Source organism: Pinus tabuliformis, chromosome 6, assembly GCF_031772625.1.
Source record: "Pinus tabuliformis cultivar Carrire ecotype Pingquan chromosome 6, CPIR1, whole genome shotgun sequence".
Classification (NCBI taxonomy): Eukaryota; Viridiplantae; Streptophyta; class Pinopsida; order Pinales; family Pinaceae; genus Pinus; species Pinus tabuliformis.
Genome location: NC_142292.1, coordinates 944,204,194 through 944,276,282, shown reverse-complemented (window position 1 = coordinate 944,276,282; position 72,089 = coordinate 944,204,194). Strand labels below are relative to the sequence as shown.

Here is a 72,089-nt window from a genome sequence, read left to right as displayed (position 1 = left end):
CAATAGAATATTAGTTTAAACCATCAGCATGGAGGTTTTCCAAAGGAAAGTCAATGAGAATTGTTTCTTATTTTAAACTAAATGAAAGTAAGTGGTGATAAGTTATTATAGTAACTTGTGAGGGAAATTATATCAACCTTGAAATAATGAAGTGAGTAGTATACTTGAGATTACCACAAGGTGCTAAATAAACTTAGAAGCATCTCGAAACAATGCTAGTAATATTCAGAAAGATACCAGTAGGTATAAAGTAAGCAGGTTTGGGATCACTTTCAAGGATATAGGCAAAATAATTTAGATAGCTCTCCAACCTCTTGAAGGCATAGGGGGCTCACGATTATTGTAGGCTATAGACTCACGATATTGAATTATGAATGATTTACTAAATGGTTTAATTTTACCAAAAGATTATAAAGGTTAAAACTTATCAAGGTTGGGATGACAAACTAATTGTGATTGACGGTTAATTGTACATCTGATAATTAAAGATTTGCTATGGAAATGCATGCAGGCTAGATTCCATTAACAATCTGGTGGAATTGCAGAATACATGTATATAATTTAAGGTCAATTAAGACAACTATAAGTTTCCAGGAAATACTTATTAATAAAAAATAAGAATAAAAACTCTTAACTTGGTTGTTGTTGGAATTCAGAAAGATAGTCTCTTCCAGAAAGGGTAGCATAAGATGTTGGGTAACATACACACAAAAATGAATGGGAATATTATATACTTGAGGAATATTTTGTCCTAATGGGAATTGAAGGATTGATAATAGTTTTGTGTAAATAAAAAAGGAAAAAAAGGATTAGAAACAAGCAGATAGTTGGGTAAGGTAACTAAGGAAATGTGGCATGAAGCTTTAAGGAAGTTCTAAAAGTTATGATTAAAAGAATGTTAGCAACATATTGGCATAAGCTTTAAAGGGAATGTTAAGATATACCAAATACATGTGAGTGAGAAAGAGAAAATTACATAATTGTGCACAAAAGCTAAATTGCGTAGAAATTTCATCAACAACCTGTAAAGCAGGGTGACAAGGGCCAAAATTAAGTAAATGTTGCTAAGTGGACTCCTAATTTTTCACTAAAAGAAAATAGAAATCAGCCTGAGATGGGCCTAACTAAATGTACTCGGATGGAAATGTAGTCGCCTTGAAACAAGATAGGAAAAAGGAACTTACCTTATACTCATGCATGGTGAATGCATATGTAACATTTGAAATTAAAATAGAAACATAATCATGCTACTAAGTACGACAATACATCTATCGTAAGAGGTAAGAACAATAAATGTTGTTTGAAATAATATTACCTCTATGTAAATAGTGCAAAGGGATGTGGTACTTCCATGATTCATAATTTACAATAGAACGACATGGCGGGAACTTTGTCAAATAATATAGTCATTGGATAAGTGAAAAAGATTTATTTCTATTGACAATGATGTTGCTAACTCTCGTGGAGTGCGGGATACAAACCCTTGTTGGGTTGTAATGCAGGAATCTCCCAAAAGAATCGAAAAAAGAAATATGTCGACAAGAAAATAACATATAGGGAATTCCAATTTGGAGACCATATGTGTGTAAGGGTCAAACCTAAGAAAAAAACCTTGAGATGGGGAAGTTGTGAAAAATTAGCTTCCCAATTTCAAGGAACTGTCCAAATTCTGGCATGAATAGGATCGGTGGCATAATAGCTAGCATTACCCCAACCACATAAGCGTTCACAACGTATTTCATGTTTATTTATTGAGGAAGTACATTTATGACCCTATGCACATTGTCGATTGGCAATAAATTATGGTATCAGTACCAGCGAGAAAAATGGAAAAGGAAATATATTCATATCATTATTTTTATTCTCCTTTATGTATTCTATAATTCATGATTCTAGTTATCATATGAATTATGTAAAACACCTCTAATCATTGTTGTTTTCATTATGGTTGTAGATCGAACCAGACGAAGGATTCCTGGTCAAATATCTGTGTCTATTTAATTGGAGAGAAATCATGCTATGGAAGTGAGTTGTTAGCCAGGTTAAAGTGCAATGGAGACACTTTAACCTGGATGAGGAAACTTGGGTAGATGAAGCTCCTATACATAAATCATACTTTTGTTTGTTATAACCAGGGTTGGATCAAACACTGAGGATGGTGTTTCACTCGAGGGGGGGAATATGTAACACCCCTCTATGGAAATTTTTATTATTTAATTACCTTGGATGGAAAATGATCCGTTAAACTGTTGGCCAAGAAAAAGGCTTGAAGTGAGATTGGTTATTAATTTTATATTATTTTATTTATGCTAACAAAATTAATAAATATTTTTAAGGTTAGCCATTGAAATTATGTGAAGGTAATAATGCTAGATGATAATTTCACTCAGGAGAAAGTTACTAGAAAGTTACTCCTCTCAAAGAGATAAATATACCAGTTTTGGAAAAGAGAGCCAAGAGGGCGAGGAGAGGAAAAACCACCTAAGGTAATCAAGAGCAAGAGGATTGGAAATAATCTCAAACATGACGTTGTGGAGAATAGGCAGGAATTTCCTAAACAAACTGGTGATTATGTGTGAATCCTAGGAAATTAAGCCCTAGATAGACCTAGTTGGATCTTTGTCCAAAAGAAAAACTGATCTGAAAGTGAAGTGGCTGAGGGGGGTCATAGGTTTTGTTACCTTGCTCATTAGTTAGGAGGAATATTCTCCCTTCCCTGGTGATTTCCTATGGAAACCTAATCAATCTAGAATAGATAAGTATCTTAGTTCGATACTAGTTAAAGGCATGATTTCTTGATAAGTTATTTCTGGAAATGTTTTCTTTGTAAATAATGGTGCTAGTGTAGTTACCATTTTGATTAAAATAAAGCAGGGTATTTGTTTGAAAAGGAACTAGAGAATCAATGGAACATGTAATTGAATAAATTGTGTATGGAACTATGTTGTGGAATCATAATAGTTAAATATAAAATCAAATCATTCATCACAAGGGTATAACAATTAATTTGGACCAATTTAGTCCAACAATCATACAAATAGAGTTTGGTAGCTAGGACCATTTTGGGTGCAACATTAAATTTCAGAGGAGTCAAGACAGGCCCGGATAGGCCATCCTCTAAGCCAAAAACAATACCAAGTTTTCTAAGCTACTTTTTTAACTTCCTAGTGGGCATGGGATATCAATAGTAACATAAATTCTTTCTCTACTCTGCTACCAATGACATGAGTTTATGCTATTGAACATATGATTGTTGTTGAACATATAGTAACCACATATCTAAACAACGTTAAAGACTAACTAGGAATACTAGTTTAGTTATCTAAGGAAGCCAGTTGTACCAACAACTAGGAACCATTTTGGAAAACCATAAATACGTATAACAAATTCTTGCAAGACAAGAGAAAGTGAAGATCACAACATGAGTTCATTATCTGGATTTTTTAACTAAGAATAACAGTAAACCAATAATAATGTTTGCAAACCCTTAGGTCGGTTATGGAAAACCAACATAAATCATATCCACAATCAAAACACGAGTGAGATTAGGTAAAAACTTGTATAAAATACCATTATAGTAAATCTATGTTCATACAACAACAAACAAAATGGTTCAAGAAAGTCTCCCGAATGGAATACACAAACACTGTTGTTTTTTTCTTAGTTGAAATATACTGGTGTATATACATTATGTAATTGAATAACTACTAAAAGCATATTGTAGGCCCTAGACAAGTTGTATTACAGTCGCAAGAACAACAAGTTAAAGAGCCATGAATTCATTAAGGTTCAACAACTCGACTCACCTTATTAAACACTGAAAACAAAAAACAAAAACCCTATTACATTTCGGCAGAGGAACCTACAGGAAAACCCTGTCATAAGAAGGATCGAGAATCAATAACCTGAGGGCATCAAAGCATGTTGTGGCCTCGGGTGCTCATCCTCAACAATGTTTTGAGAAAATAAACTGACTTCTTTGTTAAAGCCAAATATCCTCCTACAAGATCACCGAATTAGAAAAGGTGAGAAAAAATGTCAAACTAGAATAATGGGTTATCCGAAATCGAACAGGAATTTGAACTATGCTTAGATGGCTACATCCTTTACATTACATGGACTGGAAAATACCTGGGGTGAACTGTTATTCAAGAAATCGAGTATTAGAATTACTGTAACTAATTATAGTACTCCATGTAGGTGTAAAAATAAAATAACCATTATAGAAAGGAATAATCATACCTTCTCCTAGTTTAAATAAAAGTCGGGTTGACTGTAAGTTACAAGCCTCCATACGAGACCCAAAATTCCACTCATCTAAGAACCCCGGGAGAAAAAACCTAATTTGTTAACAGTCCGGCTGAAGTAAGTATCAACAGGAAGAAGAATAAGAAATGGGAAAAGAAGAGTAGGGTTTGATAGTTTCCTAGCAAGGGAATCAAAGTTGTAAGGGTTTGGGAGCAGAGTTCTTTCCCACAAATTCTAGAATAAATGGCGAACTGCCTAACCGAGAAAAGGTGGTGGTTACCCAAAGCATCCAAAACTGTGCAAGACCATTGGATCATGAGTTTGAGAAGTCCACAGAGGATGGAACTCTAGCTGTGTGCACCTAAGGTTGGGAGAAATCCCAAGGTTCCGTATTAGCTGGATAATTAAACTCAAGACCAGTTGGAAAATAAACTTTAAACCGGTTTGGCACGTCGAACAATTGAGAATGACATTACATGAAATTTCAACGCTATTGAATTAAAAGAAATAAATATCTTGTAAATTGGGCCAACACTATGTATATCCTATGTTGTATTGCTTGTGTTAAGTAGTTATGTAACAACCTTTAATATTTCCTTGATACTATTTTGATTAAATGCGGGAGGAAAACTTTGGACCATTAGGTGCTAGGTAAAAATGTTATAAGTTGATATGTATCATTAGTATGTTTATCGATAAAAGTGAATTTGTTTTGGTAGAGTATGCTACAAGATAGTTTAATTCCCTAAAAGTGGCTTCCATTCTCAATCCCTCCTTATGAGATTTCCATCCGCGACCTAATGAAAACTAAACTTTATACAAACCAATTGATCTACACCTTATGGGTATATATAAATATACTATACTCATAATATAGTTAATTTGTTATATAATGGATATTATTTTTGTTTTAAATTATATATTAGTGATTTATATTTGTTGATTAAATATAATGAATAAACATTATTCATTTAATTTTCTTTTGTTTGTTATACTATTATATATATATGTGTGTGTGAGTTTATAATAAAATAATTATTAAAAATATTTAAAAATAAATAAAATTTAATTTGTAGTTTCTTAAGAATATTTTATATATGTGTGTGTGAGTTTATAATAAAATAATTATTAAAAATATTTAAAAATAAATAAAATTTAATTTGTAGTTTCTTAAGAATATTTTATATGTGATTCTATATAAGTATATATTACTTATAATATTATTAAATATTATTTTAAATATATATCATTATTACGTTTTCTTTTTAGAGGTGGTTCACGGGTGGCTGCTACATCCATGGAAAATCTGGGCAGATCAACCCCAAAGGGAATCTTTTAAAGCCCATCGTCCAGACTAGTAGGGCATAACCCCAAGGGCATCAAGGAGAATTGACCCAGTGACCTCCCAATCAGTGAGGTACTTAACAATGGGGACTCGACCATTTGAGCTAACCCTTGGGGCTCTATATCTCATTATTATTACTTATAATATTATTAAATATTATTTTAAATAATATTTTATTATAACTAGTTAAGATTAATTGATACTATGATTTTGCAACACTATTTATTATCAAATAATTTTATTAGTGTGTATTTTATTTATTCAAAAATTTAATGTATATTGAAGTCTTAATTATATGTGAAAATTTTAAAAAATTATATTGTATATTTAATTTTAAATTTTTGAAACATATAATTGTGTGTTGAGAAATATCTTACAATTTAATATTATTTAAATATTGTAATAAGAAGAAATTTTAAATTTAAAAGTAATAATATAATATGATGTGGATGGTATATTTTTAATTTAAATATGCATTTCACATTAAAATAAATTTAAATAATAATATTTCATAATCATAAGCCATAATATTTCGCAATATATAATCAATAAACACATAATAATTTAATAAATAAACATATAATTAGAAATAAGAAAATATAAAATATTTATAAAATATAAGTAGTAGTTATAAACTTACACTATTTTATCATATAAATTGAAATAATGATTCATTTTAATAAATATGTCAAAGAAAAATGTCAATATATATATAATTAAAAATAATAATATTTCTATATATAAATATGTGAAATTTATCTAACTAGCCTATTGGTAAATGTCAATAGAAATCAATCCATAATAAGTATAAAAAAACCATCATACATCTTAAATTGTAAAAATTATCTAAATTATAGCTTTATTTAAAACAACAATTATTTTTTTTGCTTAAGCAATAGTATTTCCTTCTATATTATTGACAAAAAAAGTTACAAGTATATATTACAATCCACGACACTGAGGCCCACAAGAAAAATAGGCCCCACCTAACCTAAGAAGCCGAGCCAAAGTCTCGAAAACCAGGCCTAGGGCCCACGACACTTTACCAACCACCGACGACTGTATGATCTATTTTCAAAGATCTAACAGTTGAGGGGTGATATTGGGAGCTCATCTAGCCCACCGATTAACCAACAAAACAGACCCAAAATGCTTTCAAAACATTCTCTAAAGTCGTATCGGGTCCGATTTTGGAAATAACTCCCATGCTATTTCACCGCTCGAAATCCACTAGATGCGGGCGAATCCTTACAAAGCTCGCAATTAGCGCGGATATTAACATCAACTGCGGATCCGAAGCCCTTATAGAGACCATTCCCAATTGCCTTTCAGATCCGATAGGAAGGTTAACTTACGAGCAGCTTGCCGCACGAAATGCACTGTATTTCTGTGATTACATTGACCTACCCACTCTTTAAAGAGGATCTCGGCGCCAAACAAGAAGGCACCCATTAATGTTTTCCTTAAGACTTGATCTGTAATAAGTTTCTCGCCCGAGAAACTTATAACTAAAGATTGTCGTATCCATTTCCGACCCGATAACCAGAGTAGACCCCTAGATTTGCTCTTGACCTCCTGCTTTTGAACACTTTTGCTTATACATCATCCTGATTATTTCCTCTATTCAGGCAGCTCTCCCTGTCTAAAGTTGCCTGTTTGTGGCATTCATCCCTCAGTCGACCTTGAGGAACCTCTGACCATTCATATATTCTGTTATTTTTGGTACATAGAACGCCTTCATTAGCCATAATGTCTGCTACCCTGTTGGTTGTTCTTCGCACATGAGTGAAACTAAGGGTTCTCATGGTGCGCAGGTGGGATTGAATAAGTTGATAGACTTGCAGTAATCTCCAGTGTTTCGAAACTTTGTCTGGCACTGTTCCATTGCAAATTTTCTTAACTGAGTTGATTATCAGTTCAGAATCAGCTTCAATAATGGTATTATGTAAGTTTGAGTCCTTTAGGATTTCTAGGCATTGCTCCAGGGCCATGAGCTCTGCCATATTATTAGTGGCTTTACCCAGATGACTGTGAAAGATGGCTTTTATTAAACCCTTGTCATCTCTTATTACTCCTCCATACCCAGCAATGCCAGGGTTTCCTTTAGAGGCCCCGTCTATATTGCACTTCATAAAACCAGGGGGGTTGCCAGAGATCCTTATACGCTGATATATGACTTACAATCTTGGTTACTCCCTGGGGGAAGAGCCCCTGAAGGCCCAACTGAAGCAGAATCTTCCTGTCCTGTTCATGAGGTTGGTTCTCAGGGGGGGGGGGGGTTTATAAGGCTTCCTACAGTCTCCTTGAGCTATCTTATGATCTGATCCATGATGCTCTGGGCAGAACCACTCCTGCTCTTGAAGATTCTATTGTTGTTCTCTTTCCATACATCCCAAATTAGAAAGCCAGGAACCAGTTCCCAAGCTTTGTTGATTATTTCATTTGTAGAGAAATTACTCCTCCAATTCCTCAGAGTGCTTTTGATGTTGCCCTTGTCCCTGTCAGAATGTATGAAGATGGAAGCTACCCAATTCCATAGAGTGGAGGTGAATGGACATAGATTGAGAAGGTTTTCCATAGTTTCTTCTTGTAAATAGCAAAGCTGGCATGTTGATGGACCAATAACCCCTCTCTTTCACAGGTTTTCCCAAGTTAGAATCTTTTTATGTTGCACCAACCACATGAAATGTTTGATTTTCATCCAAATATGATTCTTCCATAAGTCCTTCCAAGTCGTATTAGGGTTTGTAAAGTCAAGTCCAAGGGCTATATGCTTGGCCTCTTTGAGGTTAAAGTTCCCTTCATTGTTTTTGCCCCATCTTAGTTGGTCTGAAGATGTTGAGATCAGAATCTTTCTCTGTTCCAAGATAGTTGTAAGAGCTTCTACCTGGGTCTTCAATGGAGAGTCCTCATTGTTAATGAGATTCCTCCATACTCTCCATTTTCCTTCATTTCTGTCCTACTCCCAAAATTCATTTACCCTGTGTAACCCTTTGTCATCGGTGTCCTTCTTGAGATTGCCAAAATCTTCTCTAAGCAGTTTTGGTTCCTATTGCTAATTATCTTCCCAAAAGTAAGTAAGGCTTCCATCTCTGATTTCCCAAAAGCTATGTTTTTGAACAATAACTCTGTTCTCCCAAGCTTTGTTCCAGATGTGAGATCCTTTAATTGTCCCAATGTTTTTGATGTGCTCCCTTTCTTTCCAATTGTTTGCATACTTCTATTTCCAAACCTTGGCCCAAGGGCCATCTGATTCCTTTAACCATCTCCACCATAGTTTTTCCCCCAAAACTTTGCTTAGGATTTCAGGGTCATCAAGTCCCAAACCTCCATGTGCCTTAGGTTTACATATCTTTTCCTAGGCTACCAGAGCCCATTTCTTTTTCTCTTCTCCTTTTCCCCAAAGAAAATCTCTTTGAATATTTCTAATGTGTTGCATAGCTTCTTTAGGAGCTGGGAGTGCTGATAACATGAAAATAGGAATAGTTTGTAAGATGGATTTGGTAAGCACTAGTCTTCCTGCCAAATTCAAAGATTTGTTTGTCCATTTTCGAATTCTATCCTGAATTCTATTAATAATAGGCTCCCAAATTGTCTTGCTTAGAGATTTGTTTATTAGAGGAACGCCCAAATATTTGGAGGGTAGAATTTCTCTTTGAAAACCTACAATTCTGGTGAGGTTTCTCTGTATAGCAATATCAGTATTAGAAAAGAAAATCTTTGATTTGGTAAGGCTTACCTCAGTACCTTCTGCCATAGCAAAGTCTTTCAGAATTTGTTTGAAAGCCAACGCTTCCTTGACCATAGATGTACCTTGTAGCATGGTGTCATCCACAAATTGTTGATGGGTCAAAGCATCCCCATTCATGGTGAGTTTGAGCCCTTGAATTTTGCCTTTTTCTTTGGCAGCTTTGATAGCATTTCCCAGCCCTTCCATCATGAGAATAAAGAGGAAGGGTGAGAGCGGATCTCCTTGTCTAAGGCCTCTTGTAGGCTTAAAGGTTTTGGATGGTGAGCCATTCAGTAGTATTGCAAAGCTTGAGGTGGTAACGAGGGCCATTACCCATCTTATCCAGTTATGGTCAAAGCCATATGCTTTTAGAACTTCCCTAATGTATGCCCAACTAAGCTTGTCATAAGCCTTTTCAAGATCAAGTTGCATGATCATGCCTATCTACTTATTTCTTTTTAAAGAGTGAATCACTTCGTGAGCTTGAATGATATTGTTTAGGATTTGTCTACCTTCCACATATCCAGTTTGCTCCTCAGACACTAGAGTTAGAAGAAGGGGCTTAAGCCTGTTTGCAATTATTTTTGAAATAATTTTTTACACCACATTGCATAATGCTATGGGTATGAATCTATCTGGTGTCATAGAATTTTCCTGCTTTGGGATTAAGGCTATGAAAGAGGTGTTGAGTGCCTTCAAAACAGTTTTTTTTTCTTGAATCCTCTACTACCTCCAAAATATCTTGCTTGACTATATTCCAGCACACTTTAAAGAAAGTAACATTGAAACCATCCAGGCCAGGAGCTTTCCCATTTTGCATGTCTTTGATGACTTCGCTAACCTCTTGTTCATTCATTGGCCTATTAAGATTAAAGTTATCTTCTTTTGTCACAAGCCTAGGAATGTGTTTTGTGAAGTCCTTGATGAAATGTGTTCTGTCTATGAGGGGCTCCTCTGCTATGCCTTGGAAATGTTGAATCAGAGCAGATTCTATTTGTTTGTGGGTATTGAGTTGTATTCCCTGCGTATCTTTCAGTTTAAGAATCCTATTTTGAGATCGATGGTCCATAGTGGACTTGTGAAAAAACCTTGTGTTCTTGTCTCCTTCCTTTAACCATTGGACTCTCGATTTCTATTTCCAGAAGATTTCCTCTTGCTTACATAAGCTTTCTCAGTCCTGTTGAAGCGAATTATCATGTTTCTTACCCTCCTCGGTGAATCCCTTAGAGATGAGTTCCAGGTTCATTTCTTGTAGCTTACCCTCAACTACTTTTTTTGCTTCCAATATATTGCCAAACTCATTCTTATTCCAATCTTTTAGCTTGAGTTTGATGTGTTTCAGCCTTCGCTGTAATAGGAACATTTTAGTACCCTGAACATTCAAATCTTCTTTCCACCATTTTTCAATGTTTCTATAGAAGTCCGGATGGGTAAGCCAAATGTTTTCAAATCTGAAACGTCTATTTCTTGGCAATCCTATAAAGGACGCTTCTAATTGAATGGGCCAGTGGTCTGAGCCTCCAAAAGGGAGAATCATAGCGGCCATGTCAAGGCCTGAAAGGATAAGGTCCTCAGAGATAATGAATTTGTCTAGCTTAGAGGCCACTTGCGCAGCCCCTCCCCTCTTATTGTTCCAGGTGAAGATACCATTGTAGGTTTCTGTATCTACTAGCCTCATGTTTGTGATGAAGTTATGAAAAGCTAGGGAATCTTTGCCTAGAGATCTAGTCCCACCCTTTTTTCGAGAGAGAGAGATATGATCATATTAAAAGCCCCTCCTAGAATCCATGGGATGCCCATATGTCATTCTGGGGGCTCCTCCGGAGAGGTTAGAAGCCCGAATTTATCCTCAAGATTTTGTGGACCATAGAAATTTGTGATCAAATAAAATTCCTTGTCCCCCAAAGGTTGGATGACCACTGATAGGTAGTTCCTGGATGCTTCAGCATCTAGGATTCCAAGTTTCTGAGGGTTCCATAGTGTAAGAATTCCTTCGGCTGTGTTGTCTTCTTTAACTTCTAGATATTCATACGTAATAAGCCACTTACTATGAATTTCTCTTATTTTGTCTACAGAACATTTTGTTTCCTGTATAAATACCAAATCTGGTTTTTCCTCCTTCATTCTATTACTGAGATTTCATTGTTTCCTTTTACTTCTTAGACCCCTAATATTCCATGTTGTAAGCTTCATTAAGAAAGATTTGTAAATGAGTAACTCGTTAGGTCTTTCATCTTACCTAAGTTGATCATGAGTTTACCACATTCTATCAGCAACTCATTTTGTCTTTTTCTTCCTCTTTTCCTTCCTGGGTTCTTGGTAGCGTGTTCCTCTATTGCCTCCATAGTTTTGACCCCTCCATTTTCTTGACTATCATGATTCCTTTTGACTCCCGAACCCTTTTCCTGAGTTCTCAAGAGGAAGAGTTGTTGTACTCTGTTAAATTCCTCTTAAGGTAGCGAATCTACACCTTTGGTAGTTCCTTCCTCCAGAAATTTTTCTAGATCTAGATGCTCCCTTCCCAGTATGTCCTGCAACTCCTACTCCTCCATTCCCACTTCACTTGAGGTCATCTCTTGGTCCCTATCAAGTTCCATTGTGCTTGGCTGATCTTCCTTTTGTTGGCTCTTTTTAGAACTATTCTCTATGCTTTTATCCCTTTCCTTCACTGGATTGTCCTTCACTGCTTGCTTCTCTCTTTCAGCCTCCTCGTCTTCTTCTAATATCTTGAACCTATTATGACTAGGTTGCTTTTCCTCATGGGTTTTTTTTTGGTTCTTTCTCCCCCTTTTCCTTTACCTCCCACTTTAGTAAAGCTGTTAGTATTTTTACCTAAGGTTGCTCTAGTGCTACTCTCCATTTTTTTAACCGGGCATTCTCTGAAGAGGTGCCCGTGTTCATGGCATTTGTGACATCTAAAGGGTATATGCTTGCAATCCAATTCTTGCGCCCAATCTTCATCATAAATCTCTAGTATTATTTCATCCGGAAAAGCCCTCGAGAGGTCCATTTCCACACATATTTTGGCAAAGGAGGTATATTTTCCACACAATGTGGCCTTTGATATTTTTATGAAATTTCCTAGTTTATTACCTATTGATTTTGATGATTCTGGTTGCTAGTAGTTTAGAGGTAGGGAATAAAGTCTTATCCATATCAGCACCAAAGTAAAAGTCTTACAGTCTGGGACAAAGTTCATCACCGAAGGTTGCATATATAGACCTGCAGCCGCATAGAAGTAAGGACCTCCTTCAAACATTCTATCCTTGTCCTCTATGTTTGCAAACACAACCATGAAGAAAAACTTTGATCCACGGTGCAGATCAATATCTCCCTTGGGTTTCCTATGGTTCCTTATCCATGCGTGTAGGGCCTTCTCCGTTGGCCATACCCACATGAATTTGCATATCACTACAAAGCTTGCCATGTGCTCCCTGTGTGCCCGTATCGTTGTGTCACTTAACACCACTCTGGGTGTGATGGCAGCCCTTGGTTTACAAGGTCTTGTCCTACTTTTGGGGTCTTCTTTCTGACTGTCTGCTTCTGCACGTCTCTCTCGTCTAACTTCCTCCTGCGTTTCTGCCATCTTCTGTGCTTTGATGTTTTCTTGTTTTCCTCTTTCTGTACATCCTGTTTCCACTTCCATGGGCTTCTTGAAATGATTGGAGACTTCATGACTGTAGGAGGGAGTAGAAATCCCCTCTTCAAGCCCCTCCATGGTGCCCAACCCTGAAATCCTACTACAAACCCTAGTGTTGCGCATTTTCCTTCCCTACAGTCGCTCCCATCTTTCGCTAACTTTGTTGTTCCATCCCAAAGTCTATTTAAAACAACAATTATTATTATTGATAGCACACACACACACACACACACACACATATATATATATATATATATAGATATAGATAGATATAGATATAGATATAGATATAGATATAGATATAGATATATATATATATATATATATATATATATATATATATATATATATATATATATATATATATATATATATATATCTATATCTATATCTATATCTATATCTAAGATATAGATATAGATATAGATATAGATATAGATATAGATATAGATATAGATATAGATATAGATATATATATATATATATATATATATATATATATATATAGATATAAGTTAAATTTAAATATACATTTTAAAAAGTTAAGTCCCACTAGCACAACCACTTGAGGATGAACATCGTTAGTACGGAAACCCAGGATCAAACATCATGGGTGAGGTTGTGCCCTATGCTAGGGGGAGGAGACATGCTAAAAAATCCAGTCAACTTAAGACTGGCATGGCCCAGGACAAGTGTGATCCCCGGATGAATTTAATGGATAAGATGCCCTTGGGTGGTAGCTCCTCAAGCCACATGTCAAGCATGGAGGATCATTTACAACTTGACAAACAAAAAAAAATATACATTTAAATAAAATTAAATAACAAGATACTTATCCATGAAAATTCACCTCACTTTATTGTGGAGATTATAAGCTTTGTTACAATATCATGGGCCAATACCATGACTTATCAATACCACATCTGGAAAAAATCAGAACTCATTTCATATGACACTTGTTTATATAACATATTTGAATTAATGAAATTAATTAAAAGGTAAAAAAAGACAACTACTTTGAAAATAAATCTTGATCTTTGATTTGTGTATACTATTAAGAATATCCTAGAATATTTGTTAATCATTGATAATTAAATTAAAATTATAGATTTTCAATTCCAAAATAGACATGCTTACATAAATTTTTCTTTAGATCAAGTAAATGCCCCCAAAAAAAAATATCTTGAGGTTCAAATAGTTTCTCAAATTTTGCATTCAAAAAAATGTTTGCATTTCAAAAAATTTGATCCTCTTTACACTTATATATGAAAAACTGATAATTATATATTCAATTAAATATCGATGAATATATCCCTGAGTTGTTTATATTTGATTGGAAAAGTTTCTCAATTCACTTAACAAGGAGTGACATAAACAAATTCATGGCCATAAAGACATCCCATCTATCTCCTATTTTTTTCAATTGAAAAACACAGACTACCTTCATTAATTAAAGGAGGGATTTATTTCAAAACACAGACTACCTTCAAGGTCAATTATTTCAATTTGTTTTAAGTTAAAATAGTTCTAACTATTGGAGGAACTAGTGGAAGATTAGTAGTGTAGTAGGACTTCAGTCAAACTCAGCGATCATCTAGTTAATTCATCAATCAACCCAAAATAGCTAGTGCATGCAGAGAATTTGAGTCCCCCGAATGTGGTGGAGATTCCAAGGAAGTGTAATATCATTTTTAGACTATTCTTGAGTGTACATGTGTTGCATGAAATTAGATGATCAACCTTTGGAATTGCGTAATCCATTTTGGAGAAATTCCTAAATAGTAGGGGCCTAATTTCTCAAGGAATTGCGCAAGGAAATAGGGGCTCAAGCAGAGGCAAAAACTGAGTAATTTTGGGTTAGAGCTTCTAAGCAAACAAAGAGATGGGTTATTCACTTACAGGTTGAGCTCATATTGAGCTAGCAATTGTAATACATCTCTATTCATTAGAGTAATGCAATCAGGCATTGGGGTTTTTAGTAGATTGCTTTCACCCAGAAAAAATAATGTGTGCATGTGTGTTATTTCTCATTGCATGTTTGTGATTTATGTTCTAAATTGTGAATTTATTTCCATAGAGAAATAAAGTAGGTTTGTGTCTTGTGATTTTGATTAAAACTTCATGAGGATTTGCAAATCTACACCATAATTTCTACATGGTATCAAAGCAGGATTCACATTAGAGAAGGAATTTCGAATTTACAGTTTAGTGTAGTAGGATCTCTTCAGAGCTGAGAAGATGACCTTCAATGGGCTGAGGTTGGAGTATTCCTTGTAACGAGAATCTAATTTCATCGCATGGAGGCGAGTATTGGATGACAACAGATTGATAGAATACATTAACACAAATGTTTCAAAACCACAAGAATTTGATGCCTAGAACCTTGCTCAATGGAAGAAAGATGTATCCAAGGTGAGGAGAATAATATTGGAGGGAGTACGAGACCACATTGTCACCAATCTCCACAAGAAATAAATTCCTTATGCAATGTGGCAGGCACTAACAGATATGTTCTAGAATAGAAGCAACCATAAGAAACAGGTGCTCAAGGATAAACTTCAAAATATCAGGATGTAGAAGAATGACATGATCCAACTTTATCTGAGTAGGTTCACACAAGTTTGTGATGAGTTTGTAGAAGATGGTGTTACTGTTTTAAATGATGATTTGGTAAGCCTATCCCTTCTAGGCATTCCCAAGAGCTAGCTTAACTACCAAGATTTGGTTTACGGGAGGGAGAAACTACCAAATTGGGAATGCTTATGGTTTGATTTGGTACATGAAGAAATAAGGTGAAATATCAAATATGGGACTTCATCCAAGGGTCAGTACGAAGAAAAATTTGCATTCGTTGGAAAGGGAAAGAAGGGAAAAGGGAAGAAATCTCAAAAAAACTAGAATCCAGCCAAGGGGGCAAGAAAAAGGATTTGTCCAAAATTAAATGCTTCCATTGTCATGAATTCAAGCACTATGCCACGAAGTGTCCACAGAAAAAGGCAAGAAAGAAGACCTTAGGAGGAGAAGAAGGTGAAGCCTTGGATTCACAGTTTGATCTTGACTTTACCCTTATCACATTTATGGTCAACAAAGTGATGGGGAGCATGTGGTACTTGGACTCTAGTGCCTCGTTCCACATGACATGGTGTAGATACTTGTTCAATGACTTGGAGGATTTGCAAATGCACATCAATCTAGGGGACGATAGAAGGTAGAGCATGACCGGGGTTGGTGCAGTCACTTTTAAGAGGGAGTTGTGCTCCCCTTTCAGGTTCAAGTATGTCATGTTCATTCCAGGCCTAAATAAAAATCTCATCTCTGTTGCAATTTTGGAAGACTATGGTTATGATGTGATCTTTAGCAAAGGAAAAACATTCCTGAGACACATAGCGATGGGACAGATGAAGCATATCAAGGTTCATGTGAAAAACCTATATAAGCTAGATGTGGAAGGTCGTGCTACATTAAGAAATAAGGCGGAGAAAGTGCAAGGTCGCGATGTTGATGAAATTTGGAACATAATACTTGGCCATTTGCATCATGGCCCCTTGAAGATTATGCAACAAATAACCATTGGCCTCCCCAAAGGAGCACTTGAGCAACAGAACGTATGCAAAGGATGCACTTTGGGGAAGTACACGAAAGCCACATTCCATGATCGACACAACAAACCACATGTAGTCCTAGAAAGGATCCACTCTGATGTATTTGGGTCTTTCTCAATGGCCGCCACTTCCAGAAACAAATATTTTTTCATTTTTATTGATGACTTCTCACGGAAGTGTTAGATCTTCTTCATGCGGAAGAAAGATGAGACATTCTCCATGTTTGTAGAATTCAATACACTGGTTGAGAAAGAAACTAGAAAGAACGTGAAGGCTCTCAGAAGTGATAATGGAGGTGAGTATGTGTCAAATGAATTTAAAAATATCTTTGCAAAAGAAGGCATTTTACGAGATTTGAAAGCACCCCACAACCCATAGTAGAGTGGAGTGGCTAGGAGAAAGAACCATAGCGTTATGGGAGTTGTGAGGGTGATGTTGCATGACCAAGGCCTACTTGTGCATTTCTTAGTTGAGGCATCAACACAACAGTCTATTTGTAGAATCAGAGTCCTCATTGGATTCTTGGTATGATTACACTGGAAGAGGCCTTCTTGAGTAGAAATTCTAATGTGTCACACTTCAGGATTTTTGGAGTCTCTTTTTACTGCCATGTCTCCAAAGAATCAAGGAAGAAGCTTGAGCTGAAAATAGAATTGGGGGTATTTTTGGGTTACATAGAAACTCCCCACAACTACCTTTTGTAATTTCCATCCTTCAGAATGACAATTGTGTGAAGGGATGTAAAGTTTGATGAGGAGAAAGCCATGTGGTGCTCTCTTGAGAGGGAGATCCATATCCAACCAGAAGAGGAGATTTTAGCTCCAAAAGAAGAGCCTGAGGAAGTTGTGGAGAAGCCACAAGTATAAGAGTAGAGAGTGGAGACATCCACGCAAGTAGAATCATCCAAAGAAGGAAGGAAAAGAACTAGGGAAGTTGATAGACTTGTGAAATATGTGAGGGAGAATGTGGGAGCTCCTTCAAATTTTCATAGGAAGAGGAGGTCACCTGACTGGTACACTGGCTACATGGATCTAATGACCGAGCTTGTAGAAACTGAGCCATCCTATTTCGAGGAAGAAGTAAAGAACATCTATAGGTTGATGCAATTATGGAGGAATACAAATCCATTGTAAAGAACAATATTTGGAAAGTGGCCCCAAGACCAGCAGATTAATCAATAGTGGGTTCGAGATGGATATTCAAGTAAAAAACATACACATATTGAAGTATAAGGCTAGATTTGTGGCAAAAGGGCACTCTCAAGTTGAGGGAGTTGACTATGAGGAGACCTTTCCTCCTGTAGCAAGGTACTCATCCATTAGATCAATTCTTACTCTGGCTACGCAAATGGGGTGGAAGATCCACCAGATGGATGTAAAAACAACATTTCTCAATGGATTTATTGAGGAGGAGGTGTACATAGAGCAACCATAAGGTTTTGAGACATTTGATCGAGATTCCCATGTGTGCAAACTCAACCAAGCATTGTACAATCTTAAGAAATCACCTTGTTCTTGGTACACCAGGATCGATAGCTATATCACTAGTTTGGGTTTCACCAAAAGTGAAGCGAATGAAAACCTCTATCACATATTGGTAAAAGATAAATTGCTTATTATTTTCTTATGTGTTAATGATTTAATTTTAACTGGTGATGAGAAGTTGATCAGATCTTGAGAGGAGGACCTTCCAAGGGAATTTGAAATGGACATGGGTCTCATGCACTACTTCCTCGGGTTGGAAGCATGGTAAGGCGATGGGTAATTGTTTTTCTCTTAAGGAAAGTATGAAAATGAGATACTACAGAAGTTTTGCATGGAGAGTTACAAACCCATGGAGACACCTCTAGCAACCAAATAGAGGAAGGAGGATGCCACTTTAGGTGAGGAAGTGGATACTACCATTTATTGACAGTTAGTGGGTTCACTGATGTATCTTGTGAACACACGACTAGATATGTGATATGCAGTCAACCAACTGAGCCAAGCTATGGTTAGCTCGACCAAATTATTTTGGAAGGCATCAAAGCATGTTTTATGGTACCTCAGAGGCACTACCCAGTTTGGAATATGTACAGATGAACAGAGGGAGTGAAGCTATTTGGATTCATAGATGCAGGTTGGTCATGGAGTCCATCAGGCTGAAAGAGTACATCAAGTGGAATTTGCACTGTTGGGTCTGCAGTTGTATCCTCGTACAACAAGAAGCAAATGTTTGTGGCGCTCAGCTCGGCAGAAGTAGAATACATGACTACATGTCAAGCAACATGGGAGGTGATCTAGATGAGAAAGATAATTGTGGGACTATTTGGTCAGATGATGGATCTAGCTGTAATCTATTGTGATGATCAGAGCTGCATCAAGATCTATGAGAATCTTGTATTTCACAATCGATCCAAGCATATAGATTTTTGGTATCACCATTTATGGGACGGTGTGCAAAGGTGGGTAACGTTGCTACAATACATTCCGACAGAGCAACCAGATGTTGACATTTTGACAAAGGCCTTGTCAAGAGGGAAGTTCGAGTTCCACAGGCGCAGGATAGGGGTGGTCGATAATCCCTTTCTTGCTAAGAGGGAGTGTTGAAAATTGCAACAATAAATTCTCAATTTGATTTTTCCTTGACTAAATTGAGAAAATTTGAATTTCCACATTAGCAAACAACTTGGATGCAGTTAACTTGTGTGAAATGGCTTGTGTCCCCCAATTTACTTAGTAAATTCGAGTTGGAGGAGTTAGAGTTCAATTAAGCATGTGTGATTTATAATTTGTAGAAATCAAGGTCAGTTATTTCAATTTATTTTCAGTTAAACTAGTTCTAACTATTGGAGGAACTAGTGGAAGGTCAGTTGTGCAGTAAGACTTCAATCAAACTCAGTGATCATCCAATTAACTGATCAATCAACCCGAATAACTAGTGCATGCAGAGAATTCAAGTTCCCTAGTTGTGTTGGACATTCCAAGGCGGTGTAACATCATTTGTAAACTAGTCTTGAATGTACAAGTGTTTCATGCAGTCAAATGATCAACCTTGGGAATTGCACAATCTATTTTGGAGAATTTCCTGAATAATAAAGGACTAATTTATCAAGGAATTGTACATGGAAACAGGGGCTCAATCAGAGGCAAAATTTGACTAAGTCTAGGTTAGAGCTTCTCAATGAGGAGAAAGATAGGTTATTCACTTGTAGGTTGAGCTTAGATTGAGCTAGCAACTGTAATACATCTCTATTCATCATATTAATGCAAGCAAGCATTGGGGTTTTTAGCAGATTACTTTCCGTTAGAAAAAATATTGTGTGCATGTGTTTTATTTCTCAGTACCTGTTTGTGATTGATGTTCTAAATTGTGAATTGATTTCCACAGAGTAGTAGAGTAGGTTTGTGTCTTGTGACTTTGACTAAAACTTCATGAGCAATTGCAAATCTACACCATAATTTCTACAATGTAGTTGAGGCATTAATGAAACACATCTGCCAACTAATAGTCACATGTGTGGGTAAAAAAAGAGCAGAGGAAAATCGTCGAGTACCTCAGAGCATGATAAAAAATACATGTAAAGCTCCATATGCCTCATAGAGGCACAACAGATGGAGCCTATAAGTAAAAAAGGAAAAAGACAACCCAATTACTTCAAAAAGGATTTGGCCCAATTAGTACACAAAGGATTAAGCTTCTTTGATCACTTTGTCAATGAGGAGCTCAAGGAAAACCATACCAGACTAAAGAGACATCCCACGCTTAGAAGAGTGTCTGACTCCATATTCTGCACCGAGATACATGTAGGAAGGAGATGTCTCTGAAAGCAAGTAATAGGGCTGAGATATTTTCCATATAATGGTGGAAATATGGGACCTCAAGAGAATCCTTCCCTTCAACCCATTCAATTACAATCCTAGAATCCCCTACAATCTTGAGCCCATTAGTAGCGAGCCATGTTGCACATTGGAGGGATCCCCACAACGCAACCACCTATGCCCTGCAATAAGTACCACTACCTCCATGTAGAAGAAAAAAAATGAGCATTTAGGGAAAATATTGATGGAGACCCACATCCACATTTACCCCTAGCAAAGGCTCCATCGAAGAAGGCTAGAGTGAGTGAATCCCCTAGATCCTTGAATGAAATAGATCAGCGTGATGGTCTTGGGTGCATGGGCCAATCTCATTGAAGAAAGCAACAATCTTGAGGCAAGTGGCCAAGATATTACGGGGTACATTTTCAAAGATGTAGGCATTTGTGGAATGCCAAATTTACCAGAAGAGGTATAGAGGGAGGCTTATGTATGCTTTCAGTTATGAAGACCAAAATCAAAGACAAGGGAATATAGATGAATGTATCTCCTGCTTGCCTGAATAGGGTTTTATTGTTCAACAAAAAATGATTAAAAAGTAGCAAGAAAATCAAATGGCAAAGGAATAGGAAGTCCATGATTGGAATGAACATTTCCAAAATGGGGCATGTAATGTCGGCCCTAGCTATTACATTCATTGAATGCACTACATGATAATGCTAACATTAAAAATTGCAAGGTAGTAAGGTAAGCAAATCTCCTGCAACTAAATATGATTTTGCATTAAATACATGCAGCAAAGTATGAGTGGTATCCAAGAGTTTATTTATTGAAATTTTCATCATTCGTGAATTATTGTCTATTAAATATAGCTAGCACAATTACATTAATAAATAAATATCAATCAATGTTGTCATAAAAATATATATATATATATTTTTTATTTAGCAACTTGACCATTCAATCCCATATATAATACACATTATTCTTCAATTTTCGGAACCCGAAAAACAAAAAAAATGTCAATGTTTGGACAACCTAAAAATTCTAGGTGGTGCCTACCTAACTAACCTATAATTTTCGGAACCTGAAAATCATGTTCCTCTTCGGTTGAAGATCTATGACCCAAAATAAACATTACTGCATAATTTAGTTTAGGCCAATCCAAAATTGTATATATATAAACCACAAACAATATGTACAATGGCTTTTCATTGCATAATTTACATTAAGCCCACCCAAAATTGAATATATAGAAACCACAAACTATATGTACATTGGTTTCTGGAAAATGTGACATCTGGAAGAACGATTTTTTGCTTTGAAAATGGGTAAATTGATACCAAAAGAAGAAGCCTTCTCCTTCGATATAAGATATATGAAATAATGCTACATTTTAGTGTTCATTGTATACCTTCTATTTATAAATTTGAATTGTTGGATCCATATTTTATTTTCCAATCTAGGATTGCAGATCTAAGTTTGGAATGAGAATATTCTTGTCTACGGTTTGATTCGTCATTGGGGACGTATTGTTGTTTTCAAGACAAGTCTTAATGATGATGTACTCGTACACGAAACCGTCCCCCGTGATATGAGGATCTTCCATGACTTCCTGCATACAATAAGGCCAACATATTTTCCGTATTAGAGATTACAGCTAGATTTTCACGAGTCAAGCACATGGATTTTTGTTTACTTAAATGAGGAGATCATTTCTAATGGAGATGGGTTTTCTTTCAACTTAAATCATCATAGTCACACATCATTTCTTGAAATGAAACCTGGGTGAGAAAAGCTAACCTGGAGTATAGGACAAAAGAAGTGATGAGGGGGCATAACATCAATTTCCTCTCTGACATGTCTGATTTGAGTAACAACAAGAGATTTGAATCTATAAAGTTTTGGCAGAACATCCTTTTCCAAGTCTGGCCTTTGCCTCCGCCGAAACTCTACACATTTAAACCCTAACAGTTCTAATTCCAGAGCTTCATCAAGAGGCCAATCTCCAGCATTTTCGTCTAGGATCTCCTGAAATGAACCATCCTCAATGGTTGTTTCAACTGCATCTGTTACAACCATGGGTGGTCTTCATATCAGCGATTGCAGAATGATTATTCCCAGAGCATACAAATCAGACTTGGGGCCAAGAATACTAGTCCTTTGGTACTCAAGATCAATAAAACAAAATGTGCCTGCAGGTACTGTGCTATTGTATTCGGTTAGCATGGTTGTGGTCATCGTAGGCACAAGCCTAGCAAGACCCGCATCATCGATTTTGCTAACGAAGTTGTGATCCAGTAAGATATTTGTAGGTTTTAAGTCACGGTGAACAATTGCTGTGGATTTGCACTGTGAAGAAAAAGCAACGCAGATGCCACTTTTCAAATGATTCTGAAGTGTGAAAACCATGGAAGATGAGCATTGTTTCCCTTGCAGAGAAGACGATCTTCTAGACTACCATTTTCCATATATTCATATATCAAACACCCATGTTCAGGGCAGGCTCTAAGAAAAAGTACCATGCAAGGGTGACGAACTCGGCTCAAAATCTCAAGCTGAACAATTTAGGAAAAGAAAAACACCCAACCAAAGATTTGAAAACAAAATAAGTAGAAACCCAAGTATTAAAAATCCTCTACAAATTCATTTTATTAAGTTTTAGATTTTAAGATCATTAACCATAAGTAGTGCTTTAAAGATTTAATACTTCTCGTTGAAATTCTTGAAAGACTTGAGTTGCTTCATTTTTAAGAATCTTGATTGCCACTGTGGTATGTTGCAAAGTGCACATGTAGACAACACCATAACCTCCCTCTCCTATCTTGAGTCAATCTGAGAAGAAATCTGTGGCAGTTTGAATTTCTTCTATTGAGTATCTTATGTATCTGTATCCTTGATGGGTAGATTCAAGCTTTTCCTATGCTTTCTTTCTCTCTTCTGCTTCTATTGTGGCTCTTAGTTCTTTCTTAGGCCTCCTTTTCAGCAAGTTGTCTAACTGTTTCAGCATGTAATATTGATTTTTTGAATTAATACTAACATGTAATATTGATTTTTTGATTTTTTTTTCCAAAATGTTATAGGTAATGGCTACCAAGATGATGATCAAATTGATGATCCAGACTATGCTAAGTATACATCAGGAGATGATGATGATGAGGATGGTGATAACATTGGCGAAGGAGATGATGATGATGAGGATGGAGATAGTGTTAGTGATGATGACAAGGATGAGACTAATCAAGATGGCCAGGATGGTGACCATGACAATGATCTTGGTGGGGGTAGCTACGCATGCGCATGCACTATTTTTTATGAAGAATTATTTTGTAGAATCATATTCCTATTTTTAGATGGATGTTGTGAATTTATCTTAGAATAATGATATCTATGAAACATTTTGATTTGTTAATTATACAATGACTTGGCTTTGATTAAATATTATGATGATATTGTCAATATTATATTTTTATTTGATGTTTATATGGGAAATTGTCACCATTATTTTAATGGAGAATTATTATGTATGGTGATATTACCATCTTTGGATGTATGTTGTGAATTTATCTTAGAATAATGATATTCATGAAATATTTTGATTTGGTAATCACATTTGAATTTTTGTTGATTTGATTATGTTGCTATTTTATATATGTGTGTTGAAATTGTCAATGAATCATTATGTTCAAGGATATTGGCAGTTGCTCTACCTACACAACTTTGCACAAAAATATGTCCTACTATACCCCCTAGTCTATTTGCTCGGAGTTTCCATGATTCGAATTTTAGTCACTGGAGTTATAGAATCTGGTTATACTTCTTGTGGATATCTAGGTGTATTTTCATTAATTTGATTAGTATGTACTAAAATGAGTCAAATGATCTCTAAGAAATAAGCTAATATCGAGAATAACTCTACTTGTTTAAGTTGTTGAGTACTCATTGCCGAGAAAGCTTAAATTAGCTCATACTATGTTACATTACTCTGCATTATAGACAATGCATATACGAAGAAGCACTGTCTCCATTTATTCATATTAGATAATACTAACCATAGGATAAGTAAGGAACAATGAAACCATTGTATTTTAGTGATTGTGTATACCTTGGATCCAATTATTATGGATTTATTGTGTCATAACTTTCCTAATTGACACGAGTTTGTGTAAAATGGATTTCTTGCAAAGTAATTGACATGAGACTATGTAAAAGCAAATTATTTATGAGAATTCTTAGTAGTAGATAAACTACAACCAACATCTTACATATCTTCATATTCTTATTATCCATTTGGGTCATCGGAAGAGGTGACCAAAGGTTCCTTTCTTGTGTGGATGTGAATTTATTTTGGAATAATGATATTTGCAATGAGTGTTGACTTGGTAGTCATATATTTAAATTAAAATGTGTTAATGATTTTTTATGGACAAATATTGTATATGATGACATTGCTATTTTTTTGGATGGATATTGTGAATTTCCCTTAAATTTATTTATAAACATTGTTATCAATTTGAATTTTGGTATATTCTGTAATGATATTTAAAATCTGTGATATATTTCACTATTCAATTGAAATTAGTAAATTGAATCCATAAAGGGGGTCATAAATGGGGAAAAAAAAGTACAGTCTACACAAGAAGTTAAATTTGGATGTAAAAATGGATGTAACCATGGATACAAAATTGGGAGTAGAATTGGATGCTAAATTAGGCATTAAAACAAGATGCAAAGAAGGACACAAAAAGTGTTTTAAACTAGAAGTAGAAAAAGGTGCAACAATAGACACAAACAAGGGAAAAAAACAAGGCATACAAAAGGATACCAAATTGGGCACAAACAAGGATGCAAAAATGGACACCAAACTAGATGCAAAAAAGGACAGACAACTAGATATAAAATAGGATGCAAAAGGGGATGCCAAGTTGGGTGCTAGAAAGAAGAAAGAAATGATGCAAATTAAGATGCCAAATGATAATGCAAAGAATGGTGTAAATTTGAGATGCAAACTTGGGCGCAAAAAGGAAAAAGAAATATGTAAGAAAGGACATAAAACAAGATGCAAAATGGGGCTAAAAAAGGGTGAAACCAAGGACGCCCTATTGGAAGCCAAAAATGATGCATAATTAGAAGCAAATTTAGAATCAAACATAGACACAAAATGAGATGCAATTGTGGACACAAAATGATGTAGAAAAAGGATGCAAATTTGGATGGCGAAAATGATGTAAAATTAGACACCAAAAATGATGCAAAATTCAAAGAAAAAGTGGACGTAAATAATGGTGCAACATTTGACACATAAGTAGACAAAAAAAAATAGTGAAAAAATGGGCATAAAAATAGCTCAAATTTGAATGAAAATTGAGATGGAAATTTGGATGCAAAAAGTGATGCAAAACTTGGTGCAAAAACAAATGCAAAAGTGGACGTAAAAAATGGCTCAAAACTGAATCTAACATTACACACAAAATGGGATGATAAGGTAGACACAATCATGGCTTAGCATAGAATGCTCAGAAGGATGTAAAATTGGATGCAAGAAATGGTGTTAAAAACAATGCAAAATTGGATGCAACAAATGATGCAAAATATGGTGCAAAATGGAATGCGAAAAATGCAGACAGATCAAAAGTAAAAGTGGATGTAAAAAATGGTCCAAAAAAAGATGCAAAAACGAGCACAAAATGGATGAAAAATTTGGTGCTAAATAAAATTCAACATATGATGCAAATATTGGCCCCAAAGATAGTGAAAAACTAGATGCAAAAATAGGTACAAAATTAGAAGAAAAGACTAGTGTAAGACTAGATGAAAAACCTAGCGTAATAATAGATGCAAAATCTGGCACAAAATGAATGCAAAAAAGGTGATAAATTGGATGAAAAACACTGTGTAAAATTGATGCAATTGATGGTGCAAAAATGGAAGCAATGAATGACACAAAATAGGAAGAAAAAAATGATGAAAAATAGATGCAAAAAATTGCACAAAACTAGAAGCAAAACCTATCATAAAATCAGATGCAAATCTTGGTGCAAAATTTGAAGCAAAAAATGATGTGTAATCTGGTGTAAGGAAGGATGCCAAATCTAGCATGAAAATGGATGGAATATCAGGTGCAAAAAAGGACGCTTTAAAAAAAGTACAATAGAGTTAGATTTAGCGGCAAGTTGCTCATCCCAATTGTAAAAAAGAATGCACTAAAATCGGGCGCTAAATCTGATACAAATTGTCTGTTTTGTTGTAGTGAATCTAGCTATTACTTAGATATTAGTTATTTTTAATTTTATCATGAGAAGAGTGTCCAAATATGCATAGAATGAGTGCTTAATGTCGTAATAATTCATACAACTTTATGGCCTTTTATCACTAGTTTATAGAGTTGTTTCATAAACGAAGGAACTAAAAGATTGTTATCTTTACAAGAATTGTTATAATCAGTTCATAGTCTTAGTCTTAACATTATTAATTAGATAGATTGTTGGCCATTGCATTCTTAAGGCAATATCATAAAGCAACTTTCTACTAAGGATTAAGGAGTTGCATTGTGGCACTACTTTTTCCTTTATAAGCATGTTGCATTAAGATACTAACAACAATCTAAATTATAATTGTATTTCTAATTTACAATTAACATTTCTTTGTTGTTATGTACTCCTTTTTTCATTGGCTTAACATTATTCATCTTTCATTGAGATAGTAAGTTAAATGAGTTTTTGGCCATCATTATTCTCTTGTATATATGTACATTTATATAGATTAAATAGCAGTTTCATTTATGTATTATAGTATTTATTTTTTGATTCTCTAACCTGATTCTACAGCAAGATTCTGTAGCAAAGTTATTGTGTTATATTTTTGAAATCTAGTTTCTAAATGTGCAAATTAGAATTACATAACATTTCGTAGTTTTTTAAGGGTGAAACTTACAATCCTTTTATTTCAACAAACATAACAAGTTTACACTGTTTACTTTTCACCATTTCATTTATATCGTTAAATTGATTATTAACTTGTAGTTGTAATTTAACCATAGAATAGTATAAAGCTATTTCATATTAGTATGGGATAACCGTAGTTTAGATTAGGATTAGTTTTCCTCATATTCATTTCTTCGAAAGAGGAAAGGATCTAAGGCTAACAGAGCCTATAAATCCATCAAGGGTAGCCATACCAAATAGCTTGGGATATTAAAGAACCTCGGTCTGGGCTATTCCTCCCTTGTTGACTAGGGTGCACAGTGATTGTATTAACATATTCATGTTTATGCATGTTTTCATTGAAACACTTTACCATTTATTGTAGAATTATACTATTATGCTAATGAGTATCTGTTGTTAATAATTATTACATATAAATGGATTGTAAAGTTATATTTGATAATAATGTAATCTATGTTAATTTAAAGAAAAAAGGTCGTTCTCAAAAATAAATTATTATTTTTATGTAAAATTTGGTTTGATTATCACTATTGGATGGAACGATGGAGGTCACGCAATTCCCTAGGGTTTGATCTCTTTGTGGCCCTCTACCTATTTCCATCACTGGTTTCATGCCCATGAGTTACCACATAGACAAGCCTTGGTGCAATGGTGAAGCCCTTCACATCCTCCAAGGTGATGATTGAAGGGATAATTTGGCTCATTATCCTGTGGAAGGGTCCAACCCCTACTATTTTGCACAAACCATTCTTGAGGGTACGAAATTTCTATGTTCTGTTAAAATCATTTGTATATTAGCTCCCTATAAACTTGTAAAGAAGGAATAGTATCATAGAAAGGCATCCAAAGCTTAGATCTACGATGACAACATGGATTTTCCATGATGGTCATGATAGGCATGTACTATGGGGCCATTAGCTAACCATCCACCTTTTTTCACATAGGGATATCATACTATTACTCCTAGATTGAGTCTTATATTAAGTTGGAAGAGTCATAAGAATGAAGGAGGAGATGTTCCACTCCTTGCAACACTGGACCGCAAGAAATAATTCTCGTGGGAAAGTGGCACCATCAAAGATTAGAGGCAGTCGAACTTGCCAGCATGCGCATATAAAAGAGGGTTCTTCCAAATATTCATAAAAACTCTATCTGATAGATCCATATTGATTTGGGACAAGGATAAGGACTCAGTGGAAATCCTCAAAAACAAGATTTAGTTGCGTGAGGGGATGCCCATAGTAGATCAAAATCTCATCTCAAAAGGGAAATAGTTATAAGACTTGCAGACTCTCAAAGATTATAAGATAATCAAAGGCTCCACTCTTTCTATGGTCTCAGGATTGTATGGTGGAACTGGACCTTTCCCATCTGTCTCCTACAAAGAAGTAGCTAGAGGAGGTGTTGGACATGTTAAGGCTACAACCCTAGATAGGAATTTTCCCAGCCCTTACATAGTGGATAAGAAGGAGGAATACCCACAGATAAATTTCAAGAACTCACAAGTAAACAATATGTTCTCATATTTTTACAAAGAGATTGTAAAATGTAGATTTAATGGTTTTTTGCCTAAAACTAAAGACCTTTACCAGTGGATCTACAAAAAATGGACCAAAAAATGCGACATCTACTTATGCTCAAAAGGTTTCTTCATAATATGCCCTTTCTTAAAATCATATTACCAGAAAATTCTGAAGGAAGGATCATGGTTCTGGGGAAGACTTGGGTTATTCACTACTCCCTAGCTTCCAGATTTCAACTCATCTACCATGGAAGTTACAAAAATTCCCATTTGGATTTGTTTGCAAAACCTCCCACTTCCATTTTGGCATCATGAAGTACTTGAAGACATCGGAAATGCATTGGAAGTATTCGTAAAAATAGACAATGAGATAATAACAAAGGGGCTTTTCACTTTTTCCTGCATTTTGTGTGAAGATCGGCCTCACAAAGGGGTTGTCATACCACATCCAACTAAAAAATTGTCACTTCCAATGGACAAGGAGTCTTGATTAATAAAAAAAACCTTCAGATGTCATGTGTGTAACCTAACAAGACATTTACAAGACAATTTATCTCTAGCCAAAAAAACAACAAATAAGAGGAAAGGACCATGGTCTAAAACAAAAATATTGCATCCCTATGAGCCCCCTTTCTTCAAATAATGAAGAAGTGGAGAATTAAAAGGACCCCCTAGCAAAGGAAATGATGAAATGAATGAAAATGACACTCAAGAAGAGCTCCCTCCATAGACCATAGATCCCAATAAGAACATAGAAATGTTAGTCACGTCAAATCTCTTAGTCATTGAAGCAGCAACATCAAAGAAAGAAATGATTCTAGGAACTAAAAGATCACACGAAATAGAGAGCTTCGAATATGAAAAGAAGCTCCCCCTTCCTCTGAACACGATGGACACAACATTGGTTGTTATCCAACATGGCCTAGGGGTATGGAAAGAAGTAAAAAATAATAAAGGGAAGAAAGGAAAAGTGGATGGTTTCTACAACTATACTAGTCGTTGGCACTCCAAATAGTTTTTTTCTTTTTGCTTAGTTATGAGGGCTTTAAACCATTACTATGATGGATCCAAGTGATCATTTATCTCTAAATGCATGCCAATCATGTATCTACAAAATGTAATTTTATTTCACTTGATAATAAAATAACATTTTTTTCGGAGGAAAAAAACACAAACAATTAAGAGTTCCTAATTTTTATACGATTTTAAAGTAAAAACTATGCTTTTAGAAAGAGTTATACATGGTTTCTATTGAACATATTATTATTTAATAATAACAAAAATAATAATTCTATTATTATTATTATTTTATATAGTTATTTTAATTTATAAAAATATTTATTATTATTATTATTATTATTATTAAATTATTATGAAATAATAATAATAATAATAATAATAATGGGAGAGATGAGTAGTGGCTAGGGTTTATGTAGTTCATTGATCAATTGTGAATTCTAGTGGTACAAATGGACATAGCGAGTGAAGTTGTGTGGCTTCATAGATGCAGATTGGGTTGGGAGTCCATGAGACCGAAAGAGTACATCACGTGGAATTTTTATTGTTGGGCCCGCAGTTGTTTCCTAGTATAGCAAGAAGCAAATATCTGTGGTGCTCATCTCAGTAGAAGCATAATACATGACTGCAAGTCAAGCAACATGTGAGGCAATTTGGATGAGAAAGATACTTGTGGGAATGTTTGGTCAGATTATGGATCCAACTGTGATCTATTGTGATAATCAGAGTTGCATCAACCTCTATAAGAATCCTATATTTCACGATCGATCTAATAATATAGATATTTGGTATCACTATTTACAGGACTGTGTGCAAAGGTGGATAATGTTGCTACAATACATTCCGAAAAAGGAACAAAATGCTGCCATTTTGACAAAGGCCTTGTTAAGAGGGAATTTCAAGTTCCACAGTTGTTGGATAGGGGCGGTTGATAATCCCTTTATTGCTGAGAGGGAGCATTAAGAATGCAAAAATAAATTCTCAATTTGATTTTGTCTTGATTAAATCGAGAAAATTCGAATTTCCACATTAGCAGACAACTTGGATGCAATTAACTTGTGTGACATGGATTGTGTCACCAAGTTTACTCAGTAAATTCGAGTTGGATGAGTTAGATTTAAATTAAGCATGTGTGATTGCTAATTTGTAGCAATCAAGGTCAGTTATTTCAAGTTGTTTTAAATTAAACTAGTTCTAACTATTGGAGGAACTAGTGGAAGGTCAATTGTGTAGTGGGACTTCAGTCAAACTTGGTGATCATCTCCCAAAAGATACCAAAAGAAGAAGCCTCTCCCTGGATATAAGACATATGAATAATGCTACCTATTAGTGTTCACGGTATACCTTCTATTTATAAACCTGAATGGTTGGATCCATATTTTATTTTCCACTCTAGGATTGCAGACTTAAGTGCATGATTTGGAATGAGTACATTATGGTCTAGGGTCTGTTTCGTCACTGGGGACGTATTCTTGTTTTCAAGCCAAGTGTTGATGTTGCTGTGCTCATATGTGTAACCATCAGCCGCGATATGGGGATCAACCATGATTTCCTGCATACAATAAGGCCACCATACTTTCAGTATTAGAAATGATAGCCAGATGTTGATGAGTCATGCACATATAGTTCTGTTTACTTAAATGAATTAAGGCATCCTCTCTAATGGAGATGGGTTTTCTTTCAACCTAGATATAATCACTGATCCTTTCATTTAAATGAAGCCTGGGTGAGAAAAACTAACCTTAAGTATAGGACAAAAGAAGTGACTTGGGGGCATCACATCAATTTCCTCTCTGTTCTGTCTGCTTTGAGCATCACCAAAGGCTTTGAGTCTCTCTAATTCTGGCAGGACATCCTTTTCCAAGTCTGGCCTGTCCCTGCGCCGAAACTCTGCACATTTCAACCCTAATAGTGCTAATTTCAGAGCTTCATCAAGAGGCCAATCTCCAGCATTTTTGTCCAGGATCTCCTTAAATGAACCATCCTCAATGGCTGTTTCAACTGCATCTGTTACACCCATGGGTGGTCTTCCTGTCAGCAATTGCAGAATGATTATTCCCAGAGCATACAAATCAGACTTGGGGCCAAGGATACCAGTCCTTTGGTACTCAGGATCAATATAACAAAATGTCCCTGCAGGGACTGTGCTATTGTACTGGGTTAGCATGGTTGTGGTCATTGCAGGCACAAGCCTGGCAAGACCTGCATCATCGATTTTGCTAACGAAGTTGTGATCCAGTAAGATATTCGCAGGTTTCATGTCACGGTGAACAATCGGCTCTGGCTTTGCACTGTGAAGAAAAAGCAACGCACATGCCACTTCCCGAATGATTCTAAAGCGTGAAAACCATGGAAGAGGAGCACTGTTTCCCTTGCAGAGCAGACGGTCTTCTAGACTACCATTTGCCATATATTCATATACCAAACACCCATGTTCAGGGCAGGCTCCAAGCAAAAGTACCATGTGAGGGTGACGAACTCGGCTCAAAATCTCAAGCTGAACAGTTTAGGAAAAGAAAAACACCCAACCAAAGATTTATAAACAAAATATTAAGCAACTCAAGTATTAAAAATCTTCTGCAGATTGATTATTCAGTTTTAGATTTTAAGAGCATTAGCCATAGGTAGTGGTTTAAAGATTTAATACCTCCCGTTGAAATTCCTGCATTCCTTGAGTTGCTTCGTTTTTTAGAACCTTGACTGCTACTGTGGTATGTTGCAAAGTGCACATGTAGACAGCACCATAACCTCCCTCTCCTATCTTGAGTGAATCAGAGAAGAAACCTGTGGCAGTTTGAATTTCTTCTATTGAGTATCTTCTGTATCTGTATCCTTGATGGGTAGATTCAAGCTCTTCCTGTGCTGTAGATTCAAGCTCTTCCTGTGCTTTCTTTCTCTCTTCTGCTTCTATTGTGGCTCTTAGTTCTGCATCCCTTCTTTCTTGGGCCTCCTTTTCAGCAAGCTGTCTAGCTTTTTCAGCCATCCTAATGGCCATTTCACGCTTTACTCTCTCTTCGGCAGCGATTGTTCTCGCTATCTCTTCTCTTTTCTCTGCTTCCTCGACTTTTCTCACGTCTTCCATGACTTGGAGAGATAGTTCATTGGCCTGTCAGCGGCATTGAGCTCCTAAACATCAATCCTCCAGGGTACCCACAACTGCATATCTGATATTCAACCTACATTAAACTCGACTATAAATTTTAAAGCAAGGTCGACAGATAAAACTCACCGTAATTTTCGCTTTCATTGCTTCTTCTCTCTCTACAGCAAACATGCCTAGAGTATGATTTAGCTCACGCTTCAAACTTTCTAGCTCCATCATTATGTTGGGCCGAAGAAATAAAGAAAGAAATCATATTAGCTCAAAACAAACGCATTATATACTCATACAATTATTTAATAAAAAAATTATTTATACAATTTTTATCTGAAATTTTAACCAGTTTTAGATTAACCTACTTCATATTCTTTTTCGCAACAAAGGATTTCGAATAATATACAAAATAAAACTTCTACCTTGTAATCCATGCTTTGATCGATGAGGATATATTTATTTTGCTTATGAAAAGTTTAATGGAAAGAGATTTTCGTTTTTATTTTGGTTTTAATTCACAGAAATTTTCGGTTTTATTTCGGACAATTTTTTTTTGTAAAATTCAGTAGAGATTTGTAATTAAAAAAAGTGAATTATGTAATATAAAATTTGATTCTTCCCAAAATTTCATAGATCTTGAATTTAATAATAAAAATTCATAATTTGTTTCTCCGTTTTGGATGGATGGTCAAAAGATTGTCAAGTTTTGGATGGATGGTGAAAAGATTATCTGTTCAAATATCCATTTGGTTTGAAATATATTTTTTGGATTCAGACTGTCTCTGGCAGAACCCTCTACACATTTATCATTAATCATCATAAATAAATAGTTTACATGCAAGTAGGAGAGTTAGAACAAACTCCTAAGATGTAGGAACTAAATCCTAATCTAAGGTTCACGCTTAACTAATGAACGAACTCTCCCAACGAATACATTTCTCCATTAATTTCAAGACTCCCTCGTTAATGGAGAAGTCTTCTCAACCAAATTGCCTCACACGTTGTTCCACATATTGCTTGATACTTTGATTCTGTTGAAGACAATGATACAATGTTTTTCTTCTTGCTGCTCTATGTAATAACCCCGGACCCAATGTTGAATGCATAAGCTGTTATGGATGTCGATCATCTACATTTCCGACCCAATATGAGTCTAAGAAACCTGTCAATCTAACATCAAATGAATTAGTACATTTAATACCAAAGTCTAAGGTTTCTTGAATATACCTTAAGACGTCTTTCGTTGCAACCCAATGATTTTCAAGAGACTTTGACATGAATTGGCTTAATAAACTGACTACAAAAGCCAAATATGGTCTGGTTGTAGTCAAGTAAATTAGAATCCCAACCATTTGTCTATACAGTGTTGCATCGATCTCCTTAGGACCATCATTATTTTGAAGTTTGGTATTCTGTTATAAAGAGTTAAAATTGGCAACTAGGGCCAAAGTCCATGTGGGTCATCTTATTAATAGAAGCTGATATTTTTCTTGGATCCCTCTCATCGAGAGGTGTAGGATTGATCTAAAGATCATCCGATTTCAATAAGTATTCATGGAGATATGAATTTATTTGTGTTATGGGACAATTCGTCAAGGTCGGCCTTCAACCAAATAAACCCCACTTGTGCTCAACGATTTAGTATAAATAGAGATGGCCTTCAAGTCATTTCAACACACTTGGGATCTCTTCCTCTCTACTTGTCTTTGGGTTTTAGTTGGAGGAGAGATCTTAAAGGATAATGTTGCTCTAATCCAAAGGGCAGAAGCCGAACTGCCGGAATTGCAGGGAACTATCGGAACTACTGGGAACTGTCGAGAACTGTCAGAAATGCCGTAACTGCCCAGAATTGTCGGAACTGCCGGGAACTGTCAAAACTGCGGGAATTGCGGGAACTGCTGGAACTGCGGGAACTACCGGAGCTGCCGAAACTACCGAGAATAGCCGGAACGGCCGGAACTGCTGGAATTGTTGGGAACTGCTAGAACTACTGGGAACAGCCGGAATTGTCAGAATTGCAAGGAACTGTCGGAGCATCTATCTCCGAAGGAGAGCAACATGCAAGGGACAACTAACTAACATTGGGATAGTTGTATGGTACTTAGTAGCAAATACACCAAGCATGCAATATTACAGCTAGCATGCAAGGGACAACTAGCATGCAACAGAAAGCATGCTAAGGACAACAAGTATGCTAGGGACAACTAGCATGTAACAGCGAGCATGCTAAGGACAACAAGCATGCTAGGGAAAACCAGAGCATAGGTCAATACAACAACATGATATAGCAATGCACATAATGCAGTATAGTGATGGGTACAGTCATGATTAATGAAGTGTGATGAGATGCAACATAGTGATGATGGGTGTAGCATGGTGCAGCACGGTGAAGTGTAGCATGATGACGAAATGCAATACAACGATAGGTGGAGTCACCTTGGAGAATCAGTTGAAGCAACATGTCTTCAACTGATCTCATGTATCATCTTCATAGAGATGATCTATGCTCTTATCTAGATAAGTCAAAGTGTTGACTTCTGTTGTAAACGTACTATCTCTCTCTCTCTCTCTGCTGAACTATTGAAGAACATATAAGAAGAATTGATCAAGGGTTGCCCCACATTGGGGTTTGTCCCTGGCTAGCGCCACATCTTGTGTCCTCTTTTCTTGGCTTGTCTTCTGCGATTTATGTTTATGTTCTATCTGCAGTTTACTTTAATTTTGATGTGATTGCTAATCTGGAAAAGATATTGAGCTAACTGTGAGAATTGAAATAAATTGCTCTAAGCATAGAACATACCTAGAATTAACATGGTATCAGAGCTGAGGTGAAGACAATGCCCAAGCAAGAGTGAAAGAGTAATCACCGAAGACAGTTGGGAAAGGACAAAAGGATCAATGGATTCCTCATCCCTCTTCAAGTTCACCGAGGGTGAAGTCGAAGCAGAGAATATTATCAAAATGGCGCAGCGGAAGTTTTTGATGGCCTACCTAAAGATCACTTCATTGGGAAGTCTGGATCTAAGGGTGGAAGGAAAGGCAGATGCCTTGGTTGCAATAAGTTTGGCCATTATGCAAAGGAGTGTCCGAATGGCAGAAACACGTCCCTTGATGAAGATAACAATCATTCCAATGACATCTTCAATGATCAAAGGAATGACAGGTAATGCAGGTCATCAAGGAAATGACTGACTCTTCAAAGAAATCAAGGAACCCTAGGTATGAAGAATCAAATGTTGTTTCTGATAAGAAAAAGAAGCGTTATCTTGTATTGGCCCTCTCCTTCAGATTCTTTGGGAATCTAGCTTATTGATTGTAGTGCTTCAAGGCACTTCATCGGATAGAAGGGTGCACTCTCTAATTTGGTAGAGATAGAAAAAATCGTGGGATTATACTTGGAGCCGATGCCACCTATCCCAGAAAGGGTGTAGGGAATGTTAACCCTCAATTGAATGAGGGTAACTCGATTCATTTACAGAATCTCTTTTATGTACTTGATCGCAAGAAGAACTTGGTGTGCATCTCAGAAATGGAAGTCAAAGGTTTCAGGGTGGCATTCATCGATGCAAAGGTACATGTTAAAAAATAGAATTTTCAAAGATACATTTTCTCATGGGTTCAGGGTTGGAAATTTGTATCAAGTTGCAGTATGGTCCATTGGGGATCATGTCAATTAACATATCGCATCTATAACCCCGGAGGTCTACCTATGGGGCGCTACCTGATGTGAGTCAGATGGTGATAGGGATACCTGAATTCAAGAAGAGCATGAAGGTACATGTCTGAGATGTACCGAAGGAAAATCTTATAAGGGGACCATTCCCCTCATGCAGCAGGTCCACAGGTTTGGAACAACCTGAGGAGTTTGAGATTCATGATCGGGAATCTCATGTATACAGGTGGAAGAAAGCCCTCTATGGCTTGAAGAAAAACACCCCGGGCGTAGTATGAGAGGATTGATAACAGTCTAATGAAGTTAAGATTCACTAGGAGTGAAACCGATCCAAACCATTACCCGAAGGTTGTGGATGATAGACCTCTCATACCAACACCTTATGAGGACGACCTATTTCTGACAGGTGCAGACCCTCTCACTTGTAGAAGTAAGAGGGAGTTGGATTCCAGATATGGAATGGTAAATTGCAAGCCCGTGACTACCTCGAGGATCTTAACTTTCAAAAGTTATATGGTGGTGATGCCGAACCAGATTTGGGAAATGCCTCTGAGTTTCATAAACTCATCTGTAGTGATGTTCTTGGTGAACTTCTGTTCGTATATGTGCTTTGCAGTTAGTATGGTGAGCTCATATTTGGTTGAGCCTCACTAGATTCGTGCCAAGAATCTTTTGAGATATCTTCAGGGCACAATCTCTCATGGATTAAGATACACTGCTGGAAATATGAAGCTGCATGATTATTCGAATGTTGATTGGACAGGCAGTGTGGAGGATCGCTAGAGCACTTCTCAGTGTTGGTTCTCTCTAGATTCTACTTCGATATCATGGATGAGTAGGAAGCAGAAGTCGGTTGCTATAAGCACTGCTAAGACCGAATACATAAGCTGCCTGGTTGTGGAAGCTCATCAGTGAGTTGTTTGTACACATGATGAATACCATAGTGATTCTTTGTGACAACCACGGGGGGATGCAATTATTGAGGAATCCCGTATTCGATGATTGCTCCAACAAATAGACATCAGATATTGCCTTATCTAGGATATGGTAAGTTGATGAGCGAGGAGGCTCCATCGCATTGGGACTGGTGTACAGGTCGTAGACACTTTGTCAAAGCCCCGAGGAAAGGGAAAATCTATGATTTTCCTGAACGACTTGGAGTCGTTGAGAGACATTCGTACAAGGGTCCTGCATGCTGCATGCATTGACCTCTGGGAGCTCTGGGGGATTGGGGTACTTACTGGAGCGACATACGACCAAAAGGCTACTCACCCTCCCCTAGTGGTGCGCTATGTATAGGGTGACAGGTTCAACCTTTCCCTGGTGATGCCGAGATGATTAGTTCTCCCGTGACATCTATAGGACAGGATGATTAGTTCTCCTGTGGGCCAGGATGATTAGTTCTTCGTGGCAACTGTGAAACAAGATGATTAGTTCTCCTATGGGCCGGGATGATTAGTTCTCCTGTGGAAACTATGGAACAAGATGATTAATTCTCTTGTGTGCGGGATGATTAGTTCTCCTGTGGCAAGACATGATGATTAGTTCTCCTGTGGGCCAGGATGATTAGTTCTCCACGGCGACTGTAGGACAGGATGATTGGTTCTCCTGTGGGCCAGGATGATTAGTTCTCCATGGAAACTATGAAACAAGATGATTAGTTCTCCGTGGAAATTGTGAAACATGATGACTAGTTCTCCTGTGGCGACTGTGGGGCAAGATGATTCGTTCTCCTATGAACAGGATGGTTAGTTCTCCTGTCTAGGCATCCTACCCATGCAGTCTGGGACTCATGGGAAGTACCTCTCATCTGATCAATGAGCATGGAAATGGGGTTAGGGACCATAGTAGTACTATCGATGGACGCATCGATGTATCTACCATACTCCCTATGCTAGGATGACCTCCATTGATCTGGGATCAATGAAACTGATTTGAGATCAGTATGAGTGGTTTGGGACACTCGTGATATTGATCTAGGATCAATAAAACTGACTTCGGGCAAGTAAGAGTGCTCTGACACACTCTCTTAAGATGAAACTGACTTCGGGTCAGTAGAGAATGGTATGAGACATTATCGATCAATTCTTCTTCTTCATGGTTCAGCAGAGCAGAGCAGAGCTCAACAGAGAAAAGCAGTGCAGGGCACTGATGGCAGTGATAGTACAATCAAACATATGGATCAACAGATGGAGTTCTCCCTAGTTGAGAGGAAGTGTTAAAATTGGAAACTAGGGCCAACCTCCATGTGGGTCATCTTATTAATGGAAGCTGATATTTTTATTGGATCCCTCTCATCGAGAGGTGTAGGATTGATCTAAAGATCATCCAATTCTGATAAGTATTCATGGAGATATGAATTTATTTATCTTATGGGACAATTCGTCAAGGTCGACGAGCAACCAAATAAACCCCACTTGTGCTCAATGTTTTAGTATAAATAGAGGTGGCCTTCAAGTCATTTCAACACACTTGGGATCTCTTCCTCTCTACTTGTCTTTGGGTTTTAGTAGGAGGAGAGATCCTAAGGGATAACGCTGCCCTAATCTAGAGGGCAGAAGCTGGAACTGCCGGGAACTGCTGGAACAGCTGGAACTGCTGAAACTGCCGAAAACTACCGGAATTGCCAAGAACTGTCAAGAACTGCCAGAACTGTCGGAACTGTCGGAATTGCTAGAATTGCCGGAAACAGCTAGAACTGCCGGAACTGTCAGAACTGCTAGAACTATAGGAATTGTCAGGAACTGCTGGAACTACCGGGAACTGTCGAAACTACCAAGAACTACCAAAACTGCTAGGAATAGCCGAAACTGTCGAAACTGCCTGGAACTACCGAAATTGTCTGGAACAGCCGGAACTGCCAGGAACTGTCAGAGCATCTATCTCCGAAGGAGAGAAGCATGCAAGAGACAACTAACTAACATTGGGACAATTGTATGGTACTTAGTAGCAAATACACCAAGCATGCAATGTTACAGCTATCATGTAAGGGATAGCTAGCATGAAATAGCAAGCATGCTAATGACAACAAGCATGCTAGGGACAAGAAGCAAGCAAGGCACAACAAGTATGCTAGGGACAACAAGCAAGCAAGGGACAAGTCACAACAAGCATGCTAGGGATAGCCAGAGCATAGGTCAGTACGATAACATGATGTAGCAATGGCACATAGTGCAGTATAGTGATGGGCACAATCATGATTAATGAAGTGTGATGAGATGCAACATAGTGATGATGGGTGCAACATGGTGCAGCGCGGTGAGGTGCAACATGATGACAAAATGCAACACAACGATAGGTGAAGGAGTTGCCTTGGAGAATCAGTTGAAGCATGATGCCTTCAACTGATCCCATGTATCATCTTCTTAGAGATGATCTATGCTCTTATCTAGATAAGTCAAAGTGTTGACTTCTGTTGTAAACGTACTATCTCTCTCTCTCTCTATTGAACTATTGAAGAACATGTAAGAAGAATTGATCAAGGGTTTCCCCACATTGGGGTTTGTCCCTAGCTAGCACCACATCTTGTGTCCTCTTGTCTTGGCTTGTCTTCTACAATTTATGTTTATGTTGTATTTGCAGTTTACTTTAATGTTGATGTGATTGCTAATCTAGAAAAGATATTGAGCTAACTGTGAAAATTGAAATAAATTTCTCTAAGCATAGAACATACCGAAAATTAACATAAAGGCACTGAGGCAACTTTGCACTAGTCCATTCTGAACTTTTTCAATAAGCTCCTGACATACTTTCCTTGAGATAGAAAAGTCTGACCAGAATCCCTCCAAACTTCAAGACCCAAACAATAGTGTAACTCTTTGAGGTCTTTCATCTAAAAAATCTATGACATCTACTCTTTGATTTCTTTAATGTGTTCATCAACATTTTCTTTAATGATTAGATCATATACATATAAAGAAATCAAAATGATTTTCCCCTTTTCATCAAATACGATATACAGATTAGGGTCATTCTTGCTTCTTTTATAACTATGATGTAGGAAAAATGAATCAATTTTATCATACCACAACCTGGGTGCCTGTTTTAGTCCATACAATGCTTTCTTCAATCTATAGACTAAATGTTCCTCCCCCTATTTAACAAACCCTTCAGGTTGCATTAAATACACTTCTTCTTTTAATTCCCCATTTAAGAATGCAAATTTCACATCTAGCTAGTGTATCATCCAATGATGTTTGGTAGCTAAATCAATTAACATTATAATTGTGTTTAATTTAGCTACAGGGGTGAAGGTTTCCTCATAATCTATGCATTCTTTCTGTGAGTACCCCTTTGCAACTAGCCTAGATTTATATTTGTTTATACTCCCATTTGCTTTAAATTTAGGCTTGTATAACCATTTTCAACCTATGGGTTGTTTGCCTTCAGGTAGTTCAACTAGATCCCAGGTTTTGTTTTTAAGTATTGACTCATATTCCTCTTCCATGGCTGCCCTCCATTCACTATATTGACTTGCTTCTTTATAATTAGAGGGTTCAACAACATTTAACATACTAGTTATAAGAGTATGATCCCTATATCTTGCTGGCAACTAATTTTTCCTACCTAATCTCCTGAGTGGTGGATTGGCTTCAAATTTGATTTAATCATCCCTTGGTGGACTTGGCTTGTTACCTGCATCTATACCATCCACATATTCCTTTTTCTGTTATTGCTTCCGTTGTTGTTGCTATTGCTACCCATGGCTATCCCTTTAATCACTTCCATCTTCCACCAGCAAAGGCATGTGCCATTCTTCATTACTTCTATCATGGCTTCCATCATCAATCTGTTCATGGAATACTACATCTCTACTTGCAAACACTTTATGGGTAGAGGGATTAAACAATTTATAAGCCTTAAACTTTGTGCAGTACCCAACAAAAATGCATTTAATGGCCTTTGAATCCAGTTTCTTCCTATCCTCTTTTGGAACATGAGCAAAAGCTTTGGATACAAAAACTCTTAAATGATTAACTGTAGGCTTAAAACCTAATAGAACTTTGGATGGAGTTTTAAAATCAAGGCTTTTTTTGGACTCCTATTCTTCAAATATACTGCAATATTTATTTCTTATGCCCAAAAGCCATTAGACAGGTTCTTACCTTTTAACATGCTTCATGCACACTCCACAAGGGTTCTGTTCTTCCTGCCCACAACCCCGTTCTATTGAGGAGTGTGGGGTACTCTGAATTGCTTAACTATCCCATGGTCCTTGCAATATTTGATGAAACCACCCTTGTTGTATTCTCCCCCTTGATCTGAGCAAAGAATTTTGATGACTTTCCCTATCTATTTTCCAATCATGCTTCTGAACTCCTTAAAATATTCAAAAGTATGACTCTTCTTTCGGAGAAAATATACCCAAGTAAATCTCGTGTAATCATCAACAAATAATAAGAAATAATAGGCACCTCCTAATGACCTCATTTGCATCGGCCCACACAAATTAGTGTGCACAAGCTCTAGTATATCTCTCTTCTTTCTATCTATATTCGCAGGAAACTCATCCTTGTGCATCTTCCCAAGAGCACATGCTTCACAATCAAGACAAAAATTATTTAAAATAGGAAGAGCATTGACCATACCTTGTTTCTGAAGTAGAAGTAGGTTATTAAAATTGATATGACTGAATCTTTGATGCCATAAGTCTTTTGCAATCATAATTGATGAAGTCAAGGTTTGGTGTGGTGTGATTCTTACATTCAGCTTATACAATCCTCCCACTCGAATACCTGATGCAATTGGCTTCATATGATCTAGTAGATCTTTAATAACACACTAAGACTTAAAAATCTCTACCTTAAGATTCTGATATGTTACCATAGAAACAAAGATCATATTTTTTTTTTATTCCAGGTACATACATTACATTTTGAATATGCCTAATATTTCCATCAAACAATACAATAGAAACATTACCATACCCTTTGATTTGGTATCCTCTATTATCACCAAGGTAGATATTAGCACCACTGTTGGTTTCTTTGAAATTTTCAAACCAATGTTTGTTACTTGTCATGAGAGTGGAAGATCTTGAGTCCACAAACCAAGTTTCTGCTTCATCATCCTCAGTAGAGAATGCAAAATCCGATACAAACAATCTGAGATCCTGATCCTGATATTCATCAGCAAAGTGCCCTGCATGCTTCTTATGTCTATGTCAACCTTCATCAACCTTCATCAACCTTTTTCTTATGGCAATTTTTAGCAATGTGACCAACTCTACCACAATAAAAACATTTGGGTCCTGGATCACTTCTGTTTGAAGACATACCTTGAGGTGGTTTTCTTTGTGGTGTAGTCCCACCTTTGTGTCCTGCACTTGCCTTCCCTCTGAAGGGCTTCTTCTTCACCATTAGATCAAGATCTCAACTTTGGGGTTTTAGAGTCATATGCCTTTCTTCCTCTTACATCAGGATCATTGTCAATTCTTCAAATTTGGGGGCTTTCACTTTCGCATTCAACCCTATGATAAACATCTGATAGTCATTAGTCATACCATTCATGGTAGTCGTGACAAGATCAATGTTTGACAATGTCTCCCCTATGTCGCTCAACTTATCTCTAAGCTTTTTTATTCGAGAGATGAACATAGCCACTAATTCATTCTCCTCCATTTTAATGGAGATAATCTGGCTTTTCAGAAATAGTAGGTGCTTTGTGTTTTTGATCTCATACAGGTCCTTGAGAGTTATCCATATGTTGTTTGTTTATTTACATTCTCGAATGTGAGGGATAATACAATCTTTCACTAACAATTTTAATAGCATTTTTGCTTTATTCTCCCTTTTTTCCCAGTCTTGGATTGTTGTTGTTGTTTCATCTGTAACTATGGTCGGCTTCAACTCATCACCGCTTGTAATCGCCCACGCGTTTTTCCCCTCAAGTAGGGTTTGCAACTTAAATTTCCAATTAGAATAATTGGATCCGTCGAGCTTATTGCTCTCGTTCAAATATTCCTTTGCCATTTGGTTATTCAGCTTGATATGTCTACCTCAAAAGAAAAAAAACTTCTCGTGCTATACTTCAGCGCTTTGCCTCCTCACCACCAGGATTCCTTCGTATCACTCAAGCTACAATCCTGCCCCAGGTACTCACCGAATCACCAAATCACTTTGGCTTTGATTCACTCAACTCTGGAGCTCTGGTACCATGTTAAAAATGGAAGAGACATGATATATTCATCAAACTGAGCATCTCACAAGTGAGGAGCTTCACCTCGAGATTGAGTGTGGCAGAACGCTCTACACATTCACCATTAATCAGCATGAGTAAATAGTTTACATGCAAATAAGAAAGTTAAAACAAACTCCTAAGATGTGAGAACTAAATCCTAATCTAAGGCACACCTAACTAATAAATTAACTCTCTCCAATGATACATTTCTTCATTAATTTCAACAATCACATAAAGATTTTGAATAATTGACTTTTAAATTAACTAATATTATATTTTCCAAATCAATCACATAAAATTTTTGAATTGTGGATATTTCAAATCAACCCATATAAATCATCTCCACGAAAAAAGATTACCTATAAATTAAAAAAAATTAAGTATGAATTAAAAATGAGAGGTTAAGTGTATACCTAAAAATACCCAAATTCACAAGCTAATTCAAATTTATACTTACATATTTAGTTTTAAACGTATAAGAGAGTTATTATTAAAATAGACAGCCATAATATATCAACATCTTTTATTCTCAACCCTACCATTAAAATTTGTAATGAACCAAAAAAAAAATAATACAGTGACTTCCACTAGAAATGTCACGACAATCACAAAATAAAATACAAATTTGTAAAATCTACACAACGGGGATACACATTTTACCTGGCACTGTAACAAGAGTTCATTATTTGCTGTTGATGCTGCTTTGCAATCCAATGAGCTGATCTCCATTTCTGGTTTCCCGTTCTCATTGTGAATGTTTACATTTCCATGACCGCATGTTGAACTGTCGGAGAAAATAGGTGGCTCTTCTTGCAAAGTGCGCCTAAGGTCATCCATGGTTGGGAGGTCTCCAGGGGATGGAGCTATAATCCTCGGAAAACTGAAGTTGATCACATCTGAGAAGCCATTGAGATGATCATTAGAATCCTCTAGACTGTCATTTTTGTGCTCTGTACATGTAGCTGAGCGGACCGAAATCAGCGCGCCCTTTGATATTGCATATACGGTACAAAAGGTAGGGGCATTTTTGGCAACAGTTGCTGGTACGTCAAGGCCTTTGATTCTCCTGGAGAAAAACAGGGATGAGGGAGAATGCAGATATGAACTAAATAAATAAATGCAATAGACAAGTAAATTCTTCAGACGAGGTAGACATTAAAGCTGATAAATGTAGCCACAGATAGCCTCAAATTCGGAACCTCACAGGCCAATCTTTTTGGAATAAGAAAGATAAAAAATCCTTCCCTAAGCTTGGTTATATCCATCCTTCTGCATATTGAGTAGACAAACTCTTAGTAATAGCTGCTCAGGACCCTTTGGAAGAAGTTACATTTGTGATGTGACTGGAGAATACCCATCACCAAAGTTTGTTAAAATTTCTCATGAAGTTTCCTCGCGAAGTTTATATTACCATCCCACTAAAATTTTATATATTAAACAACTTAAATTAAAGTTTTAAAATTCGTGAAAATAGTTATTTTGTCTATAAATAAAATTACACTTATTTATAATAATCTTTAAAATTAGTAAATTTAGTTACACTTATTTATAATTTTAAAATTAGTAAATTTAGTCACACTTATTTATAATAATCTTTAAAATTAGTAAATTTAATTTTCCAATAGAGGCTAAACACCTTCCTATGTTAAAGATGTTACCTTATAATGCCATTGCTGGAAGATGATCCTATAACAAGTTTATGGATACCATAACTTGAAATCTGTCGGATAATTGCAGAAGCCACATCATCTTCTTCTGCAACCGCAAGCATCGTGTTCACCTGTATTTCCAGAGCTCAAACTGCTGAGTACTAATAATATAACCTGATCAAGATTATTTCTATCTGCAAAGCACGTAACGTCAGAATGGCTGTTTTTGCATTGCACAACTACCAAGTACCAATAATACAACCTAATGTGGATTATAACTGGTCTACAAATGAAGAAGTAATATCAGGATGACCTCTTGCGCATTGCACAACCGCTGATATGGTGATAACAGTGCATTAGTTTGAGACTCCACTTTGTGCATATAAGCAGTAACTGCATCTCCCTGTACGTGTGTAATTGGTAAACGATTTCCCACTGCATAAACAAAATTAAGAATTAAATCAAGATGTAAATATAATGCATGTGAAGATATATATAACTCTTTCTCTTTTCGTAGATGAAGTTGTTAGATTGATAACTAATTTTTTTATTTTGTTGGGAAGAAATTGATTCAATATAGGCCATATTTGCTATTTTCTATCAATAGATCTTCGTTTCAAACCCTAAAATACAAAATATTTAACTAAATAGATTAATTTGGGAAATATAAATAATCGGTTTTACAACATGAGATGAATAAACAAAATTACAATGCTATACAAAACTTGTTACTTATAGTTCATTGAAGCAAGATTGCTACAAAATTATAGACAAATGAACCTTGATTCTATGCAACCATAAAAAAAGTTAATTATTCAAACAAGAATGGAAGATGCAAATGGGCGAGGCGCTTCCATTATTTGCAGGTCAACATCGCTTGTCACTCTATGATAATTTCTCAGAAGTCACTGCTGGGCAGATGGATAAACACTTTAAATTTGCTTCCTCTGAAATATGTTGGTATTAAGCACCAATTTCCATATGATGGAAAACTTGTATAGTTGTCAAAAACATTCTATTGTGTATTACCAACTAATATGCAATAAACTCGTTAAATTTTTGAAAGAACATATAATCAATTATCCATATTTTTACAAATTTTAACAAATGACATGAAACTGAGCAAAAAAATATATATTTTTTTATGAAATTGGTAGCCATGCCCATAAAAAAAATTCCAGGCTGTTTTGTTTGAAAATATACGTGATCAAAATTTCCTACTTGATTGTTTGTTTGAAAAAATTACATGGATCAATTGTATTGGTTTGTTAAGTTATGAATACCGGGTTGGTAAGAATTTTGTTTAACAATTAGTTATGTACAGAATATAAGGACGAGATCTGAAGGTTCTTTGCAGTCTTATATATATTATGACTGGGAATTAAAAGTTCGTATTCCCATGTATGAAAGACAACTCAAGACAACCAAGCTACATGATGGAAATAAACTTTTGGGCAATCTCTGAAATACAATCCAATAAAGGAATGAAATATTAAAATTACACATCCATATACAATAAACAATGAAGGGTTAAGAGGTAGGCATGTACCAAAAAAAACTTGTTTCAAAGAACAAAGCTGAGAAAAATCAACTGTGGGTTATAATATATTTCCTTGTCTAATGAAAATTGCTAAGATGGTTGCTAAAAACATGGGTTTCCAGTGAAAAAAATATTCACACAGGAAAAAATGAACTATGCGTAGCAGCCATACCAACCAAACATGTAAAGTACGGTAAAGCATAAGGCAGAATTCATACTTGGTGTTGGAATGGTGAGAAGTCGCTTCCTGACATGTAAGAAAATCAGAGTTTCGCCTGGAGACATTAAATGGTCCAGCGCCCACTTGACAGCATACGCGCTTTTATTTCCCTTTTTAACTGCCACTGCTATTACAATAGGAGGTGCGACGGTACCTGTCTCATGCACTTCTTGTATCTCAAAGGTGTCCATTAAAACAAATACGAGGATCAATCAGCTCCCACACCAGATGAAAAGGAAACCTAGGAAGACCTCAGATTGCGGGGTTAACAAAGTGTTTAATGGGCTGCAATAACCCCACCCAAGATACCAAAACACCGAATTCAAAGGCCTTGCTTCCAAATTCTGGTGACGTCTCTTCTGAATTGGAAGACATTTCCATTGAATGTTCTTGCAGGTTGCCTTCCTGACACGAATTCGCTATCTCTTTCCTTCTCTTGCGCGCCGTGTGATAGAAATAGAGCCATGCCTAATGTCTAATTTCACCCTGGTGACTACAGATCTACAACCATAACATGGGATAAATAATTTTCCATAGATAAACAATTTGCCCCATTTAAGTTTAGATTTACAGATTTACATATTTTGAAATTTGATAAACAGTATCAATTGAATTTTGATTTTCAAATATAACCGAAATTTATAATTGAAATAATAATAATCTCTCTATGAATGAATATATCAAACTTCTACTATTTTTTTTTCAATTTTTATATTTTATTTTAATGGTAATAGATATCCAAAGTATTAAAGTGAGATTAATTAAATTTATTATTATGACAGAAATATTAATTTTGGAATAGAATTTTAAAATTTTGATTTAATTCTTAATAATTATTAGTTGAATGGTAGAGATTTAACCTCCACAAAATATTCTAGAGTATTTTTAGTAGTAGTCCCATATCAAAGGTTAAAATTTATCTAAAACAATTATGTCTTTTTTCTTTTTAATTAAATTGATTAATTAAAAAAAATGTCATATAAACATGTGACATATGAATATGGTTTAAGATTTTTTTGGGCATGTGGTATTAGTAACTCATAACAAAGTCTATTTACATATTAAAAATCTGCATGGTAAAGTGCGGGTGAATCTCCATTCTCCATTGTTAAGAATCTTGTTATATCCTTTTCTTAAATGTATATTTGAATGGCCTTAGTCTATTTGTTATAAGTTTTGGAGCTTTTTTAATTATATATTTCTCATCTCATTTGTCTTGAATCACAAGTTTGAGTTGTAAACTCTCCACAATCCAACTGCTCCATTGATTTTCCTTGATATTAAATTTACATTTACAATCAAACATGCACTTTAAACAACAAAAGATCATAATTTGACAAAAACAATTTACCTTATAATACCTATAAACCTATCTCTTATTTCATTCATATAACTCTGCTAGAAATTTAAACCTAACATAAAAATACAAATTCATTTACACCTCATAAATAATTCCATAAACCAACTATAATCTAAATACACTTTAATAATTCCATAAACCAACTATAATCTAAATACACTTTAACCAGGCTCAATGACCACCCTATTTAATTAATAAATTTTAACACAAAAATAAAAAATTAACGTGCGTCATTTTTAAACCAGCCAAATGGAAATATTTTTAATTAAAATAATATATATCTTTATTAATAAAATATGATTTAAATAATTAGTTTTTATCCCAATATTGATTTATAAAATATTTATTAAACATTAATTATAAATCTAAATAAATTATATTACATTAATTATCAATATATCGTCTTAATCGTTTCATTGTCGTTTTGAAATATTCTTAATTTTTTATTTTTTATTTTCTAATTTTTTTCTTTACTCTTTTATTTATTTATTAAACATTTTCGCTAAATCAGTTTTTCATATCTTTTTTTCATCTTATATTCAAAAAAATTATGCTTGCTAGACAGATTTTTCAGGTGCTCTGGTGGAAACTTGGATGCCCCCTCAAGGTGATTATCTTCTTTTGGTTAGTCTTTTACAATAAGAATTTAACTTGGGAAAATTTGAGGAAGCGGTCTTGGCACGGTCCCGGCAGATGCGTGTTATGCAAAGCGGAGGAGGAATCAAATTATCATTTGTTTTTCAAATGCACGGTCTCCCAACAAATCTGGTATGAATTAGCTTCTTATTTTTCTTTTCATCACCTCAATTTCATTTCTGTTAAGGCAGCTTTTCCCTAGTGGGGAAGACAAAGAAGCTTCTAAGCGCCCAATCCTTCCCATCACAATATGGTGTCTTTGGAAGTGGAGAAATGCAAAAATCTTTGAAGATTCAAACAGTTCCTTCAAATATGTTCTGTCTTCTTTCTCAGCACTCTATCTTTCCATCCGAAGATAGGTCGAAGGCTGCAGTATGTATGACGTTCAAGTTTCGTTTTTGTGCCATGGATTGATCTCTGCCTGCTTTAGGGGGCTTCCATTCGGATGCTATGGGATCCCCTCTCTGTACATGTGGTTTCTTTTTGTCTTTTGTCATCTGAAGTACATTTTGGCAATGTTGGTGCTAATGGTTTTCATCTTGTGATCCTATGTGGTGATCCATGTTTTTATTCTATGCCCCTCAGCTATTTGTCTTCTTATATCTGTTCTCAGATGTGGTCTCTTTTCATGAGATCCGTTCCTCCTTCTGTTCTCTTAAAATATATGGTATATATTGCCTCAATATAATATATCGTTTTTCTTTCTAAAAAAAATTCTTTTTTCATCTTAAAGATAAATTACAATTATTGATTCGAAATGTCAATTACAGGAATTATGAATCCGAAAACTTATTTATAGCAAAAAGATAATTCTGAAATCTCTATGTACTATGCAATAATCAAAATAGTAAAATTTCCGTTCAATTAGTCGCACTAAAAATAACTCATATATATATTCCTCGTTTATTAAAAGTCAAACCTGTTACCCTCTACTGGTTGCTGCGCGGGGCTTGCCAAGTTTTAGAATACATATATATATATTTATTATATATAATTATCGTCATCATTGAAGTTGCAGGTCGTTTAACATTCAGAAGGGAACATTTGGGCAACTTGGGGACTTGTCGAAGGTTTTGTTCGATGACTCCACATCACCTCATCAGCATCTCGAACGGTGACGCCAGGTGTGTAGTTGTTCCCGGTCCGACGGCACTATGGGGTTGTTCCCGGCCCGACGGCACTGTGGGGTTGTTCCCACCGTGATGGTAATTGGTAACCTGGCCCTCCAAGACGGCAATACCAGGTGGAATTTTACAAGGCCAAGAGCAGATGTCGTCACCGGATCTTCTGGGGATACGATTTTGGTGGGTCCACTGCCACCTGGAATGCCCCATGGGACTGACGGCTCAACATAAGCCATGGGTTTTTTTTATTTATTTATGTGAGAGGATTAATGGGCGGTCACAACTTGGACAAAATATAACATGTCACACGAGATATCTATGCTTGACATTTTGATCAAATATTTATCTTTAATCACAATATTATTAAAACTCTATTTGACATTTTGATTTAACGTATTAATCAGTTTGACTTTTTGATTTATAATTTATATCTTGTTAATTAATATTTCATTTTTTGTGTCATTACATAATTTGACTTTTTTCCTTTAATAGTATTAAATATATTTAATTGCTTATTTGAAATTTAAAATGTTTTTTTAACACAAAAGACGTCATTGTACGCCAAAAATATAAAATTAATCAAATTCTTTATTATGTTTCCTTCGAGACTAAACTTGTTTATTCTTTATTTATATTTCCTTAGAGACTAGACTTGTCTTTTACGGTTGGCTTCGTGCAACAGAAAAATAAATAAAAAATAATTTCATTTTTAAAGCACCAATAAGTGATTGCAAGAAACTTGAAAATATGAATAAGAAATAATCATTCGCTTTAGGATGAATTCTTAAAATTGTAACAATTTTATTTTATTCATGATGGTTATATTTATTGGCATAACTATATTTAATTAATTAAATATAGTTGATATAAGTCAAAAGGTTTATTCTGTATTTATCTAATCAACGATTCATAAATATATAATAATAAAAAAATTATTAGACTAAAAATATTATTATAATTATAATTAATAAAAATAATTAATAAATAAATAATAATAAATAATTGTTAAGTTTTACGAGCACAATTAGTCGAGGATGGTCCTTATTAGCAAGGCAATCTAGAATCAAATCTCACAAGGGTGGTTGTGTCCTATGACAAGGGGCGGAGACATGCTAAAAAATCCAGTGAGCTAAGGGCTAGTGTGCCCAAGCCGAGTGAGATCACTAGGTGACTTTGACGGCTTAGATGTCGGTCACAACTCCTCAAGCAATAGGTCAAGACTAGAGGATCACACACAACTTAACAAACAAAAATAAATAATAAATAATTAAAAAGTAATAATCTAGTCAAGGCCCACTAGCACAACCAGTTGAGGATGGATCTCATTACCAATGCGACCTTGGATCAAACCTCATGGGGGTGGTTGTGCCCATGCTAGGGGGAGGAGACATGCTAAAAAAATATAGTGAGCTAAAGGCTGGTGTGGCCCAGGCTGGGTGCGATCGCCAAGTGACTTTGATGGCTTAGATATCCCTCGTTGTAGCTCATCACGCCATAGATGAAACATAGAAGATCACAAACAATTTAACAAATAAATAATAATAATAATAATAATTAATTATTAATCATTATTCTATTATGTTATTATATTAATAACAATTATTATTATATTATATTATATTATTTTTTAATTAATATTTCTTTATTAAATAATATTTATTTAATAATAATAATAATAATAATAATAAAATATTTATTTATTAATAATAAAAATAAAAATTATAATTATAATGATTGATTAATTGATTAATTAATCAATTAATTAATTAATAACAATAAAAAATAATTATGGAAATAATAATATTAAAAATTAAATAATTTAAAAATATTTAATAATTAAATAATATTTAATAATCTAATTAAATAATAATACTAGTTATTAAAATTATTAATAATAAATAACGAATATTATAAACCTTATAATAAATATGGTTGACCATGGTTGATTTTCATATTAAGACAATCTTTCTCACAATGCGATGTTGGACTATGGTTGACCATGGATGACCGTAGTTTTCGCACTGTGATGTTGGACCAAGGAATTGATAAACCCAAGGGATATGAATTAGCCAACGCGCTCACACCTTTTATATCTACAGTCACTCCATGCAATCTCTCTATAGGGATAATCTTCTGTTTATTTTCCATTCTCAACTGAGTCGGAGACCACTGCAGCGCAGGACTCCCCATTCTTTCCCAAGTGTGTTTAGGCAAAACATTCACATCCTACTCCAGATCCAAAATAACTTGATCCATCTCATAGTCTCCTATTTGTGCAGTAAACCCATGCTAGGGGGAGGAGACATGCTAAAAAATGTACACTTGAGCTAAACGCTGGTGTGGCCCAGGCTGAGTGCGATTGCCAGGTGATTTTGATGGCTTAGATGCCTCTGATCGCAGCTCTTCATGCCATAGATGAAACATGGAGGATCACAGACAACTTGACAAATAAATAATAAATTATTATTTTTATTATAAACCTTATAATAAACATGGTTGACCATAGTTGATTTTCATATTGAGATAATCTTTCTCACAATGCGACATTGGGCTATGGTTGACCATGGATGACCATATTTGTCACAATGTGACGTTGGACCAAGGAATTTCAATAAACCCAAGGGATATGAATCAGCGAACGCGCTCACACCTTCTATATCTACAGTCACTTCATGCAATCTCCCCATAAGGATAATCTTCTGTTGATTTGTCATTCTCAATTGAATTGGAGACCACTGCAGCGTAGGTCTCCCCATTCTTTCCCATGTCTGTTTAGGCAAAACATTCACATCCGACCCCAGATCCAAAATAACTTGATCCATCTCATAGTCTCCTATTTGTGCGGTAAGCCCATGCTAGGGGGAGGAGACATGCTAAAAAATCTAGTGAGTTAAAGGCTAGTGTGGCCTAGGCGGGGTGCGATCACCAGGTGACTTTGATGACTTAGATGCCCCTCGTCACGACTCCTCATGCCATAGATAAAACATGGAAGATCACAGACAACTTGACAAATAAATAATAATTAATAATTAATAAATAATAGTAGTAATAATAATAATAATAATAATAATAATTAATATAATAATAATAATAATAATAATAATAATAATAATATTATTATTATTATTATTATTATTATTATTATTATTATTGAAATAATAGTATTAGAAATTAAATAATTTAAAAATATTTAATAGTAAAATAATATTTAATAATTTAATTAAATAATAATACTAGTTACTAAAAATATTAATAATGAATAATGAATATTATAAACCTTATAATAAATATGGTTGACCATGGTTGATTTTGATATTGAGACAATTTTTCTCACAATACAACGTTGGACTATGGTTGACCATGGATGACCATAGTTGTCACAATTTGATGTTGGACCAAGGAATTGATAAACCCAAGGGATATGAATCAGCCAACACGCTCGCACCTTCTATATCTATAGTCACTCCATGCGATCTCCCTATAGGGATAATCTTTTGTTTATTTGCCATTCTCATTTGAATCGGAGACCACTGCAACGCAGGTCTCCCCATTCTTTCCCATGTTTGTTGAGGCAAAACATTCACATCTGACCCCAGATCCCAAATAACTTGATCCATCTCATACTCTCCTATTTGTGCGATAAGCCCGTGCTAGGGGGAGGAGACATGCTAAAAAATCTAGTGAGCTAAAGGCTAGTGTGGCCTAGGCCAAGTGCGATCGCTAGGTGACTTTGATGACTTAGATATCTCTGTTTGCGACTCCTCATGCCATAGATGAAACATGGAGGATCACAGACAACTTGAAAAATAAATAATAATAATAATAATAATAATAATTATTATTATTATTAAATAATTATTCTATTCTATTATTAATAATTATTCTATTATATTAACAATAATAATTATTATATTATATTATTTTTTAATTAATATTTCTTTATTAACTAATATTTATTTAATAATAATAATAATAATAATAAAATATTTATTTATTTTTGTTAACCATAAAAATAAAAATAATAATTATAATTATAATCATAATCATAATCATAATTAAAATTAGATTTATTAATTAAAATTAATTAATTAATAATAATAGAAATAAAAATATTAAAAATTAAATAATCTAAAAATATTTAATAATTAAATAATATTTAATTATTTAATTAAATAATAATACTAGTTACTAAAAATATTAATAATAAATAATGAATATTATAGACCTTCTAATAAACATGGTTGACCAGTTGTCACAATGTGATGTTCGACCAAGGAATTGATAAACCCAAGGGATATGAACGCTTCAATTAATAGACCCCAGAAATTGATAGTATAAACCCAAGGGATTAATTCTGAAACCCCAAGGTATTATAGACCCAAGGGAATAATATTAAACCTAAGGTGTATAAAACCTAAGATAAGTATTATAAACCCTAAAATAAACATGCTTGACCATGGTTGAGCACGAATGATTTTCAGATTCAAAAAATCTTTGTCACAATGCGACTTTGGACTATGGTTGGCCAAGCTTGACCATCGTTGATTTTCATATTGAGACAATCTTTGTCATAATGCGACATTGTACCATGGTTGTCACAATGTGACATTGGACCAAGAGACAATATTTATCATAATGTGACCATGGTTATTGACGATGGTTGACCATGATTAACAATGGTTGATTGTAACGTCGAGACAATATTTGACATAATGCGATGTTGGACTATGGTTGATCATTGTTGATTTACATATTGAGACAATATTTTTCAAAATAATAATTATATTTATTATTTTTATAAAATATATGTTCTTTCTTGGGAGGTTATATGTTTAAATTTAGAAGAGAGTATAGATAAATTCTTTTTCTTTTTCTTTTTTAATTATAGTCAATTGGTAACTAAATGGAGTCATCTAGACAAGGTCCATGATCAAACCATCCACCAATGTAACACCAAGAGTATATTGAACAACTTGCAAGCCAAATATACCAATAACTTATGACTTAACAAATGTCAAGGCATCTTGACCCCGTTGATCTCAAGGGGTGCCTACTCTTTGAATCTTATCTTAGGGGGCTAACATATCCCTCTATGGGAAATGACAAAGTGGATAGGGAAAAAAATTATTTTTCAATCACTCGGGCTAAACTCACAAGGCATCACACCTCCATAAGCTCTATATTTCTTTCATTTTTTCCTTTTTTTCTTTTATTTTAATCAAGAGAATCAATAGGCTTGTCGCTTGTCACTGAGGAGGCATAGGGTCAATTTGACGAGATTTCACCTATTCTCCTAGGCCTAATGTAACTACCCACAAGCATGTTAGGAGAGTTAACCTAGTTTCAAATTTGTTTAGTGTCCTAATAATGGTCAACAAAGGATTTACGGTGTAGGAAGTCCATCGTATGTCCTATCCTGATGGGTTATCATCTCCGTAAAATTTAGTATTCAAATCCTTGAAAGAAGACGGGTCCCTTATTCCACAAAAAAAAGAGTCATATACTAATTTGGTATCTCGCTTAACTATGACCTTAAAATTATATTATTATTATTATTATTAATATATCAAATTTTAAAATATTTTTAATTAAAAACTTACATTGTTACTATCTCTATCCAATAAAAGATAACATTGTTTGAAATAGGCTAAGAAATTTTAGGGGTTATATTTCACCCATGGGTTAATTTTCTATGCTTTTTTCTAAAAAAGGAATAACCAATTTCCACTTTTCTAAAAAAATGGTTCATCCAAATTCATCAAAATTTTATAGAAACTATATAAATATTTAGCACCCTAGTGTCTAATCCCCCACTGATATTGTAATTGTAATTAATTATGTTAATGACGCCTCTATGAGTAAGTAAATGTAAAATTTGGGTAAAAATAACCGAATGAAACAATTGTAATAACAACTAATGGAGAGGTGGAGCCTTGATATAGAACATGAGAAGCCATGAGAGGAAGGGAAGCTAACAAAAGAGACTTTGGGAAGTTCCCATCTACCCTAAGTTAATCGACTAGATTTCTAAAATTGGTAGTTAAACTATGCAACTACTGTTGAAGAATATACGACAGTTTAGAGTTAATGAGATTCTTCTTTCATGATAACTATTTGTGAGGTATTTAACTTTAGTTCTTAGCACAATCTTCATTTTTTATTATTATTAGAGTGTGTCTTCTTAGTTCATTAAATAGCTACCAAAAACAAAGAGACAAGAACACACGATGTTGGCTTTTTGTCGGGGCCAAAACCTATCCCTCTTGGAGAGGAAAACCTGCTCGAAATTACTATTATAGAGATTCCAATTGACGAATACCAAGACCATGAACCTTGACCTATGAAGCCACTCCATGACCAAGACACCAATCGTATTCTTACTATTGAGATCACCATCGTCATTACCGCTTCACTGAGATCATCATTGTTGCACCATGACTGCTCCTTGAGATCACCACTGAGATTATTTCTACACCTTCATCGAGATCATAACCTTCAAGAACAAGATCATGACTGTGATAGGATCATGACTGCACCTTAATGTAAGTTGAGATAAATTATTTCACTATGATATCCTTCCATCATCATTAGGTTGAGACTGTGATAATCCTTGTCACTGTCATCACCACTCCTCCTCATTATGCTGAGACTGTAATAGTTGAGACTTGATTATCTTTGTCACTATCATCACTACTCCTTATCATTATGCCGAGACTGTAATATCCATCCAAAAATTTATAGACTCCTTCTTCAATTGTAACACTGCAACATAGTCTTCATATGAGATTCCTGTTCCATTACTTGTCCGAGATATCACTGAGATTGTTAGCAAAATTTCAGATATATTTGAAGTAGCAAAGGTTTATGCGAAGTTCTGAAACCCTGTAATATTATCTGAAAATATCAAATTGCTATGAAACCATCTCACAAAAAGATAGAAAAGATAGATAAACACCTTATAAATCAGCCTCTTCGAGGGGGAAACGTCCTTTACATTACACAAATGAACAATTCTTGGATGATACAAATGATAAGACCTCCTTTCTATATATAGGAGTCTAAGGGGTCATAATATAATCAGAGCCGACATAACAATAATAATGTAAAGGCACAATAATAACAATAGTGGGCTTCTATGGGGCACAATAATAACAATATGGGGACTACATGGGCACAAAAATATAATAAGGGGGTTGTACAAGTAACACTAAGGGGCTACACTAGTAGTATAGGGACCTAACATGCCCCTCTCCTTCAAAAAGTGTTGTCCTCAATGCTTGAGTAGTTCTTGATACTTATTTCTCGAAGAAATAATCATAGAGCGAGGTATATACTCATATACAACATGCCTCTTCCACAAGTATGGTGTTCCCAATAATACATCACAAATTTCAAGAGGGGAAACATCACACAATACCTCATACGTGAAGGGTTTGATGCTGTAGGGAAGACGACATTGTTAGTTAATGTGGATATCTCGTCCTTGGTGAAGCCACCCGATGGTGTATGAATGCAGATGTGTTATAGTGGGTAGGACTAGCCACTTCACAACCTCTACTAAAATGAGGTTCTTTTGGCTCTCGTTGTTGAAAATGAACTATAGCAGAGAACACTTCACCCACATCTATGAGTGGAAGAGGCGTTCCCCTCCTCTAGATATTCAAACTCATTCTTCTGGATCTTTGTGGTGGCCATGGTGGCGCTAGGCTTTGCATCAATGATCTGATTCCCTTTGTCATTACCCTTGTCAGGTTTTGATTCAGAGTCAGAGCATGTGTCTGATTCAAAAGCCTTCAAGTTTGCAACCAATGACCGCTTGGCTCGACACTCACTCATGTTGTGAGTGGAGCTCTTATGGAACTCAGACCATTTTCCCATGTACTTCTTTGTCTTTGTGGTGTTTTTCTTTACTTGCGGCTTTAGCAGGTTGTCTTGGGCCACCCTGCCTTGGCTTTGTCCTTTTCTCTGTGGTTTGGGGGTGTCTTTCCCTTACTTCAGATTCGCAGATCCAAATTATTGCTTCTTTTGTTTAAACTTCTACTCAATATTGACAGAGTATCGGCATGTCATTCCAAGCAATGATATGTCTAGGAACTCCATCTTGTCTTTGATGCACTTGTGTAGGCAGTCGTGGTACTTGAGTAGCAAATGTCACTTAGAATCCTTAATATCCAACCTCGTTCAAAGGGTATGAAAAAATTTGGTAAACTTTGGCTCATCTTGGTCCCTTCCCTACTGCAGTGTGGTCCACTTTATGTATTTATCCTCATAGCTCCCAATAGGGTATTACTTCTCCTTGATGGCGTCCTGGAATGAATTCTAAGTGGGTGCGACTGAATATAGTGAGGATGTACTTTCGTCCAACTAGAAAAATCATGAACATAAAAATATCATTCTAGTTGATTTAACCATTTATCTATGATGTTGACATCTATCTGACCTTCAAATATGGGGATGCCAAAGTTAACTTGTACCTTAAATGGTGTGGCACTTCTAGAAGATGTGTTGCCTTTGAGTAGTTGCTGAAGGATCTGGGCAAAGTTGTCTATCATCACATTCCTCTGTCGCTCGAGGGCTTCTTCAAGAAATATTTTTAAAGGATCTTCTACCCCCTTATCTTTCTTCTCTTCTACCATCGTAGGTTGTCGAGATTTGTGAGGCTGGTCTTGGAAAGGTTCGATCAGTTCGAGTCTTAACTCCTTATATCCCAACCTCGTTGGGGACATGCAAAGAAAAACAGAGAAAGAGAAGACCGCTCGGATACCACTGATATGAACTTAAATAGGAATGCAACAAATTACAGATATAACCATAAATACAGAGATGTGGCATAAATAACATTTCATTTCATTAATGTCAAATACTGAAATATGCTTACAAACAAAAAGGAAATAAAACTAGCTTGGTCAATGTTAGCTTATCTCTAAGGAGAGATGTAGCGACTACATGCCTCTAAATTTTGTTACAATGAGGCTCTAAGGCCTATTTATTATTGAGAAACAATGGAAAACCATAAACATCCAAAATACTAATCCTAGGAGATGAAGTGTCAAAACTATGGGCCTTGTTTGGGTAAATTGGTTCATCAATTTCTCGAGGTCGTAACTTTGGCATATGATCTCTGTTTGATGCGCAGAATACCTTGTTATAAATATCTAACCAAGGACTAAATTTTTTTAATGCAGACATGTGTTCAAGTCCCATGTCATTTTTTCTCGGTTTTCCCAAAAGACGTCATTTAGGGCCTCAAAATGGCTCTGGAAGTTCAAGACCCAAAAAACTACGAAAAATAGCAAACTCTACTGCAATTAAGGAAACTGAAAAACTAAAAGAGACAGTGGTGGGGGTCAAAGTGGAATATGTGGGTGGCCACCAATATCTTCATTTTCCAGATTCAGGATTTATTACAGAAAGGACACATTAGGCTAAGCTCATCACCATGTAGGAGCCCGATTTTATTGGTACAGAAGAAGGATGGGACTTGGAGACTCTATGTTGACTATCAGGTGCTAAACAAGATCATTGTACAAAATAGGTACCTGATTCCACATATTGATGACCTTCTGGACCAGCTCAAGGGGGCCAAATATTTCAGCAAGATCGATTTGAAGTCTGGTATCACCAGGTGCCTATCGAACCCTTCGATGTGTGGAAAACTTCCTTCAAATCCAAGGAGGGTCGATTTGAATGGATGGTCATGTCTTTCCACTTATATGGATCTTGGGGGAGTCCCCCAAGATCTAAAAAATTGAAATTCCTCTTGGGGGGAGGAAGGGAAAATTTTAGGGGCTAATATTTGCAGGTGGGCTAATTTTTCATGTTTTTTCCAAAAAAATGATTTGCTAATTTCCATTCTTTCTAAAAATGATTCACCCAAATTTTATAGCATAAAATTATTTTACTTTAAAATTCACCAAAATTTTATATATAGACTATATAAAATTATTAGAAGTTTGAATATTTTTACAAAAATATCACCAAACAGTTTAGAGATTGCATATCATGGACTTGTGATATTCGCCAAGGTTTTTAAACTTTAAGGAAAAATTTCATCCTTAAAATTTTCCAGGGGGGAGGTCCATAAGATCTGAAAAATGGAAATGCCAGGAGAAAATAGGAGAACACACATTAAACCACCAAGAAACTTTTTATTAAAATAGAGAATAACTGTAAAATCTACATTGTGGTGGAAAATATGTCATTTTACAAAATGTGACTTGTTACTTATAGTCTTTTTTTAGTTATAATACCATAGGTAAATTCCATGGGTGGGTAGATATCATGGGTGATTGAATACCATGGGTGGATCTCACTTACAAGACCATGGGTAAATTAATACCATGGGTGGATGCCACTTACAATACCATGGGTAAATTCCATGGGTGGATAAATACCTTGGGAAACGTTTTTTTAGGAAAATCAGGCAAACATGAGTCTTTGACTAATGTTAGAAATGTTGGAATCACGATTGTCATTACACCAAACCTACAGGTCCCGTAATGTGAGCACTGATACAGAGCAGAGGTGATGCTTCAACTCAGAAGACACCTTCTGTTGGGTTTCAGACCAAAAGAACTTTTCTTTTGCTTCGCCCTTGGTGACTTCACTAAAAGGCCAAGTGATATGAGAGAACGCCAACATGAACCTACGGCAGAAATTGGCAAGACCCAGAAAGCTGCAGATCTTTGTTAGATTGGTTAGAGCTAGCCAATCCTGAATGACTTCTATCTTGGCTGGGTCCACATGCACACCCTTCTCATCAATGATGTACCCTAGATATTGAACCTGGGTCATGCCAAAATTTCATTTCTTGAAATTGGCACACAACTTGTGTTGTCGTAGAGTTTGGAGGACTTGTTGAATACGGTGGAGGTTCTCTTCCAAACTCTAGATTAGGATCAAGATGTCATCTAGATATACCACCACGAATGCATTGGTAAAGGGTTGTAATATTTCGTCCATCAATCTCATGAAGGTTTCAGGGGCATTCATCAACCCGAAAGGCATGACCAACCATTCAAAAATGCCCTCCTTGGATTTGAAGGCAGTCTTCCACACATTGGAGGGTTCAATAAGCACCTGGTGATAACCACACTTTAAATTGATCTTGCTGAAATATTTGGCCCCTTTGAGCTAGTCCAGAAGGTCATCAATCTGTGGGATTGGGTACCTATTCTTTACAATGATCTTGTTCAACGCCCGATAGTCAATACATAGTCTCGAGTCCCATCCTTCTTCTATACCAATAAAATCGAGCTCCCATAGTGTGATGAGATTGGCCTGATGTTCCCTTTCTACAACAACTCCTAAATTTTCCTCTTGATCTCATCATTCTCCATAACAAAGTGTCAATAGATTGGTCCATTAGGTAGCGGTGTGCCCGAGATCAGATCGATGGAGTGCTTGACATAACAGTGCAGAGGCACCTTCGTAGGTGAGCAAAAAATATACCTGTACTCCTTTGCGGTTAGGCGATGCCTTTCCTTGCTTCATATTCACAAATCCAAATGCTCACTTCTTTTGTTTAAACTTTTGCTCAATATTAATAGCGTATCGGTACGTCATGCTGAGCGAGGATATGTCCAGGAACTCCATATTTTCCTGGATGTACTTGTATAGGTAGTTGTGGTACTTGAGTACCAAATGTCGCTCAGAATCCTTGATACCCAAATTTGTTTGAAGGGTATGAAAAAAATTAGTAAAATCTGACACGTCTTGGTCTCTTCCCTATCGTAGCATGGTCCACTTTATGTATTTATCCTCATAGCTCCCAACAGGGTAGTACTACTCTTTCATGACATCCCGGAATGAATTCCAAGTGGGTGTGGGTGAAAATAGTGAGGGTGTACTTTCATCCTACTTCTCACAGTAGGTTTCCCACGAGTCCTTGATGTGGGGGCAGCTTTGAGAAGTGCAAAAGTAATCTTTTCCCAGATGGAAAAATCATGAATAGAAAAATATCCTTCTAGCAGATTTAACCATTTATCTACGTCGTTTTCATATATCTGACCTTAAAATATGGGGATGTCAAAGTTAACTTGTACCTTAAAGGGTGTGGTGCTTCCAAAGTAGCTTTTGGAAGGAGATGCATCGCCTTTGGGTAACCACTAAAGTATCTGGGAAAATTTTTCCATCATCGCGTTCCTCTGTCACTCGAGGGATTGTTTGAGCAATATTTTGAAAGGATCTTCTGCCCCCTCGTATTTCTTCTCTTCCGCCATGGGATGTCATTGGGATTTTCGAGGCTGGTATTGCAAATGTTCAACCATTTTGAGTCTTAACTCCTTATATCCTGACCTCGTTGGGGACATGCAAAGAAAAACATAGAAACCAATGGAAAATCACATCTACCCATGGTATTCAATCACCCATGATATTTATCCACCCATGGTATTCATTCACCCATGGAATCTACCCATGGTATTGTAAGTAGCATCCATCCATGGTATTATAAGTGGCATCTATCCATTGTATTCATTCACCCATGGCATTTACCCACCCATGGAATTTACCCGTGGTATTGTAACTAAAAAATACTATAAGTAACAAGTCACATTTTCTAAAAGGACAAAGGGTACATCACGATGTATCTTTTACAATTATTCTTTATTTTCATAAAAAAAACATCTTTGTGGTTTTATTTACTGTGTGTTCTCTCCTTTTTTTTTGGCATTTCAATATTTTAGATCTTGGGGGCCTCCTCCCAAGATCCGGGAGATATCACTGATTTAAAATCAATTGTGTTGCATAAATTTTTCTGAAGACAATTCATGGATGATAACTCTCCTATCATTTTTGTAGTTTTGTGAAAATTTTCATAAAATTGATTGCAAATTTGAGATCCTACTTTGAAAAATCACCCAATTTCAAAAAAATGGTCAAATTGGAGTTTGAATGAGGGAGATATCACTGATTTAAAATCAATTATCTTCTTAGAACTTTCGTGATGGCGGGGTAGTTACAACGTGAATTTGAGTTTCAAGAATGTCCAGCTAGGAATTTCAATCACATGGGCAGATGAAAAATGGTCATTCTATTTCCAAAAATAGGTTATAATAAAGAGTCTGAGTTATATTGACCGAGTTATGCCCATTTTAAATTATTTTTTATATTTGGAGCAGCATTCAGAGCAGGTTCCCTTTGGATACATTCCCTCCCACCCCACTTTAGTAGGAACCTACTTCACATTCATCAGTTTCAACATAGAAGCAATCGTCTTGGGTTCTTTGGAGATGTGCCCTCTCACCCCATGCTATGTAGGCACCTACTACTTCAATAATAGTCAACATCACAGTTATGGGTCAACCACACAAAATCCTTGTCATTAAAGTCCATTTGATAGGCCACACATTGTTAGTACCACAATTGGTCACAAGAATGACATGGTATCTCTATCCTCCAATCTTTTTTTGTCATGGTTATGGGTCATCCATAACCCACACTTCATCTAAGTCCATTTGCTAGGCCTCACATTGTAAGTATCATAGTTGGTCACAAGCATTACAGGGTATCTCTATCATTGGATCTTCATTCATAACGGTTATGGGTTAACCACACAAAACCTTCTCCTTAGTGGCTCTTCATATTCAAAACAGGCTTCTTAGGAGGGAACTTCACGCAATGGAGACCATTGCTTCTTAAGGATGGAGGAATTATTTGAATGGAAAGTGACATCTACCAATGGTATTCATTTACGCGTGATATTTATCCACCCATGGCATTCATCCACCCACGGTATTCTAAGTGACATCCACCTATGGTATTCATCCACCCATGGTATTTTAAGTGGCATATACCCATGGTATTCATTCACCCATGATATTTACCCACCCATGGAATTTACCCGTGGTATTGTAACTAAAACAATACTACAAGTAACAAGTCATATTTTGTAAAAGGATAGAGGGTCCATCACAATGTATCTTTACAATTATTCTCTATTTTAATAAAAAAAACTTTCTTTGTGGTTTTATTTATTGGGTGTTCTCTCCTTTTTTCTGGCATTTCAATTTTTTAGATCTTGGGAGCCTCCCCCCAAGATTTGGATCAAGTGGTAGCCTGGGTATCCCTTGGGATCCTCGATCCATCTCCTTTGGAATCTGGATAGCCCATCTCCACACCCTCTTGGGCCAATTTGAATGTATTGGTTCCCCAGACAAAGTTTGGCTAACCAGGGTGTACGACCCTAATCTTCCACGGTCGAAAGAAGGCTTCCTTCATAGCCTGTGACACCTAAAGGAAATCTTGGGGGACACAAACTAGATCTTAGATGGGGATTTTAGCCTCATAAAAGATCTCAGTGAGAAAAAAGGAGGACTTCGATGGTTGGATCCTATCTCCTATGCATTCTAGGAAACCATCGAAGATCTGGGCACCGAGGACATTGATTTCAAGAATGTCTCCTTCACCTAGAACAACTGGTGGGGAGTTATGTATTAGATAGCCTCAAAATTGGATCGTTTTCTTATTTCTGACAACGTCCTCCATGAGGATCTCTTTTATCAAGCATGGATTCTCATGTGCTTGGAATCAGATCACTGGCCTATATGCCTAGAGATAGATATGTGAATGGCTCCTTACAACCGCCCGTTCTTCTTTGAATCATTTTGGCTTGACAAACCGGACTTCCTTGCCAAGCTTGAATAATGGTAAAAAACAAGCAGGGTGACGAGTCGTAACTCAATGGAAACAATCCAACTAAAGTTGAATGAGTTAACGGAAATATCAAATCTTGGAATCATAGAAAATTTTAGCGGTGAATTTTAGCCCAAAGGAAAAATTTAAGGGGTTTTATATTTTGGAAGGGCGAATTTTTTATATTACACCTCTTTTATATAGTTAGCCCAAAATTTGTTTAAAAAATAAATAATTATTATATTTTAGCCCTAAAAAATAAAGCGGATAAACAGTCGAAAAAACCTATTTGCCTCTTTTCGAAGTTGGATTTGATTGCAATCGCCGCGATTTCTAGTTTGGATAAATTGAATTCGATTGAAATCACCTTGATTTCCAATTCGGATGTTGGATCTGCTTGCAATGGCCCTCATGGCCCTGATTTCCTGGTTTGCAAGTCATATTTGGTTGCAATGGCCCCAATGGCCCCGATTTCCTGGTTTTCAAGTCGTATTTGGTTGCAATGGCGTTGATTTCCTAGTTTGCAAGTCGTATTTGGTTGCAATGGTAGACAAGAGATTGGGTTAGCAGTTAGCGCCTTCCATTGTGGATGATGAGTTACAATAAGTGCTTGTAGAGGTGAGAGGATCCGAGAAAGATGAACTAGATGTCGATGTGGGCAAGTCAAACAGATTAGGAGATATTGGGACCATTAACATATACGTATATGCCAAGTTACTTGATTCCATTGGGAATGAACCACAAAAATAGTTTATCGGCTTTCATACATCCATTCCCTTCACTACTCAAATCTTGGAGCCCTAGTTTCTCTTCCTACTCCTCGATTCTTCCATAGATGAATCTTTGTAGTTTCTTTTATTTATTCTGAAGATAAACTTTCAAGCAAGCTGGGATTGTCATATGGGGGGGTTGAAAGTTGAAACTGGGAATTTAGGATAAACTTTTGTGAAATTTTGCTTTGAGATGACTCTGAACTCTGTTTTGAATATCAAGGGACGTCGTCTTTCAAGCATTACACTTCAAGCTCACAATGTTTGGGAACCAACTAGAGGTTCACTTTGAACATTTACTTGTTTAGAGTTCAAGAGGCGGAGATTTTTATTTGTTTCCCGAAGTCACAATCTACATATACTTTCATGAAACGAGGACACATTTTGGAAATGGTTGTGATCTTTTGATCTGGTAAAATAGCATTGGTCAATTGTCTTTATCTCTGTTCAAGGAGGCTTGCAGAGGCACATATCACTTATCACTAAATATAAACACAGGTTTGGAGACTTTGATCCTGTGAAAAAAAATTCTCAGATGCTGAAAAGTAGTATTATATGGCAGATTTGAAAGAGCCCCTTCTTCCTCCTCGACCTTCTATTTCTGTGGTGCGTGAAGCTCCTTGTCAATCAACCATGCCTGGCAGGCCTCTTTCTCAAGGACTAGGCCTTTTGGGAGTTAAAAACAGAGGGCAGGGGATTCGGTCATGGATAAGGATAGATAAAAATGGGAGTTCTCAAGTTTTGGTGGTAGATAAATTAACAATAATAAAGCGTTGTGACTTGTTGGCTAGGGATCTCCTTCTTTTGGATCCATTATTTGTATATCCTTCTACTATTCTGGGACAAGAGAGAGAAATTGTTGTGAATTTAGAACAGATAAGGTGTATAATCACAGCTTATTTTCCCTTTGAATTCAGGGCACTAGAAGTTGCTTTGTAGGTAGCTTGCACATTTCTGAACACCCAGGCATGTAACTAACTTGTTTATATTCTCATATCCTGATTTTTGTACCTCTATAGATTGTGAAATCATTTTAGTAATACTTTAACTCCTGTCTTTCCTGATTTGTTTTCTGGATCTCTCTCTCTCTCTCACACACACACTCTAATAACATATGTTCATACCATGCATGTATTTTCACTTGCCCTACTATGTGCAAAGAGCACGTGGGATTTGGCCAAAAGCTGAAGGTTCAACTGTAGTGAAATTTTGGCAAAAGCTATCAAAAAATGTAGTGTAATGGAAGTGTAGGCAAAAGCTATCAAAAAATGTAGTGGAATGGAAGTGTAGAAATGTAGCTGGAAATGTTAAAAGTGTCAATTGAATTTGCAACCAATGCCTGCACAGTCAAATGTGTGAAGGCAAATAGTAAAGGATAATATACTCTTCCCATCTAGGGGCTATTTTATGTTCATACTTCTTGAAGTTATTTTGTTTGACATGTTTAGCCAATTTGTATATGAAATATAAGCCTCAAATTTTGATACACACTCATGCATAGTTGGTGAAAAATTGTATATAATTTTGAGATTACTTCTTACATTGACATAAAAAGTTTTTGTTTTTGTTTTTTTCATTTTAATAGGTGAAAAAAATCACTTAGTCTACTCCCAAGCCAAACCATACTTGGGCTTGCTGTCAAGCCAAATTAACTCCATCCTGAGTCTGACTCTCTGTCCATGAGTCAAACTTGCTAGAAGTGAGTTGATTTTATGAGTACTCATGGGTTATTTTCTCCCTAATGAGAGCAACTCATGAGTGGATGGAAAGACTTGCTAGGGTATAAAATAAATGCCAAAACTTGAAGGAAATGACGTCATTTTTAATTATTTTGCGACAAAGTTTTTGCCAAGTTTGAGTTGAACTCTTAAACTTCGCCCTTGCAGATCTTAGTTTTCCAACATTAAATTTTCTAAAGTTTGCCAACATTTTATTCTCTTCTTGGTCCAAACTGTTGTATTAACATCAAATTGTGCTCTTATTAAGGTTAAATATGTTCACCAAAGGATGAATTTATGATCTGTATTCTAGTGGACGAGTCAGAATGTATCTCACTATAGATTTCATTGAACTACTATGGGAAGAAAATAACCATGCATGCGTGCTTATATGGATCTCTCTGTTCTATGTAACCCAAGTAAAGCTCGACAAATAAATGTGCAACAAAACTTACAACATCGCACAGTGCATATAATTTTTTTAAGCTGGAGAAACCCTCGTAGGAATAAAACCATGACATATTATTAATCTGCAAATCAATGCTTATAATAATTACCCTTAGGCTTCTAAATTTTCGGTGATTTCACGACCTCCTAGACAACCATAGCATTCTTGAATTGGTGGCCTTGGATATTACCTTTTCACATTGTCTGTTATTTGGCTTAACTGGGCTACAGATATGATCTTCCAACCATTTTGTTTGCACCTTCCTCTCCTTCAGTCAGTCAGTCTTAGCTTACATGCAATGGACCCACACTCTCTCAACTCTCTCTTTTTTATGCCTTTTCTCCCAGATTTTATTATAGCCCATGTTTAATTTTTTTGGGTTGTTGCGGTTAGTATTGCCAGCTACTCAAGTCGTTACCCTAAAAGAAAAATTAAGAAGAATAAATTTAATTCAAATTTGCCTCCAAAAAATTTAGATTCGGTCCGACACAAGGAGATGTGCCCCTTAGGCACTTCATGACCACTGTAAATACAAACTCAGCCTCCATTTCTTTGGCATCCATTCAAATGACACAAAAATCATTTGCTTTTGGTTCACACATGCAAAGGAGAGAGAGAAGAAGCAAGAGGTTTGACTAGTGTTGACCACTCTTTGAACAAAATTTCTGAGGCACTGTTTGCCCGAATTTCTAAAGCAGTTGACTGAGCTCTGTCAGGGTAGTTTGACCAATTTTCCTGGGCAGTTGACCGAGTTTCTGGGCAGCTGCAGTAGGCCAAGTTTTGGCCCTATTGACTAAGGTTGACCAAAATTCTTGGCAACAATAGTAACGCCAAACTTTGCTTGTGTGGATTTTGTAGTCAATTTGACTGGAAAGTCAGATTGTACTTTCTCTGAATAGAACAATTTCTCCTAAGAAGAGATTGTAGGGTTTTTCCCGAGTTCAGGTTTTCACAATGTAAAATTGTGTCTTGTTTGTGCTTTGATTTCTCTTTATGATCCTAATATCATTATTCCATTACTATTGAGATTTTCTATGTATAATTACTTAATGATGTATGTGACATAAGTGAACTTGATTAAAGAAATCATTGGAAAGTAATTATCAGTTTAGAAGATCATATTCTCTATGAAGGAAGTTGATACCATGTTGAAGAATCTAGGGAAAACATAATAAGGTGATTCTTCTTTACTATGATAACAATTTTTGAAGCATTTATACAATTTATCTTAACTTAATGTTCCATACATTATTAGTGGGTGTGTTTACTTCATCAAACTACTACCAAAAACAAAAGAGACAATAACACAAATATTTGGCTTTCTGCCAAGGCCAAAACCTCTCCCTCTTGGAGAGGAAAACCCACACAAAATTCTTCTTATAGAGATTCCATTGACGAATACCAAAACCATGACCCTTGACACAATTTTCCTCTCCAAGACCAAGATATTGATCCTCTTCTTCATCGCTGTTGGGATCATCATCCTTGTTGTACCTCTGCCTCACTGAGATCTTCATTATTGTTGACATCATTGCTATGCCATGATTATCTCTTGAGATTGCCACACATGTGATCTCGGATTTTTCATTGAGATCATTATCGTGACCTTGATTTTCATCCTTGATCAATGCATAGAGGGCTTCATTGCTGCTACACCATATTTGGATCATCACTGTACCCTAGCTGGAAACATCATCATGCTAACTGTGAGCAGTAGAGAATGTACTTTATGACAAAAGTGCCAAGACAGTGAGGGAAACGATAGGATCAATGTGATGCTTCTTAAGCTGAGACAGTGAGACCGAGGCTATATGAAAACAATAAGGATTCTGAGATTCTTTCCATCACATATATGCATTGATTGCCATGAATTAGGTTCACCGAAATTGTGATTACTTTCTTTCCTGCACTGAGATCTTACTTTCCATTTAAGCCAAGACTGCAATAATTACTGCTGCTCCTTATCATGCAGAGACTGTAATAGTGTGAGAGCACCGATATACATGTTGGAAATACTGAGGGGGGGGTGAATCAGTATTCCTTTTCAATTGTTATTTTTACCAGTTAAATCATTTATATTTAGAACACAAAATGAACAATAGGAATAAATGATTTTATTAATATAATCTTTACAATAAATTAGATACAACATATATAAGGCTCCAACATGTTGCCATGCACCAACATGGACTTTTTGTGAGGCTCCAACCCCCAGGGCACCAACCCTGTCTTGTCAAGGCACCAACCTTGTATTTAGGAGCACCAACTCCAAGGGCACCAATACTTCCAATTCTGAGGCACCAACCCCAAGGGCTCCAACCCTTTGCTATATATTGTCTGGATACGTTTTGGTAGTAATTCTCTGCTCCCAAAATCTTCTTCATTGAATTCTGTCAATCTACAACTTCACTGTAGTCTCCATGCTACGTCATCAATGACAACCTGTCTTCATATGAAGGAGTCTTCACAACTCTTCATATTGGCCACACAGAGTCTGCAAAGTTACCTCATGATGATTTCAAATAGCCATCATGATCTCCAATAATGTCTCCAAGATTTCTTGATTCTTATCAACGAGATATCTGTGCTAGGCCTCAATGTCTTTTAAAAACAACTTTGTTTGAACCTTCTATTCTTACTGTCACAGTAACTGCTTCGGGAGTGAGGCTTCAAGGGTAACTTCTTCAAGAATTACTTCTTCAGAGGAGTGAGTATCGCAATTTCATATTGTGCGTTCAATTAAAAAAAACAACCCTGCCTTGTTCATACTCAGATAATCTTCTTAGATCCGCAGAGCGTCCTTTTGAACTGTTATCTAAAAATCACCTCAAAACACAGGTCTGAGGTTTTCAATAAATAACCCAGTCAACAGAATGTTTGACATTTGGTTTCCTTCTTCTTCCGCTGGACCCTTCGGCTTTCTTCTTCGATTGCTTGATCTTCGTCTTCCTCTATGCTCACTCGACCTTCTTCACTCACTTGATCTTCGACTTCCTCTGCACTCACTTGACCTTTCAGCTTCCTTCTTCGCTCACTTGATCTTCAGTTTCCACTGTGCTCACTCGAAATTTCAGCTTCCTTCTTCACTCTCTTGATCTTAGACTTCCTTTTTCGCTCGTTCGACCTTCAGCTTCCTCTGTCTCTTCGAGTTCACCAATACTCAAAAGACATGTTCATTTGGAAGAGAGGCCGAATTATAATAGATGTTGCATATTAAAATTATATCAGAGAGGCCCTTTTTTAATATTCATACAATAGACTCATTATTTATGGAGGATTTCATAGGAGAGACCATACCCAATGAGGTCCCACATCCACATCATCAATCACAATCACAACTTTCGGAGGTCCCGCAATCGCAACTCTTAACATCACCGATGTAACATGGCCGATATTCATACTGTCGATGAAATGGACATGATATAATATTAAACAGTCGTTAATAGATTAGTCGGGTCCTGTTGAGTCTTGAAAATGTCATTCATTTCCATTACACTTTCACTATTATGTCCATTATATCACCTCCATTTCACCTCCATTTCACTACTATGTCACCACATTCATCCCACTCTCATTATCATTGGGCCACACTTATGTTTTTCCAATCTTTATTAATTCTAAGCCTTTTAAGTGAATTTGTGGTTAAAAATTAGAAAATAATGTGCATATGCTTATACCTAACAAATGGGTTGATATCGTTGACATGTGTAGGTTGAAAGGATCATGAGATCATGGGGATATGTGTCACATCTCCTAATTATATTGTAACTCTAAGAAGACATGTGTCTTATCAGTTCCTATTTTGATTAGGACTATAGAGGTAGAGGGAGAGATTCTTGGACTCTCATTAATGAGATGGCTTCTCATCTTTTTGTATAAATAGGAGATCTCTCTCCTTCATTTGTTAGTCTTTTAGCTTGTGAGTCTTAGCTTGTTAGTTCTTAAGATTGTTAGCTTGTGAGATGGCTTTGGAAAGCTTTGGAGAGCTTTGTTGTACTTTGTAATTTTGAAGAATTTGAATAAAGCTTTGATGTTCTCAACATGGAAGGAGATGTGAAGTAGATGTAATGGAGCATATTAGAATGTAAGGTAGAGTATATTTCATTTTGTAATTTTTCTTTGATTTCATTATGTTATTTGATTGCTTTCAAGTTTGATAAATTAGATTTTCCATTCATGCAATTTTAATTCATGTAAGT

The 72,089-nt window shown here is 35.9% G+C and overlaps 1 protein-coding gene and 1 pseudogene across 1 annotated transcript; both read right to left on the bottom strand.

The window, feature by feature from the left end:
• Positions 1-21,824: 21,824 nt before the first annotated feature.
• Positions 21,825-23,372, bottom strand: LOC149262032 (U-box domain-containing protein 34 pseudogene; annotated as a pseudogene).
• Positions 23,373-31,121: 7,749 nt separating this feature from the next.
• LOC149262031 (U-box domain-containing protein 52-like) lies at positions 31,122-47,681 on the bottom strand. Its single transcript, XM_089374017.1, has 8 exons — positions 47,199-47,681; positions 45,754-45,875; positions 45,450-45,571; positions 44,452-44,857; positions 33,075-33,170; positions 32,493-32,951; positions 31,587-32,342; positions 31,122-31,397 (listed from the first exon to the last, which is right to left on the bottom strand). Exons 1-8 carry the CDS (start codon positions 47,389-47,391, stop codon positions 31,197-31,199), a joined length of 2,355 nt encoding a protein of 784 aa, XP_089230143.1. The 5' UTR covers positions 47,392-47,681; the 3' UTR covers positions 31,122-31,196.
• Positions 47,682-72,089: the final 24,408 nt, after the last annotated feature.

Excerpts from the sequence above, each read along its gene's own strand:
- LOC149262031 (XM_089374017.1), bottom strand. The coding sequence starts at position 47,391 with ATGGACACCTTTGAGATACAAGAAGTGCATGAGACAGGTACCGTCGCA. Across the intron at positions 33,171-44,451 it reads AACTCTTGTTACAGTGCCAG|ATAATGATGGAGCTAGAAAG; the intron begins GTAAAATGTGTA and ends CTTCGGCCCAAC. Across the intron at positions 31,398-31,586 it reads TCTTTTGTCCTATACTTAAG|GAAATCATGGTTGATCCCCA; the intron begins GTTAGTTTTTCT and ends TATTGTATGCAG.